The sequence below is a fragment of the Crinia signifera genome, chromosome 5, assembly GCF_055691185.1.
Source record: "Crinia signifera chromosome 5, ASM5569118v1, whole genome shotgun sequence".
NCBI classification, from domain to species: domain Eukaryota; kingdom Metazoa; phylum Chordata; class Amphibia; order Anura; family Myobatrachidae; genus Crinia; species Crinia signifera.
The window spans coordinates 51,412,249-51,484,337 of record NC_139221.1 but is presented as its reverse complement, the minus strand read 5'-3'; the positions used below and the strand labels follow the sequence as shown (position 1 = coordinate 51,484,337).

Below are 72,089 nucleotides of genomic sequence, written 5' to 3'. Positions count from 1 at the left end.
GGGCCACAATGCAACATGTTGCTGTATGACAATTTCATACACATTACATATGTAAGGAAAGCATTATAACGTGATGTTTTGAAATGTGACTCACAAAGCATACACGAACTCCAACAGATACCAGCTGACAACACTCATCATTGGAATGACAGGTGCACACATTTCACGATGTAGCCCACAATGCTCCACAACCTGTGTAGATACATATACGGGTGATTGATCAGGTGCATTGAGACCTGCGTAATTTAAGCGGCAATTATCGGCGGGAAATATCGGCGTAAATTTGCATCTACCTTGCGGGGAAAAATATACGCCCCCTTGTTCGTGGCGGGAGATTAACATATAAATATTCAGTCAGATGCAGCCCACAATTGCTGCAAACATGTCTGACTCTGACGATTCAGCAGCAGAGGACGCTCTGCAGAGAGCACAAGCCGAATCCATGCTTCAAGCATTACAGAAGAGGGAAGAGGAGCGGAGAAGGAGGGCCCAAGAGAGGAGTCGCCTGCAAGATCAAGCGGGCCCCTCAGTAACAGGCCCTGGTGAACCTCCACCAGCTCCACAAGGGCCAAGCAACCAGCCAGAACAAGAGGTTGCATCTCTCCAAACAGGTGTGACCCAGCAGGTGCATGGTGAGAGAGCTGGGGCCACCAGAAAACGTGCTGCAACATCTAGGGTGATGACTGAGCAGGATACCACCACCAGAAGGAGAAACCCTGCATTTGTAGAGGCCGAAATGCGAATTCTCGTGCCCAGGGCACGCGAATGGATTGAATTGGCAACCAGGAAGCCAGGTGCCAGTGCAAGGAGAAACCTTTGGGACAAGATCACAGAGGAAGTGAACCAGGTGTCACCAGTGGTCAGAACTTGGGACGCGGTAAAGAAAAGGTTAGTGTGTTTGTCAGGGCAATTTGTTCAGCAGTCTCCAGCAGGAACTGAGGCCCTTATTCTAGTTCACTCTTTCTGGCCAAATATTTTTTAGATGGACAAAACCATGTGCACTGCAGGTGAGGCAGGTGTTACTTGTGCAGAGATAATCAGATTTGGGTGGGGTTTTACACCTGCCTCACCTGCAGTGCACATGGTTTTGTCCATCAAAGAAATATTTGGCCACACATGGCACAAAAGATCACCCACACTAGGAAATGTCACGTAGCTAGGGGTACCACCTAGTCCCTTTAATTCCGGACACATATTAATTACACAGGTTCTGTGGCTGGCTGACTTCAAGACTCCACTTCACCTAATTTTAAACTGCCACAGAACCTGTGTAAGTAACATGTGTCCGGAATTAAAGGGACTAGGTGGTAACCCTACACGTAGCACAGTGGTGCACATATCTCATGGTGATATTTGTATTTTTAAACTTGTAGGTGGACTGACTTCAAAAGTGCCCTGAAGAGGAAGATGACTGACCGGTACAACCACAGCATGTCCACCGGGAGCGGTCCTATGCCTGACCATTTGGAGTTTACCCCCCTGGAGCTGGACTCCTGTGACGTGATCGATGTGGGGGAGATCAGGGGGATCTCCAATATGGACAGTGAGCTCCCGGTGGAGGTCTTTGCTGCTGCTTTTGATGGTAAGTCACAGTAATGCATTGTATTTAGAAAGATATTTTTTATTGCGTATGTGATGGTGACATTGTTTTCAATTCTTATCCTAGCAGAAGCAGAAAGTCAGGATGTACCGGCAGCATCGGCCTCTGCAGAGCCACAGGTGGAGCAGGTGGTCCAGCCTCCACCAAGACGTCGCCCCCAGCCCCAGCCTCAGGAGACATTGAGTGAGAGCCTGTTGGTGACGCTGGAGAGGATCGAGCAGCAAGGGGTGGATGCTGCGATCCGTCAGCAGCAGGTGGGGGATTTTCTGGCGGAGTGGAAGGCCACAAACCAGCTGCAGGTTGAGGCGTTGAACCGCATTAATGAAACTCTGGCGGCTGGCATGCTAAGCATTGGCCAACACCTCAGCCGCCAGAATGAACTTATTGCGGAGCAGCTGTCCACCGCCAGGTCCCTAAGGGACAATCCCCCATCTGCTGCCCCACCCCAAGCTGCTCCCCAACCTTCCACCTCGGCTGACCCTCCTGTGGCGACTAGGGGAAGACGCCGAAAGCCAGCTGACCCAAAGGCCCCTGTCCCCAAGGCCCCATCTAAAAGGGGCAAAAAAGGGCCCAAATGAGACCTGGTTCACTTCCTCTGTGGTTGGAGGCCAAAGGTTTAAATTGCACTGGACATCCGCTTCCTGAGTTGCCCATCGATCCATTTGCGTGCCATGGGCATGAAAGTTCGTATTTTGACCTCTACAAATGCAGGATATTTTTTTTGGTGGTGTGTATCTTGCTTAGTATTCACCCTGGTTGTTGCAGTACGTATTCTGGTGTCCCCATTTCTTTCACCATTGCATTTGCAGGGTAACACATGTTTGGAGATATGCAACCTCTTGTTCTGGCTGTTTTATTATTTGTGTGTCTATTTTATTTGTTTTTTTGATTTCTCACATTAAAGTGTCAAGCTGTGATGCTGAACAGCAAATAAATTTATTTTACAAATTAAATCAAAATTGTGGTATGTGTCATTTCTTGTGTGAAACAAATACTAGATTTATGTGTACTTACTGACCAGGGTATTTTTGAACATTTGTTGAAGTGTGGTGGAAGTTTCCCATGTGTAACCCTCTCCATGGCCATTCCCATGTTCCTATCCAACTTTTCCCTGCTAATTAGTTTGTGTCAGCACATATGCAGAGCAACTTAATAGGTGAGAAAGCAGTTTGTGTGCAGGTGAGGTAGCTCCTACAGTAGTAGGTAAAAGCAGGTCCAGAACAATGCTTTCCTCATGGAGTGGGTGAGGCAGACAAACAAGGGTGAAAAGGTACATTTGTGTAGGAATTCATATGTGTCCTCCCTAAAAAAAGATGTGTGAATGGGCCAAACATGATAAATTAGCTTGAACAAACATGCATAACTTTTAAAATATATATGATTTGACAGTGTCATAAGCAGATGTAGGAATCCTTTGTTAGAGAGATGAGAGTGCAATAATGTGATTGGTGGCATCTTACATCCAGAGTGTAGTGAAATCCAAATCATAGCAGATGAGATAGTGGTACAGGTCATAATTTGGGGTACTATACAAAGATTGTGTGGAAAATAGTGGTCATGGGCTTCAAACATTGCAGAAACATCCTTTTTAGGTGTTAGATGTGGTTTATGTTCTTGTATCCTAAATACAAAACCTATGTTAGTATTAGAGTGAACACGTTGACACATGTCGACTTGTGTAGATTGAGTGTGCTACTGCGTAAAGTCTATGAAAGCAGGTAGTGAATGTGTCTGTTTATCAAATACCTACCTTAGCGTATAAAAAGATTCTTACCTTAAATTAAACAAACCTTTAAATGTGGAGAAGTATAGAAACATAAGCTTCCAATGTGTTTGCGTGCTGCATGTGTGGCTTGCAGGCAGTGAAATCATGGTTTGGAGTTAATAGACTGCAGCATTGCTTATTACATTCAGGTGTATGTGTTTAAGTACTAATCAGCGTTAATTAGCCAACTCAGGCGCACGCTGGCAAGCGGTATCTGTAGGAGTGGTTTTAGCTGGCGGTTGGCGGCCGCCTGTTTGGTGTCCGAAACGAACGGTGCCTTAGTCGATCGTGCTGTAGTAGCACCGCTCATTTCTGGTGCACACCCCCGTGTACGCCCATATTTACGCCCATTTTCCCTCATTATTTCGGCCGCTCCCATCAACACGCCCCTATGCCGCCCCATTACCCGTACGCTCGCGTACAGGTTTTTTCGCACGTTGAGACACCGGCCGTAAGCGTTGTGGAGTGTTCGCGCCGGCGCATTAGCGTATTTGCACATGCGCAGATCGTGAAAAACCCCGGGACGTACGCGTACGGCCCGGACGCTCCAAGCAGAATAAGGCCCCATATGTGCTGTAACTCTACACAGTATAAGTGTAAACCATCTCTGTATTAGAGACTATGGTGTTGTGTACAAGTGGTTAACTAGCCAGTGGGTTAGACTCAGAGCAATATGAGGAAACCAGTACACCCCAAACCTTAACTCACGGATTAGAGTGAGCTGGTAACGCACAAAACACACAGTGAAATGTCTACACAGTGTAATATAACACAGCTATGCAATGCTGCTGCGCTGTTATAACTTGCTGTCTCTGCCGCTGCTGCAAAGGATCAAATCCACCACTCCGCTGAGGAGCTGTAATGGCGACCTCTGGATTTGTGAAGAAGCAGGAAGCAGAGACAGAGCGCACCCAGCAGAGCCTGGTCCCGCTCTGAGTGAAGCCCCGCCCCCTTTGCACGGAGCTGGCGCTTCCAGTATATTTATACATGCATAAGAAGCGTTTTACATATGAAATGTCTTTAAAACGTTCTGGGCATCCCTGGTTGTCCAGCGGCATCACCCTATGCCAGAGTGATAGCGGGGTGTCGCACGGTCCCTGCGAGAGGGCCGCCACTACTGCCGCCGCCATCTTGCCGCACGGAGCGGTTTGGGGTGTCCCCTTATGGGACCCCCAACCTGTACTCACCACTGACGTCTTTGGACCAGTCAGGGGGTGTGCGGCAGCTGGGAGGCCTGCTCGCTACAGCGCAATGCTGTGCGGTGACAGGCCTCACTCAGGACAGACTGTCCTGCAGCAGGGTCAGCTCTGCACCTGAAGAGGCTGGGGACTGACCCTTCCCCTGACACCCTCGAAGTAGGACAGCTGCCTGGTCAAAGCAGCGCCCCAAAATAACAAACTAAATAAAATTTAGGCACATTTTTCTAAACTGACTAGTGGAGGGAGATAGAGGGGAGGAGCCAGTGCACCCACACTGAAAACTTTAATGTGCCTGTCTCTCCTGCGGAGGATCTCTATCCCCATAGTATAACCCAGTATCCCACTGGATGGTAGAGAAAAATAAATGGAGAGAAAATGCCGATAATTCAGACATCGATAGAAATAAATCTTAATAACAAAACGAAATGATTTCACAAGCAAATATACATAGTTAAAAACAAGTGACAATAAAAAATAAATAATAGGAAAATGGAAATAGGAAAATATAAAAAAATATAAATGTAGAAAAATAGAAAGTCCACCTTAATATCAAATTATTAAAGTTTACAATTCATAAAAAAAAATACTGAATTTTAAAAAAATACTGAATGACAACACGTAACATACACCATAACCACAAATATTCACTTAATCCCTATGTGAGATGTGGGTTTTCAGATAATCTTCAATGTGATTTCTGTGTTCATAGAGACTTCATCAGGGGTACTTCGGATCAGTGGCGTAACTTGTGTAAGGCAGCCCCCGCCACTGCTTGGAGGAGCGGGGGCTGCGTGGGCGCCGGAAGCCTCTCACTCTAACCTGCAGAGCTGAGGTAAGGTCCGTCCTGTCTCACTCCGTCTCTCTCCCTCCCTTCCTCCCAGCAGCAGCAGCATTACAGGCAGGAAGTTCGTCTGTGTACACAGTACACACAACCTCCGTCCGCGCAGGCTGGACAGCTAAGGAATCGTCCCTCTCCCTGCTTTCTGTTCTTGACTGTCCTGCTCCAGCGGCTGCCTTCTATTCCCCTGCACTCTGCACTCCGGTTACAGAGCCCTCCCCTTCTACAGGCTTCAGCACAGGAGCTGAACACAACAATAAGGTTAACTCTTTCAAAACCTGGTTTTCTACAGTGGTATGCAAAGCATTCAGTGTCTATGTCATTACATGTCAGCATATTTGTGTCAGTGTCAGTGTCTGGGTGTCTGTATTATGTCTCTAGATATCAGCGTCTGTCAGCATCAGTGACTCTATGTGCAGTCCATGTGTCAGCGTATCCCTGTGTATAGGCGTCTTTCAGTGTCCATGTGTCAACATATGTGTCTGTGTCGGCGTCCATGTATCAACTTGTCAGCGCCCGTGTTTTAGGATCTGTCCATTTGTCAGTATCTGTCTGTTTGTCGACGTCTGCGTGTCCATGCGTTAGCATCTGTCTGAGGGGGTGGGGGCATGCCAGAAGCTCACAGAGCGCTTAGCATGCCTCTCAGTGAGGTCACACCCTTTTTCTGGCGGCAGTGCGACTTCGTCGACAGCGGACATCTCGCCCGAGTTCAGTGTAGTGCGAGATGTCCGCTGAATTCTGACATTTTTTTAAAGGGGAATTAACTTGCAAGGCAAAACCATGCCTAGTAAGTTAATTCCCCTTTAAAAAAACATCAGAATTCAGCGGACATCTTGCACTGCACTGAACTCGGGCGGCATGAAATTCCGGTCATAGTGTAAGGTGCATTTAGATTTGTGGAGTATAAGTTTAATGACGGCATGTGGCATATAGTGCAAGGGGCATTATGATGTGTGACGTAATGTTTAAGGGGCATGGGGGGGGGGGAGGGGGCGCCAGAAACTTTTTTGGCTGGGGGGAGCAAAATTTATAGTTACGCCACTGCTTCGGATCTATTTTATACTTTAATGTATTACAACATCAATGTATAGCTAAAGTAGATATCCAGTATGTATCAGCTGGCAATAGGAATTCTATACATATATCGTAGTTAGAACTAGCTGAATAGTACAATCAAATTACCAAGACTCTTACGACACACATAGAGGACAAACTGTCCATTGGAAATGAGAATGACACACTTGTGAGATCATACGAATCTTGATAATTTGATTGTACTATTTAAGATCTAATAACAATATTCTTTTATAAGTCCTATGTCAGGTCCAGGGGTTCTTATGTTCCCGGCTATGACCGTAGTAGGCCAATGGTGGAAGTGGAGAACTGGAACCTAGAAGGTTTAGCGGAACATGGATGCACACATTGGTTGATGGAGTTTTACTGAGAGAGGATGAAAACGGAGGGCACAGCTAGTACAGAGAAAGTTGGCAGATACCCAGAACAGAGGCGTGGAAGCTAACCCGTCGGAGATCTTCTCCAGAGAACCCCACAAAGAAATATGTTTTTTGCTGTGACTGAGGGGCAGGTCATGGCCCTCAATCTGGGTCTCCTTGATCAGAACTGGGAATTCACTTAGTGAGTAGGAAGTCTATGGTAACACAATTGGCTAGGAAACCGATGGTATGCGAGTACTGGCCTGGGAACCGATGGACTGAGACTACTGGTCTGGAAACTAATGGCCTAGGAACTGATGGTCTTGGAATATGGGTCTGGGAACCGATGGTCTGGATCAGGGGTGGATTGGCCCACCGGGAAACCGGGCCGTTTCACGGTGGGCCGGCACCTTTTAAGTCAGAATGGGCTGCCTATCCTACCTAACTGGGCTGCCGCGGCATCTCCATGCTGGGCCGCGGCACTGTTCCCTCAATGAAGATGGCTGCTTGTGCTTCTGTCCGGCTCCCTCCTCCCTGCTACTGCGGCTGCAATGAGCTGCAGATACAGCCGCTGTCAGCCAGGGGGAGCACCTCTCAGACTGATGACGTCAGCCTGAGCGGGGAGAGAGACGAGGAGCAGCAGCGCTGTGGCCGGGATTCAGCTTCCAGATTTATGTGAGTCACATTGTGGGCTCTGGGGACACTGGTTGGCAACCTTGTTAGGGAATGGGGGGGGGGGGTGTAAGGGGAGAGAGAGACTCACTCCTGTCACTGTGTGTGTGTGAGGGACATGGGGAATAAATCTAGGGTACAGCTGACCTGGGCACCGGCGTTCTCAGGGGCCCCAAAGCATGGCTGCGGCGATGATGCACTCAGCCCGCTCAACCCTCCTGCCGCGCAAGTTCCTTCACCCACCACCCAGCCACACTGTGGGCATTACATGTATAGGTGTCATTACTACTGCGGGCATTATGTGTATAAGTATTGTTACTACTGCGGGCATTATGTGTATAAGTATTGTTACTACTGCGGGCATTATGTGTATAAGTATTGTTACTACTGCGGGCATTATGTGTTTAAGTATTGTTACTACTGTGGGCATTATGTGTATAAGTATTGTTACTACTGCGGGCATTATGTGTACAAGTATTGTTACTACTGCGGGCATTATGTGTATAAGTATTGTTACTACTGTGGGTGTTATGTGTATAAGTATCGTTACTACTGTGGGCATTATGTGTATGTGTTGTTACTACTGTGGGCATTACATGTATAGGTGTCATTACAACTGCGGGCGTTATGTGTATAAGTATCGTTACTACTGTGGGCATTATGTGTATAAGTGTTACTACTGTGGGCATTACGTGTACAAGCTTTGGTACTACTGCTGCCGTTATGTGTATAAGTATTGTTACTACTGCTGGAGTTATGTGTATAAGTGTTACTACTGCGGGCATTACGTGTACAAGCGTTGTTACTACTGCTGCCGTTATGTGTATAAGTATTGTTACTACTGCTGGCGTTATGTGTATAAGTGTTACTACTGTGGGCATTACGTGTACAAGCGTTGTTACTACTGCTGCTGTTGTGTGTATAAGTATTGTTACTACTGCTGGCGTTATGTGTATATCAGGGTTCGCAAATATGCGCTATAGCGCGTATTATACCATAAAACGGTCACCGGGGACTCAGGTTTTCAAACTGAAGGGGTCCCCGAGGACGCGCTGAGCTGTGCCTGTGAGCCGCTGTAAGCGAATCACTGCAGCGGCTGCCGGGACCCAATCATTGCACAGTGGCCACCCGGCAGCCAATCACTGCAATTGCGCAAGCCGCGCGCCCTGCCTTTTGTTTTGAGAGCAGGTTCACTGTCACCGTGTCTGTGGCTCTGTGCATCCTTCTGTCGCCCCCCACCGTGTAAGTCCATTCTGCTGCTGAGGGCAGGGGACAGGATGCTATATGGCTGTAACAACGGACAGCCACTCTCAACATAAGAGGTGAGCGGGCTGTCAGCGCAGTGGGGGACTGGATGTGGCTGGAAGAGCTGACACGCTGCTCAACTCAAAGCAGCGTTTCAGCTCTTCCAGCCACATCCAGTCCCCCGCCTCGCAGACAGCCCGCTTACCTACTCTGTTAAACGGTGTATCAGCTTTACCAGCCCCCCCCCCCCCCCCCCTGCGCCAACCCCAGCATGTAACCCCTGCAAGGAATATATTACCCCTGGCAATAAGCATGTAGGTGAGCAGCACTTATGTACTATAATATATACTAGGCATTACGTTGTGTGCTATAATATATACTGGGCATATCGGAGTGTGCTATAATGTGTACTGGGCATAACGGTGTGTGCTGTAATGTGTACTGGGCATATCGGTGTGTGCTATAATATATACTGGGCATATCGGTGTGTGCTATAATGTGTACTGGGTATTACGGTGTGTGCTATAATGTAGTGTGTGCTATAATGTGTACTGTGCATAACGGTGTGTGCTATAATGTGTACTGGGCATAAGGGTGTGTGCTATAATGTGTACTGGGCATTACGGTGTGTGCTATAATATGTACTGGGCATATCGGTGTGCTATAATGTGTACAGGGCATAACGGTGTGTGGTGTAATGTGTACTGGGTATTACGGTGTGTGCTATAATGTGTACTAGGCATCACGGTGTGTCGCATATGTATAATGGAGCCTCACAGTGTGTGGCATACGTATAATGGACATCACAGTGTGAGGCATATGTATAATGGGCATCACGGTGTGCAGCATATGTATAATGGCGCATCACGTTGTGTGGCATATGTATAATGGAGCATCACGGTGTGCGGCATATGTATAATGGGCATCATGTGTGGCATATGTATAATGGGCATCATGTGTCTGGCATATGTATAATGGAGCATCATGTGTGTGGCATATGTATAATGGGCATCATGTGTGTGGCATATGTATAATGGGCATCACGGTGTGCGGCATATGTATAATGGAGCATCGCGGTGTGTGGCATATGTGTAATGGGCATCGTGTGTGGCATATGTATAATGGAGCATCGCGGTGTGTGGCATATGTATAATGGGCATCATGTGTGTGGCATATGTATAATGGAGCATCACGGTGTGTGGCATATGTATAATGGGCATATGTATAATGAACATCACAGTGTGTGGCATATGTATAATGGGCATCACGGTGTGTGGCATATGTATAATGGGCATCATGGTGTGTGACGTATGTATAACGGGCATCACATTGTGTGACATATGTATAACGGGCATCATGGTGTGTGGCATATGTATAAAGGCCTTCATGTTGTGTGGCATATGTGTAAATGAGCACCACAGTGTGTGGCATATCTATAATGGGCATCATGGTGTGTGACCTATGTATAACGGACTCGTTATACATAGGCCACACACCGTGATGCCCATTATACATTTGCCACACACCGTGATGCTCAATATACATATGTGGCTCTCAATGGGCGGTATTCAATGAGCCTGATTCGCCATGTTTTTATGGCGAATTTGTGCTGTTTGGTGAATTTTTGACAAAAACGGTGAATCACCCTATTCAATGACCACATGGCGAATACATTTGAAGGTTTTTATCGCCATGATTCACCGAGTAGCAATCGCTATCTTTTTATGGAGAAGTGGAATGTGAACTTTTAAAGTGTTTTTTTTTTTACATTTGGTGTAAAAAAAATCAGGAATTTTATTCTGAGGAGGGGCATGCTATTTTTATTCATGTGCTATAAGCACATGAATATATATTTAATTTAAAAAAATTTTTTTATTTTTTTTACACAGCAGCCAGCAGGGGGCGCTGGAGCCGAGCCGCTCATTACATATTCATATATTCACTGCACCCGATCGTTACGATCGGGTGTAGTGAATATAGCGGTCCCCTGCTGGCACCCCGGGGGGCAGCCTGTGCTGCCTGGCACCCGGGGAGCCCACCTCCCCCCCACAAACGTTCTGGGGCAGGCAGAGAGACTTCCATCTCTCTGCCTGCCACCGTCCTCAGGCTCCCTGCGGCGTTCGCCGCAGGAGCTCATATTCGGCGGTCAGGGGCAGCGAGCCCCTGACTCGTTGAATACCGGAGCCGGCGAGGCTCCGGAACGTGGCGAATGTGCAGCGAATCCTAAAAAGGATTCGCTGCACCTCACAGGTATTCTCATTGAATACCGCCCTCTGTGTCCCGCTGTCACTCTCTGTCTGCTGTCACTCTCTCTGTCCCTTTGTCCTTGAGTTTTGGCTCATACTTGTGTAGCACAATGTGTTAAGGGCACTAGTATTAGATAGTGTAAGGGGTCCTACTAGTGTGGTGTATAAGGGGTATGTGGTGTGGTACGCTACACTTAAAGACACAACCCTTTTTCAGTGGCCACACCCCCTTTCCTTTATTTTTCCATACCCCCACTTTAAAATTTCCACTTCTTATCCCCACTCTGTGTGCTTTTATTGTTCACCAATAAAATTGTCAACTTTTACCCGCACTATGGAGGGCCTGTTCTTATTCTACCAAATATATATATATATATATATATATATATATATATATATATATATATATATATTGCAATACTTTTAAGTATAACACAGATTCAAGGTACCACGAGGAAGTTTCTATGAAGACGAAACGCTTTGGTGCTTCATCGAGAAACCACATTGAAGAAAAATCACATTTTATTGTAATCCCATAATAGGGATTAAGTGAATATTTATCGTTATTTATAAAACTCTGGATTTTTTATTGGACTGTAACATATGTTAGGATATAGGAGGTGGATATACTGCGCTCACCTGGTCAGTAGGGTTTTAGGTGCTGCTTAGCCTCAGGGGTGTCCCGAACCCCCTGTTGCTTATGGTACAAAGGGATCCGTTGATGCCCTCATTCCCTTAGGGCAGGGGTGTCAAACTCAAATTCATCGGGCCGCATCAGCAGTTTGGTCACCCTCAAAGGGCCGGTTGTATCTGTAGGACTATGTGTCCACTCTTTATTATCATAAATTATTGTCACTGCATTGAATTATTACTGTTTTTTGTAATAATGTAAGTAATAACTAGCTCTGAAAGCAGAAACATAGTCAGAATAATGACAAGTAGATATTCAAATGTACAATTTTTTGAAAAATGATTTTGGGAGGAGTTACCTGGATAATACTTGAGAAAGTTCTCAGGAAAGATATTCCTTCCTGATAGGGGAGATTTGGGACCTGAAAATGACTTATTGGGCTAATATGAGCTGCTTGGATTTTGAGAAAGATGGAAATGGTCACATAGCTATCCTAACACGTCTTAAGTGGCTCAGTCGACCTGAACACTGGCCCTTATTCAGATCTGATCGCAGTACAAATTTGTTCTCAAAATGGGCAAAACCATGTGCCCTCCAGGTGGGGCAGATTTAACATGTGCAGAGAGAGTTAGATTTGTGTGAGTTATTTTGTTTCTGTGCAGGGTAAATATTGGCTGCTTTATTTTTACACTGCAATTTAGATTTCAGTTTCAAAACACCCCACCCAAATGTAACTCTCTCTGCACATGTTACATCTGCCCCACCTGCAGTGCACATGGTTTTGCCCATTTTGAGAACAAATTTGTACTGCGAGCAGATCTGATTAAGGGCCACTGTTTGGCCTTGAAGTCAAGTTAGGAGGAGAGCAAGGCCTGGTGTGTAAACGTCACCCTCAGTGACAGATCCCCATGTACAGCGGCCAGCCCGAACTTGACACTACTAACCTATTCCAGTCAGCCGCCTCGCACACACGGTTACCAAATGGAATACAGCAGTAGTAGCGACCAATCACATACTTCCATTGCTCCCATCCGCTACTACCAGCGCGGATCACCAGCTGCGTGACGTCCCAGTCCCAGCATTTCCCAGCACCAACCCCGCAGCTCTGGCTATGTGAGCTGATTGAAGGGAGAGTGACGTCACATAAGTTTCACAACTCCATCTGGATGCACGCCCTGATTGGCTGCTACTCCATGCAGTAGTAGTGCAAGCCATCAGACGTGCGGCATGATGTAGGAGTCACAGAGCTTCTGGTAGCTCTCATGCATCTCATGGGACACACTGCCCCTGCGTGCTATCTCCTCAGCAGACTGCAGGCCAGGATCTCAAAAAAAGAAGCGAGAATAAAAGGTGAAGGCTGGCGGCGGCTGCGCGGGCCACATGACGAGGTCTGGCGGGCCGGATTTGGCCCGCGGGCCTTGTGTTTGACACCCGTGCCTTAGGGGCTCACAGCAAATCAACGCACACGGGCTTACCTATCATTTGAATACTGATTTTTAGCTTAATAAACACCATTGAATTCACTTTACCAATTCTCACTCTTTCTTATAAAACCGAATTAACGCTATTTACTCCACATCATCATTTCCCCATTCCTTCTCATAACACCATACCATAACAGAGGCAGTGCTTCAGCCTATCCCATTTCTTTCCACTTGTAACATATGTTACACAAGAAATTATGTATTCTTATGAATTGTAAACCATGCGAGTGTAGAAAAGGTGTTATTTCAATTATAATATGAGTCACAATAGTATGCTAACTAGAGATGAGCAGTTCGGAACATCCCTGGCCTGACTGCCCGCGAATACACGCTCGTGATTCTTTGTGTGTATTGCACCCATAGTATACTGTCAGAAGGTGGGTGTGTGATTGTTCGGCCTCCACGCAGCGTTATACAAGCTGCGCATTAAAAACAAATTAAATTAATTACAGTAAAAAAATCCAAATCAATTCTTCTCTTATTTATTCATTCTTTGTGTGTACTGCACCCATAATATACAGTCAGAAGGTGGGTGTGTAATTGTTCACACACACGTATCACCCACTGCTCCTTGGCTACACATATTGTACGATCAAGCCAGATAGGGGGCTTATTGGGTGTTAAACTGATTCTTTTTGGGGCCTAGTTTTTCAAACTGCCATCCTGTCTGCCACTGCAGTGCCACTCCTAGATGAGCCACGTGTTTGTGCCGCACACTTGTGTGGCTTAGCATAGTTATCCAGCTACCTCGGTACAACATTTTGCCCTAAAAACAATATTGTGAGGTGTAAAGTGGTCAAAATTATCTGGAAAGGGCTGGAAATTAATGTTATTGAGGTTAATATTACTATAGGGACAAAAAAAACCGCAAACATTACGTGATTTTGGCGGTTTTTGACTACTTTTAAAAAAAATCCAAATCCAAAGCTTTCACCGCCGCTCGACAAAGCCAAATCCAAATCTCTGGGGTGTTTTGGAATAACAATCTAATTTCCCATTTAGCACCCCCACCCACAACAAGCGCATTAACCATCTATCTATCTATCTATCTATCTATCTCCAAATGAAGGCGGCACTCAAAAAGGTGCAAAAAATTGCAGTGATTTAATTCACAGTTTCAAGGTGCTGTGACCCCTTCTTCAGGATACGCAGGATACATCAAGGATAACCTTACTTTATGCTGCAAACCTACTGTTCATACTGTATTTGGCCATTAGAGAGCACATGCCCCAGTGGCTGTGAACAAGTGGGATCAGGTACCAAATAAATTGCGCGATATGTAGCTATTACTATTGCAATAAGAAACATGGAAATCACAGCAGATATCTTTGATACCAGCTACAGAAACCCTCTGACACGTATAGTTTACAAGGTTTGCGGGTGACGTGTATGGGGGAGGGGTTGTAGTTGTAAGGAGAAAGAAGACACAGGAGAGGTTAGCCTGTGTGGAGGGGGGGGGGGGTTGCGGGTGCCACAAATGGGGGGTTGGATCAGTGATGGGAGAGAAGGCAGGAGAGGGTCACCCAGGGGCGAATTTAGGGGTCAGGCCACCCCTAGGCACAACATTTTTGTGTCCCCCCTGTTTCAGATGTAATCATATATGTATATACATTGTTATTTTTATATTTCATTAAAATTTAACTGTAGCCCACCTTAATATTTTTTTAAGCACTCTGGGCTGCTCACTGTACAGATGACCCGGAGGGAGGTACTTATTAGTACAGAGTGATTAGCAGTGTCTCCGTCAGTCTCTCTCACACTGTGACTGACTGAGTGCAGGGAGGATCTGCGTGCCGCTCAGCTGCTAAATATGCAGCCAATAGACTGTGTGTGTGTGTAGAGTAGCCAATGGGCGGGCGCCAGCAGCAGTGAGCCTGAGCCATTTCCGGATACACAGGGGGACCGTAGGACCCAGCCACTAAGTGGTGATGTAATGTGTATGGCAGAATGGGTGGGCAGTGACGGGTGACGATCGGCGCTGCCGCCAACATATAATAATTCATGTCTGCGGCGACAGCGCTCGCCGCTGCCCACCCTCTGTGCCATGCTGCTATTTAACAGAAGGTCAGCCTGCCTGCCGCCCTTAAATGGTGCCGCCCTGAGGCCGGTGCCTCACGGGCCTAGGCACAAATCCGGCCCTGGGGTCACCTGTGTGGGGGAGGGTAGTCACGGGTTCCACATATGGAAAGACGGCGCGAATGGGGGAAGTTGGAGCTATGAGGGCATTGTTGGTATGAGAGGGAAAGAAGAGAGGACACAGGGGGGAGAGGTAAGGGGACTGGAGTGACAGGAAAGAGAGAGAGGACTGCCACTCACTGTTTAGTGGGGATGACTTCTCTAATGGTGGGCAGCAGGGCTCCCTCTCTGCAGGCTTCCCAGGCTCCTCTCTCCAGCATGTGACGTGATGACGTTACATGCATTACGGAGATTGGAGAACCCGGAGGGAGGCAATCAGAGTGACAAGTGCTGCGGCAGCTCAGTGGTGCTACCTTTCCATCCTAGCCTGCCCCGCCCATACTGTACACAGTAGCCAATAGACTCCGTGTACAGCTTCACAGTGTCACTGACAGACAGGCAATGCCCAGGCCAGCGACAGCGCAACTTCATGCCTGCGCACTGTTGCTGCGGCCGGGCCTTAGCCTGTCACTGTTCTGTACTTCTGTCAGTATCACTGACACTGGCTGTCAGCTGAGCGGCGCTCACCACAGACCCCGCTGGCGCTGCTCCCCAAGCCACCGCGGGGTCTGCCACATAGTAGCTACGCCACTGCAGGTATCCCAATTTTCATGTGATTTTTAACAAAATATGTACAATAATATGGCCCAAAAACACACCTATAACATGTGGGTGCCTTGATGTAGAAGACAAAGGGACAGAATCCTCTCATAGGGGTAAATTTACTAAGATGGGAGTTCTATTGAAGATGAGATGCTGCCCACATAAACCAATCAGATTGTATTTATTATCTTCTGGAATGTGCTAAATAAATAAGTAGAATCTATTTGGTTGCTATGGGAAACATCCCATCTTCAATAGAACTCCCATTTTAGTAACTTTAACCCATAGCTTACACTCTGGCTGAGACTGTACATGGAAGGTAATGGGACTTTATGGGGAAGATTTTCAGCTGAACCTTGTTGGAAATGGGTGAGATCAGGGGGTGATGTGAGGGAAAGAGGTGAGAGGACAAAATGGAAGCTGAGGGGGAAGAGTGGAAACCTGGTGCTTCTCAAATAGTTGAGGGTATAATTACCAATTGTCCCGATTCCAGCAGGACAGTCCCACTAATTGGAGACTGCTGTCCCACCCTGGGGTCCCAGTGTCCCATTAATGGGTAAGTCGCTATTTAACAGTTGGGGGAGCCTGTGATCACTGCTGGGATCACATAGGATACATCATGTGCAAAAGAACCACAAACGGTGTATCGTGTGCAATCTGCTGCCAGGTGGTTCATGGGGGATCACGTGTGACTTTTCCCCTCGAAGAAGTTGCACATTCGTATGGGGCCCTTAAATTCCACAAAATAAGCTATGTGGTAGGTACAGTGACTGTGGTTGCCATGGAGATGTACTTTATGCAATTGACAATGGTACAGTAACAGAGTACAGTAACATTGTACTGCTGTTTTAGTCAATACATGGCGTTCAGTGCTGGAGGGAGGCACACAGACAGCACAAAAGCACACTGCCAGCTAGCAGCCTGTAACAAGCAGGAAAAATCAGAACAGTAATATTGAGACTGGAGACTGACAGCTGGGCCACGCCCCTCGCACTTGACAGCCTGTCACGCCCCGTCTAGTCACATGATCAATATCCAGCCAAGTGAATCATTAAGCAAGGGACCCGCGCTCTCCGATGTGAGTCACACACACATACACAGACGGGGCGCGCTAAATGGAGATATAACCCGGCTCCATGGCGGTCAGCTGACGTCTCGCCTGCCAATGAGCAGCTGGGCCGCGCTGCGTACATTCAAACGCGCGTCTGCCCCACACAGATCAGATACAGGCAGGGCGGGAAAGGGAATGGGATTCAAGTGCCGGAGTTCCTCCCCCTTTTCTCGTCTCCTCGACCTCTCTCGTGCGCCGATGTGTCACGCCCCCTTTCCTCGCGGCACGCTATTGGCCAGGCCAGCGGACGCGTGAGCCCCGCCCCCCTGTCAGTAGCAGCCTCTGGGTCGCGTGTGTCACTTTGCCCGGGGCGTGCAGGGGGCTCGGGGCAGCAGCATTAGGTGTCCGAGCTGGGGCCGTTAGCAGAGTGCGTCATCCATCCCTCCGCCGGGGAGCGCGGACATGACGCCGGGAAACCGTCTGACACCCTGTCACACAGACTCTCGCCATACTCACGGATTAGCGAGCTGGGTAACCCTGTACGCAGCACAGGATGGCCGGGAGATGCCGCAGGTAAGAGCTGGCGTTCAGCTCATCTGTGCTGTGCCCCCTGTCTCTATGTGCATCTGTGCCCCCTGTCTCTATGTGCATCTGTGCCCCCTGTCTCTATGTGCATCTGTGCCCCTGCCCCTGTGTGCATCTGTGCCCCCTGTCCCATCTGTGCCCCTGTGTACATCTGTGTGACTGACAGATCGGAGTGCGGGAGCACGCTTTACCTCCGCCGTCCATCAGTATGCTCCCTGCAAGGAGTGACAGGCTGTCCAGGCATGCTGGGAGTTGTGGTGCCACCTCCCAATCAGTCGCAGGTCACATTACCTATGTGATCACTCTATGCCTGTGCCTCTTGTACATGGATCTACACATGACCCTAGTTGCTAGCTATAAGAATGCCTATTAGATAAAGAGCACGCGATATATAAAATAATTCAATCGGGGTCCTAGAGTATCAGCATTTTTTCAGGGCACCGCTAGGATGTGTGTAAATTTTAGGGAAAACTATTAACTGATGTCAATTGTGCCCACCTGTCATCCTTAGGTGGTATGTTGTGGGCTTCTGATTGCCCGCATGTGGTAAGATTGGCAGTCTCTATGTCTATCGCTTTGACCATAAATGTAACTTGATTTGGTCCTGAACCACCTACCTGAGGTACCCCTGCAATAGCTTTGCAGCATCCCATAGTGCCTATGCACACAGCCTGGGAAGCACTGCTTCAGTGATTTTTTTTTTTTGCACTGTGTTCCTCTAGCAAGTGTATTGCCTGTAGTTTGAGAGATGTCTTTTTATATCTAGAAAATCGATAACATATATATATATATATATATATATATATATATATATATATATATATATATATATACAGTGGTCGAAGTGGAAATTTTGAAGTGGGGGTATGGAAAAATAAAGAGTGAATATAGTGCGCACCTTCGGACACCCCCCTGTCCATCAACGTCCCCTGCCAGACTGCCCCGTTGTACAGGGGTATTACAAAAGCACAATATGTGCTGCTGAGTGATCAGAGAGCATCCTGAGGGGGAAAAAAAACTTTTTTTTTTTTATCTTCAGATTAAAGTGGGGTATGCCATACCCCCGTATACCGCCCCACTTCGACCTAGAAATAGCTGGTGATTTGTATCTGTAAGACCTCATGGTTTTTGTACTATGACTGCTGCTCATTTATTTATTATTAATAATTAATATAGCTTGATTCCTATATGAACAGAGGCTACACTAGGTATATGTGAATGGGACTATGACTACAGATCAATAATGTAGCCTGGCAATACCATTTCTGCATACAGTATGTGCTGTTCCCCTGACCTGTTGTTTCACAATTGAGCTTAACCTGCAACGAGTCTGCTCTATGGCGTGTGTGTGTGTATGTATGTATATTATTATTATTATTATTATTATTATTATTAGAGTGTGTGTGTGTGTGTGTGTGTGTGTGTGTGTGTGTATATATATGTATATATATATATATGTATATATAATTTTTTTTTTATTTTTTTTTTTTCACACACAAATTGTTTTACTAGTTAAAACTGTAAGGGTGTGGGCAATGTCCTAAATATGGTGAGACAACCTTTCCAGGGAAACATCAAGTGGAAGTGGCGGCAGGGTCATGCACAATGAAGGCATTGTGTCAGTCCATGCTGCCAGATTACCCAGTGTTGTACTTTTGCTGTTGTGTTGTACATTTGCTGCCTTGTAGATGCCATTTATAAAATCATTTTCTTTATATGCTCAGCTTCATTAACTTCTAGCTTAGATACTGTTCTTTCTAGAGTGCTTATTAATATGTTGGCTAAAGCATATATTGAATAGCCTTATGTCTACCTGACAGGTCTCTGAAAATATGGCTTACAGTAGTTAAAATCTTTTTGGAATGAATTATCTGATTCCTTGTTATTACAGTACATTTTTGTGCTTAATGCACACACAATAATTTTTTTTTAAATGTGGATTAATCAGTGAGGCATTATATTCGGTGCTGATTGTCTAATAATCAGTCACTGTCTAAATAGGGGGAGGGCAGACACGACAGATTGGTGTGTGTGGGGTGTGGATTTTTTTGTTTTGTTTTTTAGAAACGTTATCTTTGTTTTATGTTATTCCTTCAAAGGGTTCAAACAGAATAAATCCTATAGCTATTTTAAGGGAACCCTAAAAATGTAAGCATACCAGGGATAAAATGGATCTGTCTCATAAAGCTATTTATTGTTAGTATGTGTTTAACATGATAATGACTTAGAGCACAGGTTTATAGTATTGGAGAGTTTGGTCCAATAGTATCTTGATTAGGAGAGAAAGTATGTAACAGGCCTGTGCTATAGCAGATTCACTGCTTTCCAACTGGGGCTCCACCCCAGTGGAGCTTACAATCTATAGTCCCTACCACATGTACATGCACACATATTCACTCTTGGGTTAATTTTGTTGGCAGCCAAATAACCTACCAGTTTATTTTTGGATTGTGGGAGGAAACCGGAGGATACCCACGCAAGCACAGGGAGAATATACAATCTCCTCACGTTTAGGGCCATGGTGGGAATGGAACCCGGAACCCATGACCTCAGTGCTGTGAGGCAGAAATGCTGACCATAACGCCGTCCGTGCTAACCATATATGCCGATCTTGGTTTGGTTGACCTAATGATCCATACCCTTCCAACTAGCCTAAAATGTAATACAACAGCGATTTTGGCACCTTGTCGGGTACAAGCAGAACATTTCTGGTGGTGTGGCTGATTGGTTTGTAGGATTTTCAAGACATTTTGGATTTTGGGAGTATTATAAATGGTTATTCGTTGCCAGTATATACACATATAGGATGCGATGTATATATTCATAAATAGCTAATACCATTATTGATAACCTGTTATTTATACTTTATGTTATTGTAGCATCTAGTGTTTATATAATATCATGTATATCCTACTTATACGCATTTCATTAGTTGTTTAAAATGTTCATGCTTCGTTTGGATTTATAATAATGGTTTTTAACAACCTGGAGTGTAAAATAAAATGGCATTTTTGTAAATAAGTCTGTAACTGCTATCTGATGTGTTGGCATACTGAACAACCGTTCATCTTTTATCTGCTTACATTTATGAACCGTGGATGAGGGTTACAAAGCGCAGATACATAAACAAATATGTTATGTGGCATTGTTTAAATAGAAAACTATTCTAGCAATATTAGCTGCCAGTCCAGTGTCAGGAAATCTATGAACAGACTGCTTAGAACCACCGTTTTCTCCACTTTGTTACTAACCTCATATCTTACTACAATATGTAGATCTGCGTAGTTTTGTCACTCCGTAAAATGTATTCTAGTATGTATAGGTTGAGTATCCCTTATCCAAATATCTGTTATCCAAATGATTGTGGAAAACATCGTTTCCAGAATGTACTTTGCTATAAGAATTACTGGGGACATGATATGTAACGGGCACTACTGGGGACATGATATGTAACTGGCACTACTGGGGTCATCTATAACTGGCACTAAATATTTGCAAGAAAATGATAGTAAACAAACTGTTTCATGTTTTGGAACCTTGTTTTATGCACAAATAATATATATTTGTGTGTATTTCATGTGTTTATACAACATAAATGCGGGATACCTCATTGAAATATAAAAATATTCTGAAATACTGAATAATCAGTTATCCAAAATACTTATGGTTCCGATCATTTCGGGTAAGGGATACTCAACCTGCACTTCCAGCACATGCAAAAGATGAAAGTTGAAATGCAAATCCCTAATAGGGGTTCTTTCTAAATGATTATAGTTTTCTCATTCTAACGCATTACTTGTGGTAGAACTCTGTAACCACACTTTCTCTAACCCATCATAAACAACTTCCCTTTTACATTTCAAGATGTACTAACAGCCATGCCACAGAAACCCCATCATAATTCATCCCTACGTGTGTGTGTGTGTCAAGGGCATGTGTTCATTGTAGTCTGCTTCATGTCATTGCTAGTTTTAACTATCCTTGTAGTAGTATAGTAGATGATGGTGGGCATGAGCCTATCTGGGCAAAAGCTAGATCATTTTGACACTCAAATTCATCATGGTTACACTTTTCTAGCGGCTACAATGGAAGTGAATTGTTTATTATTTGCTCCTTTATGCCCAACTATTTTGAATAGTTTTGACTGGAAAAGAATATATTTGTGACAATGACCTCATTCCCGTTTCCAGCCAATTCACAGAGCAAAGATGTCACTGTTTTGCCTCTTTCTGGCTCGTTGTCTCTCTCCTAATAAAAGTTCTCAAATCTGAAAAGTTACTGCTAGAATTGTGTTCTGCTCATGGCATTGCTAAGGAATGCACTCTGGAAAAAGTGACTACAAACCCGTGTAGTGCTAGAGGAGCTTGTGTTGCATAATTGTGAAGGTATTAACTGTTACTCTGCAGGCAGCTTGTGAGTGGTACATGTTTCGTAGGAGCTTACGTAAGTTTTCAGCTACGTACATTTATGCGCTTACCTTCTAAACTAGCATTTAATACAGGCCCTTATTTTGGTTCAGTTGCAAAAGCAAATTCCTTCTTAAATGGTCAATGCAGGGGAGGCAGATGTAACGTGCAGAGAGTTAGATTTGGGTGAGTTATTTTGTTTCTGTGCAGGGAAAATACTGGCTGCTTTATTTGGTACTTGTTTCCTAGCACGGCACCCGTCGTGGGTGATCGCATAACTTAAGTTAAGGTATGCGATGGATGCGACTGACTCGATTTTAGGGCTATTTTTAGCCTTTTCCCCGACAATTAAAAAATCGCGTCCATCGCATGCCTTTAGTTAAGGTATGTGATGCGACCAACGCGATTTAACATTGAATGCATTGTATTCAATGTTAAATTCCTATGTTAAATCGGGTCCATTGTATGCCATTATAATGGCATACAATGCGACCGATGCGATGGACCCGATTTATACATAGGGAACAATGTTAAATGGGCCAATGGACCCGATTTTTTTGATTGTATACCCACCCTGATGGGTAATTTGTATGTAAAATGCCTCCCCATCATTAACGCCACCCCACAATGAACGCCCACCCCGAAGCGTGGCGAGCGCAGCGGAACGCGTCCTCCGACCTTTTCATACCCCCACTATCCACGTCAGCGTGGAGTTGACTTTATATAGTGTGGCGAGCGCAGCGAGCCACCGAGCCCGAAGTAATACCTGTGAAATAATGCGCGTCCCCTCGCGGGGCACGGTGGCTCGCTGCGCTCGCCACACTATATAAAATCAACTCCACACTGCGCTCGCCACGCTTCTGGTTGGCGTTCATCGTGGGGGGGGGGGGGGGGCGGCATTTGACCCATCAGGGTGGGGATACAATGAAAATTGGGGCCAATGTAAAATCGGGTCTCAGGGACCATTTTACATTGGTTCCAATGTAAAAAATTGCGTCCATTGCATGCAATGCGATCAACGCGATTTTTTAGCACCCGATGGATACAAGGAAGGTGCTAGGAAACAAGTACCCTTTATTTTTACACTGCAATATAGATCTCACTTTAAAGAAAAACCCCACCCAAATCGAATTCTCTCTGCACATGTTACATCTGCCCCACCTGCAGTGCACATGGTTTTGCCTTTGCGAGTGAACCAGAATAAGGGCCACTGTGTGTCTCTCTTCTGCCTAAGTTTGAATATGTCTGGTGTCTACTAGATATTTACAATGGGTCGGCAAATATATTTCAAATACTTCTGGTCCATATAAACAACTTTTACTATAATGCTAGGACCGATATGCTTACAACAGCTTTGAGATGCTTAAATCTTGTCTCCTCAGCGAGGATGAAGATGATGATCTTCAATATGCAGACCATGATTATGAGGTTCCAGCCCAGAAATGTCTAAAAAAAATATGGAATAGAGTAAAATGGACCAAAGATGAGGTAATTTTTGGATTATTTTTGTCTTATCCAATATATGTTTTTATTTTATTTTTTGTTAAATCTAATTTGTGCTTTAATAGGATGAAAAACTGAAGAAACTAGTTGAACAGAAAGGGACAGATGACTGGGGGTTGATTGCTTGCCATTTGATGGTAAGTCTTCTGTTTGGAAAATATAGTCATAGTACAGCAAACTAACCACTTCCGGAGCCAAATGTAATAGGGTGTGAGAATCAGAAAGTGGGACATTTTTAAGCGGTCACTTTGCAAAATCCACCTGGTTTGGTGATTGCCACTTTAATAAAATGGGGAAAACTCTCCCAAAATCTCTCACTTTCTGATTCTCACACCCTAATACATCTCACACCCCTATACTATTGGCACTTACAACTGTGAATTACTAACTAATTCAATAAAATAATTTGTGTCACATTTGCCACTGTCACCACACCATCTAGTATTAAGGGTATGGCTTTGCCCACCAGATAGTTTAAGCTTATACCAACTCGGGCTGTTGGGTACAACATGAACCCCAAATTATATCCTGTACAGTAAATGATTAACATCTGAAACCCTACCCCCAGCTATAATATACATAAACCAGCATTGCCCGCACCACCATAATGTGTCCAGTCTGGCAGAAGTGCTGAATGGCCACTGTTAAGCATCTGTGCTGGGTGTATGGTGAATATATGTCAAAGGATAGAAACATAGAATTTGACGGCAGATAAGAACCATTTGGCCCGTCTAGTCTGCCCCTTTTTTATCCTTCAGGTAATCTCAACCCTTTTTGATCCTTATTTCTTTGTAAGGATATTCATATGCCTATCCCAAGCATGTTTAAATTGTTCTACTGTCTTAGCCTCTACCACCTCTGATGGGAGGCTATTCCACTTATCCACTACCCTTTCTGTGAAGTAATTTCTTCTAACATTTCCCCTGAACCTACCTCCCTCCAGTTTCAGTGCATGTCCTCGTGTTCTATTACTACTTTTCCTTTGAAGAAAATTTCCCTCCTGTACTATGTTAAAACCCGTGATATATTTGAAGATTTATATCCTGTCCCGCCTTTCCCTTCTCTGCTCTAATGTATACATGTTAAGATCTTTTAGGGCCTTATTTTGGTTCATTCTTTCTGACAAAATCCTTCTTAGATGGGCAAAACCATGTGCACTGCGGGTGGGGCAGATGTAACTTGTGCAGAGAGAATTAGATTTGGGTGGGGTTTTTCTTCAAAGTGAGATCTATATTGCAGTGTAAAAATAAAGCAGTCAGTATTTTCCCTGCACAGAAACAAAATTACTCACCCAAATCTAATTCTCTCTGCACATGTTACATCTGCCTCCCCTGCAGTGCACATGGTTTTGTCCATCTAAGAAGGATTTTGACAGAAAGAATGAACCAAAATAAGGCCCATAGTCTTTCCAGGTAAGTTTTGTGATGTAGGCCATGCACCATTTTAGTTGCCCTTCTTTGTACACTCTCCAATGTATGTATATCCTTCTGAAGATATGGTCTCCAGAACTGGACACAGTATTCCAGATGAGGCCATACCAATGACCTATAAAGTGGCATTATTACGTCTTTTTTTCTGCTACTGATTCCTCTCCCTATGCAACCAAGCATCTGACTAGCCTTCCTCATTGCTTTGTTACATTGCTTTCCTGCCTTTAAGTCACTTGAAATAGTGACTCCTAGATCTCTTTCCTCCTCAGTAGTTTCCATTAGAGTACCCAGGGCCGGCGCTGACCGCTCAGCAAAGGATGCAGTGCAGGGAGGCGCCGGGTAGAAGAGGCGCCTTCCCTCTGCTCTGCACCCTGCTTGCTACTGTGTGCTGTGATAGGCAGCAGCGGCGCCGACAGTGAAACCCCTCAGTCCAGCAGCTGATCTCCTGTGACTGTCCCTCCCTCCCAGCAGCACAGTCGCAAAATGGTTTCTGGATTCTGTGCAGTGTGTGACTGTGTGCATTCTGCCTGAATCTCTGTCCAGCGACCACACAGGCTGGCACTGCAAACCCTCAGCTACGTACTGTTCCTACATGTGAACTGTGAAGGCAAGACATTCGTCACTTTCTTCTCCTGCACTCCGTCTCGTCTCCTGCACTCCGGTTCCTAAGCCCTCCCCTTCTACATGCTGATGCACGGGGAGCTGCTGCTAGACAATCACAACACCAAAAGTTTAACCTTTCATGCCCTGGCATTCTACAGTGAGGTATAAGTGTGTCTGTTTTTTTTAACCAAAGCTATGTGTGTATATATATATATATATATATATATATATATATATATATATATATATATATATATATATATATATATATATATATATATATATATATATATATATATATATATATATATATATACACACACACTCACACAGCATTGTCTCTGTGTTTGTTATTATACTGTGTGTGTGTATGTGTATATATGTATGTATATATATATATATATATATACACATACACACACACACACACACACACACTATAATAACAAACACAGAGACAATGCTGTGTGAGTGTGTGTGTATATATATATATATATTTGTGCTAGGTTGGGGAGGATCGGCACCATGCATTAGGAAACACTCTGGTGCCATTCAAGGATTGTAGATGGATATGCATATCATACCCCTTTCACACCAGAAATGCAGGGACAAACCCGGGAATTCTGTTCCCGGGACAAGCAGGGACATTCCCGGGTTTGGACCCATTCACACCAGAAAAGTCCCTGCATTTTCTGGTGTCTGAAGGGGGCGTGAAGGAGGCCGTCAGGAGGTGGGGAGGAGACGGGCAATCAGTGCGATGGCATCGGGCAGTCGGCGGGATGGCGGCGGAGGTGGGGAGAATACTCACCCCGGTTGCTGGTCCTCCGCACAGGCCAGGGATCCACAGAGGCGGCGGCGCAAATGACGAGACAGGCGGCGGATGAAGATGACGTAGCTCTCCGTCGCCCTCACTGCTGCCGGAGAGCTGCGTCATCATCATCCACCGGCTGTCCCGTCATTTGCGCCCGCCGCTTGCGTCAATTCCCGGCTGGACAGGCCCCGAGGACCCGGCAACCCGGGTAACCCATTCACACCAGCCAGGTCCCCGGGTTGAACCGGGAACAACCCTGCTACCTAGCAGGGTTGGATTGCCGGCAAATTAGCTCGGTAATTTGTCCCGGGTACTTTTCACATCAGAGGTAGTACCGGGTTGTTCCCGGACTCAACCCTGGAATTTAAGCTGGTGTGAATGGGGTATCAGTAGTGGCACTCAGAGACTTGTACAGTTGAAATTTTTTTTATCCAAACATAGCAAGAGTCCCAAAGTTTCGGGGTCTATAAATACCCTTTTGTCAAGGTGCAAAAACATGTTTATAACACACACACACACACACACTATAGTGTGTGTGTGTGTGTGTGTATATATATGTATATATATATACCCCGAAACATTGGAATTCTTGCACCTTATGTTTGGATGAAAACCATTTGAATTTCACAATAAAAACCCTGGCAATGCACATGTAACCGCTGGCAATGAGTATCTAATCCCAGGCAGCGACCACACAACTCTTTGCACTGTTCATGTAACTCCTGGCAACGATCATGTAGATATGCCATCTGGGGCATAATATGTAATAGGCATTACAGTCGTGGCATAATGTGTAATAGGCATTACATGCCCTCATTCTGCTTCAGGGTATATTATGCGCATGTGCAGCTCCCCTTTGCAAACGGCTTTGGGCACTTGCATAGTCGCCAAGCCGTTCGCAAGGATCGGGGCAGGCAGGGGGCGGCAGGGATAAGGGTCGCCCATGGTAACGTCCAGCATTTTTTGGGCGCACCCATGAAAATACTGGGCGTTTCCATTCGTACATGGATGGGATAATGTGTGCCTGGATGTCAGCCACCAACCGTGTCTTCATCTTGGCGCTCGCTAAGAAAGATCAGTTCCCACTAACTTCTATTTGCAAAGCCAGGAGAAATCATTGGTCAGCGACCATCAAATGATTTCTCCACCAGTGGAGGCATGCGAGGGGATGTGTTTTCTTTTGGAGGGAGTCAGCGGGGGTAGGGGGGCATGTATTTGGTGTGGCGGTATCTCAATTGTTCAGTAAGCTGCGATCCTTGCACTAGAATGAAGCCCACAGTGTAATATAATATGTTATAGGCATTACTTCTGTGGCACAATGTCTATTATGCATAAAGGCGTGCAGTATAACGTGTAAGGGGCACTGCGGTGTGTGGCATAATATGTAATGGGCATTATGGCATAATATGTAATGGGCATTACGGTGTGTGCCATAATATGTAATAGGCATTACAATGTGTGGTATATTATGTAATGGGCATTATGACATGTGGTATAATGTGTTATAGGCATTACGGTGTTTGACAAATGTGTAAAAGGCATTACAGTGTTTGGCATAATGTATAATAGGCATTACGGTGTGTGTCATAATGTGTAATATGCATTATGTTGTAGATTTTTTGCGCGCGCCTTCGCGCGCACTACATCGGTTTTGACTGTGTGGGGGTTGCCCACCAATTCCTTTTCTGGTACTTGGCACCAAAATGTCTAGAAACAGCATTGTTGTTACTGGGCACATTTTAGGTATCCGAGGCACTACTACTATGGGCATTATACACCCTTTTTTCAACGTGCGCCTTAGCATTGTCTCTTTGTAAAGTATGGAAGGGCGCAAATTTATAGTTTGCAGGAGGGCGCCGAACACCCTAGCACCGGCCCTGAGAGTACCCTTGATACTATATTGAGCCTTTGGGTTTTTGAGTCCCAAGTGCATAATTTTGCATTTTTTAGCATTAAACTGTAGTTGCCATTCTCTTGACCAATTCTCAAGTTTACTTAGATCATCAGTCATTTGATTTACCCCTCCTGGTGTGTCTATTCTGTTGCATATCTTTATGTCATCTGCAAAAAGGCATACTTTCCCTTCAATACCATTTGCAATGTCACTAACAAAGATTTTAAAGAGCACTGGTCCAAGTACAGATCCCTGGGGTACTCCACTGGTAACATGTCCTTCCATAGAATGCACTCCATTTACTACAACTGTCTGTTTCCTATCCTGCAACCAGGTTCTTATCCAGGATGTGGTGCTAGATGGGAGGATATGGTTGTAGTGTTACGTTAATGGACAATATAGTTTTCTTTATGTCAAATTATCATTCAGGTTTAAAGTGTCATATAAAAAACTGTTTTTTTTTTTTTTTTTGTTCTAGCCAACCGGTACACCGTGTTGTGTAGCGTATCATGTGTTTGTGTTGCTGTTTCTCTGTATGTGCATACAGTGCTGCTTTTGCAATAATGTCTCTATCCGCCTATTTAGAACCGTTCAGACATGCAGTGTCTGCATCGATGGCAGAAAGTTTTAAACCCTGAACTAATAAAGGGCCCTTGGACCAAAGAGGAGGATCAAAGGGTAATTTATTTACTTTTAATAGGATTTCTGCAAAAAGCTGAGGTCATGTCATCCATCATGAGTATTAGTAGCGGAGAACTGGGTGTATCTTTTTCGGGATGGCGTCTGGGTCGTTGTCAGTGTTATGCATTTAAATGCCACATGCTGGAGCAGAATTATTTTTTATCTTTATAGTTAGGCTGGTTTGTTATTTAGGTACTTGTTTAGTTTCACGGCGACCGATATATCGGATGCGATATCAGCCGATCCGATGTGATCCAATGCGTTTTTTTACCTGTTCATAACCCCACTATCCACTACACATGGAGTTGATTTTATATAGTGTGGCGAGCGCAGTAATCTGCGGGGCTCGCTGTGCTCGCCACACTATATAAAATCAACTCCATGGATAGTGGGGTTATGAACAGGTAAAAATCGCATCGGATCAGCCGATATCGCATCCGATATAACGGCTGCCGTGAAACTAAAAGAGTACCATTGTTTACATAACATTCTCCGTTTTTATTTATTTATTTATTATTTTTCTGCCGTCTCCAAGAATAACATTATTCTGTTCTGTCTCTCTTTGAGACCTACAAATACAATAAAAAAAATAAAAATAAGGAAAAATATATTTCTTGATAACAATTGCGTGTCTTTGTGCAGACTTGTTTAATTTGTTCTGGTTAGATTTTTTTATATCAAATTGAAATCAAGGATACGAATCTTAAAGCAGAAAATTTCTTGATAATACACCATAGGCAGATTAGTGTGTCATGCTGTAGCTAATTTATAGTATTCATGCCACCCAATATCCCCCTCACCCCCCCCCCAGAAGAGAATAACCTCTATACAGTATGCTAATAATAATGTTATAGATAGATGAGAGCTGTTCATTCTAGCACCCTGTAATCTTTCAAAACCTGTGCAGTTCCTCTTTCCTGCCTGAGGTGTCGCTATCTACTGTGGTGTCTCTATCAAATTTTGGCCTGTATCTTAATGAAGACCAAACTGTACTAGAATAACCAAAGCAGACAGAGGCACCCCAGGCAGGAGAGAGGAACTGCATGTGTTTTAAAAAGTGCAGGGTGCTAGAATGAACTAATTAAAATATGTAATATATATTTCTTTTTAATACAAGCAAAAATTGAAAACCTATACAATAACGAAAAGCATTTAACGTATGTCTGTATTTACCACTACTGTAACTTCATTGTCCTCTTCTGGGTACCAGGTCATTGAATTGGTTCACAAATACGGCCCGAAGAGATGGTCCCTAATCGCGAAACATTTGAAAGGCAGAATTGGGAAGCAGTGCCGTGAGCGATGGCACAATCACCTGAACCCAGAGGTAAAGAAGTCTTCATGGACAGAAGAGGAAGATCGCGTAATATATAATGCACATAAACGGCTGGGAAACCGCTGGGCTGAAATTGCTAAACTGCTTCCAGGAAGGTATGCGACTAAGGGCTTATTCTGACTAATAGGTTTTCAATGGGAAAATGTTGCGTTTAACAAATAGAATCTACTGTATGTATGTTTGTTGTGAGCAGACGCTAGGCAACAGTTGGACAACCCTGAATTTCTTTATGGGATGCAAAGCTAGTATACAATGCTTTGCATCCCATAGAGAAATTCAGGGTTTTCCAACTGTTGCCTAGTGTCTGCTCACAACATATAGGTTGCACAAACGTAGATACAGTACATTCTATAGGAAGGGTGTATACAGATGGAGCCGACTTTTTATCTTTGCCCGGCGCTCGCCAGAGACTCCTCCGGCGATAGACTGGGACACGCATGCGTCTCACGCGCACGTTTGTCCCAGTATCACGGCGGCTTGGCAGGGTCTCCCTGCCCGTCCCCGCTTCAGGGAGGCTCTGCCCAGTTTGGGGGGGACCGGTGGTGAGGGCGGGGAGGCAGTGGGGACCCCCGCCAAGCTCCGTTGCCACGGGACGTGCGTGCATCTCAAAGGATGGAGCCGGCTCCATCTGTATGTGTATATACGGATATGAATGGGTTTTATACAGTTAATTGCTGAATGTGATAATGAGTCTCCGTTAATATTGCCTATTATAAAGCATGTATAATTTTTGTATTGATACTGGTTTAGATTTGACATGTGACTAAAATGTCATACCTGTAATGCAGGCATGTCCAAACTCTGGCCCTCCAGCTGTTGTAAAACTACATGTCCCATCATGCCTTGCCACATTTTTGATATTAGGGAATGCTAAAACGATGGCAAGGCATGCTGGGATGTGTAGTTTAACAACAGCTGGCGGGTCAGAGTTTACACATGCCTGCTGTAATGTAATATTTGTCTGCATTCTTTTCTTCTAGGACTGATAATTCAATAAAAAACCATTGGAATTCCACGATGAAGCGGAAAGTGGAGCAGGAGGGCTACCTGCAGGATGGAAACGAGACTGAACCAATCGATAAGCTGCGCCATAATTCTTGTGCGGGACATGTCCATATGCAGGGGCAGAACCAGTTTTATGTGCCTGTGCAATCTCAGGTAATTGTCTTATTCTACTCCTCTCCCCCCCCCCCCCCCCCCCCCCTCCCCTCCTGCTTATTAAGTGCACCTGCCCCTTACTCCATTGTTTCCCATACTCGGTCCTCAAAGAAGACTAAAAGGCCAGGTTTTAGCGATATCCATGCTTGGGCACAAATGGTTAAATTAAAATGACGTACCAATGAAGTTGGCTGTGCTATCCTTAGGACCTGGACTGTTCGTGTTCATTGTGCACTGAATTGCTGCCCTACACACTAGAAACAGCCACACATTTGTGCAGCCTGTCGCAGAACCTGTAATGGGTGACATCAGAGAAGTCTGTGAAGTCACTACTCTAGTGGATGTAGGACGAGTTTCTTTTCCCTTCATGTCTCCCCCCTCCCCTCCCCCTCCCTCTTATTTGACCTATATCCATATGGCATTCTGTTGTATTGCTATATGTGCATTCATCATCGCCACCGTGGGGACCGTGGTCTTTGTTTAGCTGCTTTCTCTATACCCTTTGTTTCTCATCAGCTGGAGACTGCTGGAGATATTCTTGTGTTTTCTTTAACCCAATACGGTATTTTTCCATCCATCCTATACTTGCAATGTTCTTAACCTTCTAAGCCATCTCAGCTGGTCACCATATCTCCTCTAGATGACCATAGACGTGTGCTCCCTGATAATTCTCCATAGCGTCCCTTATCGCTTTGACACTGCTGACCACCCAATCCTCATTCGGAAATCTTTTGTCCTGATTGACATGATTTTCCCTATTCCCTCTCACGCTCCAGCTGTTTGCATTGTTCCTTTTACTTCTCACTCAGGGTGTTTCAATGTTTAGTTTTCAGCTCCTTTCTACCTCTTTTAAGCCAGCTTAGTACAACATATTCACATAAACAAACATTAAACAGGATTTAATGACCGGAGAGAACTCGGCTATACACAGTTTTGCAGCATGGTATGGCGCATAGGAAGGTAACCAGTAAAATGTGGAATTGAGGATGAATTTGTTTAGTTTGACAGATGTTTGAATGATTTAAGGGTGGTCAAGACCAGCTGGTGGAACATCTGGCATAAGATAAGCTTTAAGGTGCCCATACACGGAGCGATGTTCTACGTAATTTTTATACTAGATGGCATCGCATCTAGTACAAAAAGCATACAATGTGCTACAGCAGCGTGCTTTTTGTACTAGATGCGATCTAGTACAAAAAGTATGTGCCGCACATACTTTATGTGCTATGCGATGTGATGAACGCATCGCACCTGAACATCACTCCGTGTATGGGCTGCTTAAGGCCTATACACACTAGGCAATTTTTTTTAAAGCTGAAAGCAGCTCAGTTTTTCCGTGAGCTACTTTCAGCTCCAAAGCCACCCAGTGCGTACAGGGCAGCGATGAGCGCTGATGCACGCTCCCGCGTCATTGCCATCGGCCGCCGCTCATCTGCTACTTTAGGAGCTAGTTGGTACATTGTCTCTATCCAAACTTTGATACATGTCCTCCTTAGTCTTTTTTTGCTTTCATCTCTTAAACTACTAGAGAAATGGCATTGTGGTTAATTTTAATGACACCAACATTTACACACCGTTCCTATTCTCTCTAGTGCTTTCTTGCAAACACAGGGCTTACTTCAGAGATTAATGCAAAACCCAGTGATTTATGTACATTTCCGACCATTGTTGTGGTACCCCCTAGGCCACAGCTTGGGTGACAGGCTGCATTCATTTGGAGGCGTGGAGTGAAATGGGCGCATGTCTGGCCCATTTGCGAGGCATGCCGATGCCAATGTCTGCATTGGTAGACAGCGACCGTTCTGCGTAGCCTTAAGCTGAATCAGATGGCCAATTCTTCGACTGACGGTCGTGATGATTGGATCTACAATGCCAGCAGAGGTCTTCTTTTGCTTTCAGACACCTCCATCAGCGTATTTTAGCTCCGCAGTTCCGTCTAAAGATGCACCTTGAGAGTAAATCTCTGAATTAGCCCCAATTGTGACATTCTGGGGGGAATCTGTGTAGATAAGCTAGCTATAGGTCTCAGGACTGTTGCTTCCCGTATCTGTGTGGTACAACAATTGGTTCTTTGTTTGTTGAATGGATTATTGTCCTGTTTCAATAGTAAGCTCATTTGTTTTCTGCCTTCAGATTCCAAGATACCATTATATGCCCGTCAATGAAAACTGCAGAGCGAGCGTTCCAAATCCTTTTGCCTTCATTCAGGTAAATTGCACAATGCAGAATGGCTACAATACAAATCCTGATAGGACAGGAACGTAATGCCGCTGGCTTCCTACACCCACTGTGCCGCCCTGGCAATGAGGCACACGCTAATGTTTGGTATATTAGAAAACATTTTACTTGTTAATATACAAAATACTCTGCAGCTTTAGTCATGTAGATTTGTTTAAAACCTTGAATTACAATAAAGTTTTCTACTATTGAACACGACTTAGAACGGTCCCCTGATTGGCCACTTTCATTACTGCTGAGCTGTCCTAAACTACTGCTGTGTGGAACCTCCTGTCTCTGTCCTTCATGGTCTCCCCTCTTCTCCGGTTCTTTTACATGCCTTTCTCAGCAGCCCTTTGTTGATGAGGATGACCCTGATAAGGAGAAACGGATAAAGGAACTTGAATTGCTCCTTATGTCAGCTGAGAATGAAGTCCGAAGAAAGAGAGTGTCATCTGTAAGAATGCTGTGTGACCCCCATTCCTTTACTGCTCTATTTGTGTGCATGCTGCTTATTTTCTAAATGCTTACGCGCATTTTGGCTTCATTTTATTCAACTGCTAACCTCGAACAGAAATATACCATCTGGCGGCCGGGTGGGGGTGGATTGGGCCAGGCGACTGCAGGGTACCATTGGAAATAAAAGGTTTTGGTGTGGTGCGTTAAAGGTGAACAAACCATCTGTTGAATGCAAATAACTTTATTTAAAGTAATTCGAAGGCATGGGAAAAATAATGTCAATTGCTTCTTGCTTAAAAAAAAAAAAAAAATTTGATGGAAGAATCCCACGCAAACGGTAGCGGACTCACCGATGCTACGCCTATAAATATTTCCACACCAGGACCTGAATGCTGGCCAGATTAATCAGCCAAGCTGGCCTGGGGCATTTGTGGGAAGTTTCATCCGCTTTGACGCACCGGGGCGCAAACTTGCAGAAGGTTTCCCGCTTCAGAAACAACCCCATCAAAGTTTAAATATATTGCAGCTATTTATCTTCATCTCACGAATCATTATGGTTTAGTGAATACAATTATAACAGTGATATCTTGCCCAGCATGAATATTGTGGCATTGATGCAGATGGTATGCAGTCAGCATGTCTATTACACTTGTGGTAAGGGAGACCTTTAAAAATGTATTTCATTAGTGTTCACATGGTGACTGGAGTTAAATGTGGGCCTGTTCTCAGCATGCATATTGCGAGTTTTCAAACTGCATAATGACCGCACACAAATACCAGTCATAGGGCCAGATGCACTAAGCTCCCAAAGTGATAAAATGGAGAGTGATAAACAGCCAGCTAATCAGCTGTGTTTGAAAAATGTCAGACAGGAGCTGATTGGTTGGCTGTTTATCACTCTCCATTTTATCACTTTTGTCATATATATTTTGATCATCTCTACACCTAAGACACAAGTGTGTCCACAGAACTTCAGACTATGCAGTTGCAGTGATCTCCCTAGATATTCTCCAAATCTAAATGATTCCATCAGGCAGCTGGAAGGGATGGACAGAATAAACGTCTTCATAAGCTACAGGCAGCAGCTCACCGCACACCCTACTGCCTGGCCTCACGCTCTCTGCCTGCTGGGTTCCGGTCAGGCGTCGGGGAGACTGCGAGTCCACTCGCAAGCTGCTGCCAGTGCAGATTAGGCCAAGGTGAAGGGGATGGCCCCATGCAGCTCCCCTATGCCCTCTGCTCCAGCTCCCTCTGCAATCCAGACAGTGTATGAAAAATGCTGCACAGAACGCCTATCGAAAAGGTCCTGGGAGGCCACTGGAGTAGGATAAAAAAGATGCATACTGTATATTTTGACCTAATCTAAAGTAGGTGCACGTGCTCTCTCTTTGTAGCAAAATAGATGTAAAAGTATAGACAGTCGCATGATGCAGGCTGTTGTGCAACCCTCTTTGGCACAGTATTCACCCAATTTATTTATTTTAAATGACCATCTAATAACATTCTGATGCTTTCCGCCCCTGTTCGACGTAAAGCCCCCTTTGTGACCAAGGATGTTATCGCTACTGCAAAAGTATGCGGGTTTATTCCGCTGCTGGGTTTTTTGCTTACAGCCACTAAACCTCAGTATTGGCGCCTACTATCTTTATTGCATGCAAGAGATCTACTATACCCTGCAGTACAAAATACTTCTACTTGTTTATATACGACCACTGAAGGAAGCGTCATTCCAGGTGCACCGTTTTGCTTCAGGTTCTACTAGCATTCCCCAGTCAGCATTTATCAGTCATTTCTAACTTTTTTTTTTTAAATAAATGTAATAAGACGGGGAAATGTCCGGGAGTAATCCAGTGTTTCATGTATTTGAACTTGCCTGGTCAGTTTCTGTAAAATAATTTCCCATTTGTAACCAATTTATTTATTTAAGCAAGATGGGGCAGGTGGTAATGAAGTGTGACTATTTCGGTGACCAGTGCGGGATACCGGCTGAACTCTGCCCCCCCCCCCCCCTTTTTTTTTTTTCCAGGGCAATCATTTTACAAGGCAATTTTAAAAATATATATATATATATTTTAATGTTAGTTTGGGCAGCATCCCGCACGGTGCGGAACTCAGACTTCATTATGTCCCGTCCAAGTATTTTCAAAAGGTATTGTTTCTGGTTCTCTATGCTCACATGTAGAAGTGAACTATATATGCCTATTTCTGTTTCAGCAGACGGGGAGTTTATCAAGCTGGTCTGACAGCTTTCTTATGGATGATAGCATGTCCAATACACTCAATAGTTTAGAGGAACGAACCAGTGAATTATACAGTATGGAGGACACAAAGAACCTGACTTGCCAGCTGGTCTCTCCAAACAAGATTTTGGCTATGGAACCCAATCCTGTACTGTCATCGCTACAGACAATTCCAGAATTTTCTGAAACGTTGGATCTAATTGAACCTGTAAGTAAAGATCACTTTTAAATGGCACCAATTGTGAATGGGCACCTCATAAATTAGTGTGATTGTATATGTATATTTCTTTTAACTGTTAAGCCCCCCATACACTACTGCGACTTGTCCCCTGAAAAGCTTCCTGGGTGGCAGGATCTCCCCTGGAGAACTTCCCGGGCTGAATGATCGCATGCGATCCCATTCACCACTGCTGGGAGACTGTCCGAATCGGAGATCGGACATTCAAGCTGGTCCGATATGACTCCCATGTGATACGATGCGCGTGTGTCCATATGGGGTGAAAAGTGGCCAAATTGGACAAGTGTATGGCCAGCTATAGAAGGGTTCAAAGATGCTAGAGTAGTGGTAGGCAACTCCAGTCCTCGAGAGCTACCAACAGTTCATGTTTTCCAGCTCACCGCACAGGTGCGCTCATTACAGACTGACGCTTTTTAAAAGATCCACAGGTGGAGCTAATTATTTTGCTTGTGATTCTGTGAGGAGATTTGGAAAACATTAACTGTTGGTAGCTCTCGAGGACTGGAGTTGGCTACCCCAGCGCTAGAGGGAGCATTATGAATATTGTAGGAAGGCAGGGGATTGGACATCTAACCTGGTAGTGGTGGGCATTTGAATGTGCCGGAAGTCCCTGTTACAAACGCCTGAAGAAAAGTAGCCCCTGGGCCAACAAGGACAATATGTTGACATTCTAATATGTCAACACTATTTCGACGGATGTCAAGATAGTCAACATTGATATTCTAGAAACCTAGGTTTATAGGGAAAAAACCATCGGGCGCAAACACTAGTAGGGTCACACCCTTGGGATAGAAGGATAATTAAAGGAAATAATGGGTGGCAGCTCCCAATTAGCAAATTGGATATATTTGCAAACTAAATACAAGGGAAGAAGAGGGTGTGTAATGATAACTTTACACAACCAGAGAGCGCCACACGATTGGAGATGGTACAAAGAATTCTTTTATTATATTAAAAGATATAAAATAATACTATATCAAAATATAGACACATAATAATAAAGATATAAAATTTATAAACGAATAGACATATTTACACTCTATGTGAAATCGTAGCAGCAGCCAATAGTCCCAGTATATTGGGGTATATGCTCTCCTTTGAGCCAAGGTTTCAAATAATAAATGTCCAGCTCAATTAAAAATGATGATGGATAGCAGCCGATATTACATGGATTTGTGCAGTCTGCAGACGGCTCAAGCCACTCTGCCAGCTGTCGTCGCCTGTTGACGACCAGCTGATTTTGCGTTGTGCAGAGAGCGAGCTGTCCGCCTTCGGCAACAGCTTAGATAGCACCCACTGAATTGCCGGAGACTTTAAAAGACAGGTAGAACAAGTGCACTCACCCAGGCTTATGTATTTCTGCCGGCGTGCGGCTAGCGTAGTTCGTGCTGTGACGGCTGGGGAGGCTTAATACTTGAATCGGCTGGTGAGATGAGGATGCTGTGGAAACCTTTGTATAAGAGCTGCTGAAGAAGATTTCACAGTTGGAGTGAGCCTTTACTCTGTATCATTTGAATGTGCCGGAAGTCCCTGCTACAAACGCCTGAAGAAAAGTAGCCCCTGGGCCAACAAGGACAATATGTTGACATTCTAATATGTCAACACTATTTCGACGGATGTCAAGATAGTCAACATTGATATTCTAACCATATTAACCTGATGAATTTTCATATTATAACTGTTGACATATTGTACTCAAAACCTAGCAGGAACCTATTCTTACCTGTAGAACTGCCTATTCATATATTTTAATTCTAGATGCTCTTCAAATTGAATGACTGCATATAATACATTCTGTCCGCGAAATACATTATCACTCCTTTTATTTTTCTTCCAAATAGGACCCTACGACATGGAGTGATGTCACAAGCTTTGAGGTATCCATCGAGGCTACTCCTACCAAAGAGATCCCTGCCAAACTACTAGCTCAGCACGAAGGGTCCCTGGACTGTCCACTGAACTACAGCTTGGAGCTCCTTGACCCAGACACTGTTAATGAGGACAATAAAGGGTTGATTGCATCCCCCATAGTGTCAAAGCTTAGCTCCCCTCCAAGTATTCTGAGGAAGAAAAAAGGGCTGAACAGACCAGCGTTTGTTTCCAAAAATCCCCTACTAAAGATGACTCCAGTGAAAGCACTTCCATTCTCCCCGTCACAGGTGCGTAGAGATGTAGGCGTTGTGCTCTTAGTACTGATAAAGAGTAAATTAACTTGTTAGTTAATAGTCTCGTCTAGATAGACGGTCAACTCCATATGACCAGCTCAAGAGGTCTTTATGATAAAGGTCAACACTATTTTAGTTTTGGGGGGTTCTATGTGTTTTTCAATTACTTCTTATCCACATAGGAATAGCAACCTGTGGTGCTGCATGAAACCTACTGTATACCTCAGCTGATGGGTACAGCAAAGAGATTCGGTGGTACTGCCAGCATGCTGGGGAGATGATGGCAATGTTAGGAAACTAAGAGTGGTGGTAGAGGTTGTGGCTTATAGGCCCAGATGCAAATATTCCACTCCAACGCCACATTATGCAACATGGCAGTGGATGACAATATAAGGAAGGGGAAGGCAGTGTGTGTCAGGGAGAGACTGGTACAAGCACAATGTCCTGCATGTTGCAAATGGGACCTGTACCTTGGTGTAGGCAGGGACATATTGGTCTGTCTCTTTGACACCCCCCCCCCCCCCCCCCTTCACTCATTGAGCCTTCGTGCCGAGTTTGACACTAGGTCAGACATACTCTGACTGCCAATTACATCGGATTTGACCTGCCTTTAATTCAAAGATGGAAATGAATAAAAAAAAAAAATGTACAGCTGTCTTACTTAGAGGCAGTATGTGACTGTGGGGCGGGTCCCCCAGGCAGTGGGGACCACCCTGATCCCTGCATTGGTCCTTTCATCCAACATTGCCCAAAATGGTCTGCGGGAGGGTACAAGGGATAACTCCTTACTGGTGTGAGCAGCAGTGGGCCCCGGTGCAATACACCTGCAATACACCTGCTGCACCAATGGTAGTTCCGCCTCTGTGTTTGAGGGAAGTGGGCCACACTTAACAGCTTTCAGTCTAAACGGGAGGGATAATAGACAAGGGTGACACTGAAGTTAAATCTGGTATCTTATAACACGCAGTAATTTATCCAATTACAGCCATTTGTTATGGTGTAGTACAGTACACTCCAGCTGTTGTTGAACTACACATCTCAGCATGCCCTGCATCAGTTCTAGCATGGCAAATAGTAAAACTGTAGCAGGGCATGCTGGGATGTGTAGTTCAACAACAGCTGGAGTGTCAAGGTTAGCCATCACTGGTGTAATAAATGACCCATTATTGGGCCGTAATACATAGGATCCGGGATAAGATCCCAGACCCATTTGTTATGGTCTGAAAACTGGGGGTTGCTTATTGGGGATTCTGCTTCATGTGCCTGGGATGATTAAGGAGGAGTTCTGATAGCTTTTAAAGAAATAGGTATTGAGACTCCTTTTTGACGCTGTGCAGAGAGGTAGTGTGTGTCTGAGAAGGAGAGTTCCAGCGGTGGCGCGCAGCATGGGTGAGATCCTAGAGAGAAATTTAAGCCGTCTGTTTAGTTACTGATATGCAAATTGGTTTACAGAAATCAGACAATTACTTTTAGTATAGAAAACGTGCACTTGGCTAAGCAAAGCTAATTATTAATTACCATGTATTCCATATCAAAGTCACTAACACTTTGGGCATATTACCTATACAGTGGAATTAATATTGTGGGATGAATTAATATTCAGAAATTACTGTAATAAGACTGACCTTTCCTCCTCTCTCAAAGTTCTTCAACACTTCTGGGAATGTTCAGGAACAGTTCAATATTGAGAATCCTTCCTACACTTCCACTCCGATATGTGGTCAGAAGTTTGTAACCACTCCCCTGCGAAAGCAAATGGCGGCTGATGAGGATAAAGAGAACATGGGGTAGGTAGTCATGTGCACTTAATTGTGGTGGAAAGTTAATTGTGATTAGTATTAATACTTGGTCGAAATCTGGTTTGTATAACATGCATTTGTGTGCATTCACTTACCTGACCAGGGGGAAGAGGTGTCACGCCTTCTAGAGAGGGAGTTCCAATCAGCTTTTAGCTGCCATTGTACAGGCTGTATTTGAAAAGTTGATTGGTACTTTATCTGTCCAAGACTAGATACATCTTCCCCTAAGTGTCTTTTGCTCACCACAGTGATTTTTGCACTACTACTTTGTTTTGTAACAATCGGCTGTTTCTCTTTGAACAGATTTAGAACCCCCACAATACGAAGGAAGTTACTAGGACTGACACCTAGGACTCCAACGCCTTTCAAGAAGGCTCTCGCTGCCCAGGAGAAAAAGTATGGACCTTTAAAAGTTGTGGTATGTAAATCCTTTTTTTTTTTTTTTTTTAAACATGTATGTGCATATAGGTGTACCTTTTTTTTTGGTACTTAGTTTGGTACTTGGTTTAGTTTCACGGCGCCCAATTATATCGGATGCGATATCGGATGCGATATACCGATGCGATCCGATTCTATTTTTGACCTGTTCATAAACCCAGATGTAAAATGTGTAAAGCGAATTAGATTTGGGTGAGTTATTTTGTTTCTGTGCAGGGAAAATACTTACTGATTTATTATTCCACTGCAATATAGATCTCTGAAGTAAAACCCCACCCAAATCTAACTCTCTCTGCACAAGTAACATCTACCCCACCAGCAGTGCACATGGTTTTGTCCATCTAAGATAGAATTTTCCAGAAGGAGTGAACCAGAATAAGGCCCCATGTGTGACCTATTTTTTTTTTGCAGTCTTCTCTATCATAAAGCCCTTTCAGGAGGTACTATGATAAAATTTACTATTACAGTCTTACTAACTAAAATGGGTATTCCTTATATTTCAGTCGCAGCCTCTCGCTTACCTTGAAGAAGATATTCGTGAGGTGCTGAAACAAGAGACGGGGACAGATATTTTCATTAAAGAAGAAGAGGAGCCTGTTTATATAGCGGAGAAACAGGTACATTTATTAGTGGTCCATAATTTGGGGGAAATGCATTAAGGATCCTAAAGAGTGGAGAAGTTGCCCACTGCAACTAATCAGATTTGACCGCTCGCTTTATAGAATTGCTAGCTATAAACTGGTGGAAAAGGGGCTTAATAGTTTCCTGTCGTAACCAAACTTTTAACACTGGTTATTTCCAGAGCAACCCGGGTAGATGTTTGGTGGTCATATAAGTATAAGAATGACCTGGATCACATTATTTGCGAATCCGACCGTGGTGGCTACCAGGGTCAAACCCAGTACTGACCCGGTTGCATGGGCGGTATGAGTGCCAAGGCCTGGGTCACCTGACCCGTGGCACGCTAAAAGCACAGGAAGAGCTGGATCACCGGCAATTTGTAGATGATGTAGACTTCAATTGCTGGCAAGACTGCACATTGCATTTTGGTGGAAAAGGAGTATTACAGTTGTCTACTCTATAGGAGACTTGATACATCTCCCCCAGTCCTTTGAACATTTTGGCAAAACTTTATCAAAATCGTGTCCCTTTCATTTGTAGCTAGTTTCAGCTGTTAAAGTCAGAAAGTCTCTGATTCTTGATGACTGGGATAAAGAAGCCCTGGATGCCCAACTGTTTTCAGAAGATGGTGTTTCTGATTTGCCGGTAGGACTTTGTGGCAAATGGGCGCTGTTTTTGGTACTTGTTTCCTAGAAGGGCCACAATCGGGGGTAATCGTGTACCTTAACTTAAGGTACACGATTACCCCCGATGGACCCGATTTCCTTTGCAATCAGGTCCATTTAGCCGGCAAAGGCAAAATCGGGTCCATCGCGTCGGTCGGGTGCATTAACATGGCACGCGACGCGACAGACGCGATGGACCCGATTTTGCCATAGCGAGTAATGAGTGTGGATGAGAGACGCAGATCTTGGGAGGAGCGTAGAAGTCGTGTTGGAAGATATTTTGAGATAAGAGAAGATATGTATGTTGGTGTACATACATATCTTACCAATATAGGCAAAGGCTACAGTAACTCTACAATTATTGGACCGTTTGCCAATAATCAGGTACTTTGCCTGTTTTATTGTATAGTATATGATTTAAAGTATCTCTGATAAACCAGAAAAATCATGGTCCCATACACTCAACTTCGATTATCAAATCTGTTTGCCAAGAAAATCTCTCCCTCAATCTCCCAATTATCGTGCAGTGTGTATGAGCATTCTTAATAATCTGACTAGATTTCCCATGATTACCTCATCCTCCTTTTTAAGTGGATATGCAAATTCAGTGTGGGGTGAAAGTCTGTTTTTTTTTTTAAGTAACTTTGTATGTCCGATTATATGGGCCTTCTATATTCTGAAATATTTCCCAGATTTTGTTGAGATTGCCAGATAATCTTATGGTGTGTGCCTAACTTTAGTGCTGCAAGAAATTACACCAGCTAAGATGCAGTAATTTGATGGGGTATTGGTCATAGGGTCAACAGTAATTGGCTCGACCACTATTGCTCAAAAGGTTGACACATGAAAGGTCAAAAGGTCGACACAAGCAATAGGTCGACGTGAAATAGGTTGATATAAGTATTATGGTTTTGTTTGGTCATAAGTGTACATGGACACCGTATAAGTGTCCTGCTTCGCTAAACATGCTTCAGGCACACTATTATCTCGCTCTATGCCCGCTTGGATAGTAAAGTAGGAAAAACCACCTTTTTTTTTTTTTTTTTAAAGAAAGTGGAAAAACTCATGTTGAAAAAGGGGGTGTTAGATCGCACTGGATAATTTTTAAAGTAACTGGTGTAACCTCATTATTAATAATTTCAGTAGACTTGGTCTCTATTATGTTGAGGTGTGCTACCGCAAGACATTAAATAGGCTTAATTACAGGGGAAACAAAAGAATGTTTGTTGTACGGTGCACAAGAAATGGACGTATAAAATATAACCTTTATTACATTATTTTTAAAAGTTTAAGCACATTTTTTTTTTAAACTAAACATACAACATGTAAGGACTAATTAATGTTCAAATAGTTTTATTGAAAAGTATAAAAGTTTACAGCATGTGGAGCAGTTAAGGAAAAAATCTGGAGTTACAAGAATAAGGCTGCTCATCCAGCAACATATAAGGAACATAAAGTTGTAACAGATCACATGACCAAACCTATTTTGAGGGGGGTGGGTTGGGATCTAGTGGAATGAGAGTAGGGAGAGTTAAGAATGGCGGGAGAGGGAGGGGGGGGGGGTGGAAGAGTGTAAAAAAAGTGGGAGATTACGTAAGTGGGGAGGGGAGGAAGAAGGGGGTATAGATGGGGAGAGGGGTTAGGTCAGTCCCGGGATAGGGGATCCAGTTAGTGAGTACCAGGGTTCCCAGATTTTGTGATATTTCTCGACTGTGTTGTTTTGTAGGCTGGTAATGTATTCCATTTTTGCAACAAACCAGATGCGGTTAGAGAGTTCTGTGTGAGACGGAGTTTTAGGATCTTTCCATGATCTAGCGATTAGGAGTTTAGCTGCGGATGTGATATGGAGAATTAGTTTGTTGGTGTGGGCGGGTAACTGGTCGACTGGGCCACACAGGAGCATATTTGTGGGGGATAGTGGGGGGCAGGCAGGGATAACAGAGGCTAGGACAGATTGAACCATGTTCCAGAAGGTTTTAATAGATGGACAGGTCCACCAGATATGGAGAAAAGTGCCTTCGCAGCCACAAAGTTGCCAACAAGAGTTGGGGGCGGATGGGTATATGGCATGGATACGTGACGGGACGAGATACCAACGGGTGTAGATTTTGTACGAGGTTTCTTTAATTGCTACACTAATGGAGCACTTAGAAATGGCTAGTCGTATATCATTCCATGCGTCTTCCCCTAGGGGGGACCCCAGGTCCGAGTCCCAAGCAGCTTCGTGGGGTTCTATAGGTGGGCCGTCTGGTGAGAGAATGTAGTGGTATAGATAAGATATAGTGCCCCTGTCCGTAGGTCTGTAAGAGCACAGTTTCTCCATGGGAGTAAGGTCCCTGAGGGTATTTGTTTTAGGGAGTGAAGAGAAGAAGCTTCTGATTTGTAGGAATTGGTAGAAAAGAGAGTGGGGGATGTGGTGTTTCTCTCTCAGGTCCGCAAAAGAGAGGGGGGCATTCTTGTCTTGAAGATGTTTAAGTCGTGTTATTCCTAGCTTGGACCAGGTAGAGGTCATGTGGGGGGATTGGCCTGGAGGGAATGAAGGGTGTTGCCAAATCGGCGTTAAGGGAGAGGGGTGGGAGGTGAGGGAGAGTTTGTCGGCTAAGGTGTCCCATATAGAGAGCGTGAGGGATATTGTAGGTGGAGATTGAGCTAGGGTGGGCCTAAGTTTTCGTGGAATCCAGGGGAGGTGGGAGATAGAGTGGGTCTTAGCAAGATCCGACTCCATGTCAACCCATCTTTTCATGCCGGGGGGGGAGTGCCAAGCAACTAATTGGCTGAGTCTGGTGGCTTGATAGTATTTGGAAAAGAGCGGGAGGCCCAGGCCTCCTGATGAGGGGGGTTTGGTAAGTATGCTGCGTTTAATGCGTGGTTTCTTGTGATTCCAGATGAATTTACAGCATGAGGTTTGTAGGGTGTTGAGGGTCCTAATGGGGATGCTAATGGGGAGGGTCTGGAATAGGTAAAGGAGTTTGGGGAGCACAGACATTTTTATAACGTTAATTCTGCCTATCCAGGAAATGAAGAGTTTACTCCAGCGAGCGAGATCTTGTGTGATGGACTGGATGAGGGGGGGGAAGTTGAATTTGTAAAGGTTAGTGTAGGACTTTGTGAGGTTGATTCCTAAATATTTTATATAGTCCCTGCGCCAAGAGAAATCAAAGTTAGTTTGAAGAAGGTCGAGCGCAGGTCTGGGGATATGGAGGGGGAGTGCTTCAGATTTGTCATGGTTAATCTTGTAACCCGAAAAATGGCCATACAAGGAGAGTTCTTGGAAGAGATTGGGGAGGGAAATGGAGGGGTTGGAGAGAGTGAGGAGGACGTCATCAGCAAAAAGTGATATTTTGTAGCTAGAGTTGCCTATCGTGACACCTGAAATATCAGGATTGATTCTAATGCGGTTGGCAAGGGGTTCTATAATTAGTGCAAAAATAAGCGGGGATAGTGGGCAGCCCTGTCTGGTTCCATTGGAAACACTGAATGGGGCAGAGGTTAGGCCTGCAGCAGAGACAGAAGTAGAGGGGTTATGATAGAGAGCTTGTATGGCCTGTAGGAACTGGCCTTGAAATCCAAATCTTTGGAGTGTGTGGGAAAGAAAAGACCATGATACCCTGTCAAACGCCTTTTCTGCATCTAAGGCTAGTAACAGGGTGGGGAGCTTAATGACGTTTGCGTGGTGGATCAAGTTGATGGTTCTTCTGGTATTGTCTAATGCTTGGCGAGTTGGTACGAAGCCCACTTGATCAGGGTGAATGAGGGAGGGGAGTATTGGATTGAGTCTATTAGCTAGTATTTTTGCAAAAAGCTTTAGGTCTGTGTTTAGGAGGGATATGGGGCGGTAGTTTGATACCAGCTGTGGGTCTTTGCCGGACTTTGGTATGACGGTGATTACCGCTCTCGTAGTGTCTGGGTGAAAGAATTCTCCATTTAAGATGCGATTGAAGGTAGCAGTGAGGTGGGGAAGTAGAGATTGTTGGAATGTTTTATAGTATGAGAAAGGGAGCCCGTCCGGACCTGGTGATTTGGAGGGTTTTTGGGATTTGAGGGCGTTTTTTATTTCTTCTGAGGAGATAGGGGAGCAGAGTTTGGAAGACGTGTCTGAGTCAAGTTCTGGAAGAGAGCATGAGGTCAGGTATTCGGGAGAGGACATTGACGTGGGGGTGGAAGAGGGTGGTGTAGAGGAATTGTACAGATTGTTATAATATTGCTTAAAGATGTCATTAATATCGTTGGGATGGTAGCACAGGGAACCTGAGGGGTTTTTAAGAGACGGGATAGCGGAACGGGCTTTACGGCGTTTGAGTTGATTGGCCATGAGAGAGTCTGCTTTATTACTCTTCTCATAGTAACGCTGATTGGTCCAGCGTAGGGATTTCTCAATTTTTTCTGAGAGGATAGCATTGAGAGCGGCTTTGGCCTTGGAGAGTTGTTTGTAGTTAAAGTCGGTCGGGGAGCGTTTATGTTGCGAGTCGAGGAGGGCGACTTGGTTTAGTAGGTTTTGAAATTTTTGTTTCTGTTCCCTGTTTCTATGGGAGGCGTAGCTAATGATGTGGCCCCGGATTACTGACTTATGCGCTTCCCAGACTAAAGGGGTGCAGTCTTGATCAGCGGAGTTGAGAGAGAAGTAGTCTATCAACGCCTCATTGATCTTGTTTTGGAAGTGTGGGATCTTTAATAGGGTCTCGTTTAAGCGCCATGAGGGCTTGGGGATTGGTGTTTCCAGAAGGTTGAAAGAAGAGGTGAGAAAGCAGTGGTCAGACCAAGTACTGGGGATGATGCTGGAGTTTATTAATGAGGTGGAGGTCGAGGGGTCACAAAATATCAGGTCAATTCGCGAGTGAGAGTGATGGGAGGGGGAGTAGTAGGTATAATCTCTGGTGGAGGGATTCATGGAGCGCCGAGTCTCGACAAGACCGGTCTCTGTGGTATGCTTTGAAAGGGCCCGGGCCAAAGGGTCGGATCTAGAGGAGGGGAGGTGTGTTGATTTATCTAACTCTGGGTCAGGAACGCAGTTAAAGTCTCCTCCTAGAAATACATGACCGCTTTTCTTTTTCTGCAAGGTGGTGAAGAACTTTTTAAAGAAGCGTTGTTGGCCTGAGTTGGGGGCGTATATATTAGCAAAAGTTACCTCCATGTGGCCCAGTCGACCAGTGACGATGAGATATCTGCCATCGGAGTCTTTAAACACCGAGTGCATTGAGAAGGGAAGTCTGTTGCGGAGTAGGATGGCCACACCATTATGTTTGGACGAGCTGGAGGAGTAGAACACAGTAGAGAATTGTCTAGATTGGAGGGTGGGGTGTCCAGGTGCTCTGAAATGTGTCTCTTGCAGAAGGATGACGTCTGCATTAAGGGTACGAATGGTGCGGAATAGGAGAGAACGTTTTTGAGGGGTGTTTAGGCCCCTTGCGTTCATTGAGGCTATTGTGAGTGGCATCCTAGGTTGCTAGATGGGGAAGAGAAAGAGGATGGGGGGGGAAGGGGGGGTGGTAAGGCGGAGGGAGGGGACAGATACTGTGTGTGTTAAAGAGGGTAAGTGTAAGCGTTGCTCTAGAGCGTTGTGGAGGGGGTGGGGGCTAAGTGTGATGGGAGGTTAGGGAGGACGAGGCTGAGAACGAGTCCTCGGAGAGAGGAGGAGGTGCTCAGTTGGTGGGACGGGTGTGTCCAAAGGGGTGGTCCACCCTTAGGGGGCGTCACCCTAGGGAGAAGGGTTGGGGGGGGTGTGTGGAAAGTAAGCGTGTCTTGTCGATTCCCCTGGGTGCGGTGGTCAACAAGTAAATTGAAACATTAAACATACAAATGTCAAAGAAAACAAAAGGGTGCTGAGGCGAGGGGGGGAGAGCGGCAGAGAGAAGGGGCCCATCTGCTGTAAAATATGTACTGCAGGGATGGGTAGGGTGTGTTTTTCCCGTAAATTGCGGGCAACAAGATCGAAGGTGCTCTCCCAACCGCCCTAAGCCCCCCGCCCAGCCCCTATACAATCTAACAAGGCAACTTCAAACACAATCAGTGTCATGGCCTGAACTGAAACAAGCGGTCTGGAATGACCATGAGAGAACTGAAGTACAATCCTAACTAGTGCTCAAATATGTGAGGAGCAAACTGGTAAACAAAAAGGTAAATGTCCAAGGGGGTCATTCCGTATTAGCTGAAGGGTCCGAGTCACTCGTGGGTAGATGGTGACCCGCCCTCTGGGAAGGAGGAAGACTCTTCAAGGTGGGAGAGCAGATCCCTGCATTCCCGCATTCCCGCATATCTCTGATTAGAACAGTCTTACCGTTCAGGTCCACAATTAGCTTGAAGGGGAAGCCCCAACGGTAACGGATGCCTTTGTCCCGGAGGGCGGTTGTGAGGTCACGAAAGTCCCTTCTTTTTGCTAGCGTGAGAGGGGCCAGATCTTGGTAAAACTGGAGATTCGAGGATTCAAAGGTGGTGGATCTCTGACCTCTAGTTGCTGAAAGGACCATTTCTTTGTCTTTAAAGCTTAGGAATCGGATGATCACGTCCCGGGGTGGATCTCCATCGCGGGGTTTTGGTCTAAGCGCTCGGTGCGCTCTCTCTAAAGGAAGTTTTCGCGGACCAATATCTTTGGATATGGTGGAGAAGAGTCTGTGGAGGTAGGGCTCTAGGGCCTCTTGCGGGATAGATTCAGGAATGTTGCGTATACGGATGTTGTTTCTCCGCTCTCTGTTTTCCAGATCTTCGTTCTTAGAGCGAAGGTCAGTTAGTTCAGAGATGATGTGGTTTAGGTCTCTGCTTGTGTCGTTCAGAGATTTTTGAAAGCCGTCTTGTCGAGATTCCAGTTTGAAAGTTCTGGCTGCAAGGGAGGTAATGTCTGATTTAATGGACGCCATCGCCTTGTCCAATTTAGTCTCGAGCGAATCCTTAAGATCAGTGATTAAGGATCGAAGAGCCAGGATGTCCTCCTTGGTGGAGGGGGTGGGTGAGGCGGGCTGCTTCTTATCCATGACTTTTGGGGTAGGGGAGTTGGGCTCCTCCCGAGGGGTTGCTTTGATGGAGCGAGTGAAGTGGTGAGAGATGTCAGATCCACCTTTTTTGGGCGTTTTAGCGGTGGATCTCCGCATGTGAGAAGGGCCCGGGCAGGTAGAGTAGTATGAATGGATCTAAAAAGGCCGGGACTTGTAGGGGGTCGGGCCCTCGATCAGTTGTTGTATGGTTCGGAAAGTAGGGGTGAATGGTCAGGGGCACCCAGGGGAAGCGGGGCAGGGGCCTTTAGGTCGACATGAGGCGCTTCAATTCAGTTGAAGAGGAAAGGGGGTAGTCTCTTTGTCAAAGCTGACGGGGAGGGGGGTCCACTTTCCCAGATGATGGGGAGCTTGATAGTAGCCGGAGAATGGGAGACTGTTGTTTCTCAGCTGTGGGGTCTCCTCGCGATGCTGCGGGGGTCGGGCTTTAAGCGATGCTCAGTTATAAGGAGGCGGAGTGGGTTCAGAGGGGATGGGGTTGGCAGGGGCGGCAAAACGTGAGCCTGAGACGTGGGTATTATCCCCCTTACATAGGGGTTTTCATTTGCCTGTGCTGGGCTGCGTCTGCCCCACTCAATATGGCCGCCGCCTGTCTCCTTCAGTGCCTGGGGAGAGTGTACAGGCCGGGTGCAGCACGGAATTATGAGGGCGGATCAGCCTAGTCCCTCTCACTGTAATGCCCAGTCTGGCTGACCTGTATGGAGCCGGGAGAGCAGGCGAGTGGATGGCTGTATGGATGATGCCACATCCAATATGGCCGCCGCTCTTTGTTTGTGCAGTTTAGCTGTGGACTGGGGCAGATTGATGGGGCTAGGAGTCCAGTGTGGTTGGGGTGGGCAGCGCCCACATCCCAGGTGACCCAGGTGAGCCCCCTGGGTGATACAGGGGGGTGGTAAGAGGCGCAGCTCCGGCGTCTCCGGTTTCCAAAATGGCCGCCGGCCGGGGAGAAGGGGGCCTGAGCGGCTCCTACCTTGTCAACGGAGCTGATACAGGCTCCTGCAGGGGTCCGGTGGCGCCAGGGGACCACACAGAGGGTCACTGGGGTCCGGATGCCGCCTCCGGAGTAGTCACGTCGCGCCTCTTCGTGTGGGAGCCCAGCGGCGGACCGGGCAGCAACTCGAGGTCCCGGCTTCTGCAGGTGCTAGGCCGCAGTCCGCAGGGACCCGAAAACGGGACCCCCGACTCCGCAGCGCTTCCCAGCAAGCTCCCCAGAGATGAGGGGGAGCCCACCGGCACTTATTGTGCACGCAGGTACGTGTGGAGGGGATTTGGAGGGGTTTTTAGTTGTCCCCAGACGGAGCTCTCTTGAGAAGCAGCCTCTCTCCTTTTCAGTCAACTGTCTGTTTTTTAGATGCTAAACTGTCTGTATTATATACATGCTTCTATGCTGGGCACACACAAAGCGATATATATCGATGGCCTGGGCAGCACCATTCAATGTTGATGCCGATATGCAGAGGCGGATTATGCTGTGATGTAAGGACTAATTAGACAGTGTAAAAAGGAAATAACATTCCTGAAATTGCGGGGGTTAACAGATGATCTTTTGGTGTGTTCACTGTAAAATAATTGATGCAATAGCACTTGTAACAACAAGCAATATTGTAAACTGACACCGTATTAATTTGCAACGTTCTTAGAGGCAATGTGACAGCATAAGAGCGTGTCCTCAAAGCATGGGAACCATGTCCCTATATATGATAAATCAATACATTTCTGTATTTGCAGGGGATCGGATGTGGGCAGCGTCCCGGCCGCTCCTTTTCACCCCGCTATTTAGTTTGTCACAAAAGTCAGTTTTTAAATTGGCCCCGAGTGTACAGCAAATACTCATATTCTATGTGCCAAGAAAGAAACAAGTGTCCGCCTGCTGCTAGGGTTTGTTTATACTGTCTGTTAGTGTGCACCGCCGCTGGAAGGTACGCGGCGTACTGCTGCTGCAGGTGACACTCGTGTACACACTTTAAAATAAATATTAAATAGAGCAATAAACATAGATCATTTGTAAACCGGCCCCCCCCCCCACTAACGTGAAACGCTGACGCGCGTTTCGCTATAACTTTTTTCAAGGCTAACCGGGCAGGCGCCTGGAAGCCGTTAAATGCAGATAATTAGTAAGTAGTGTCAAGAATGACTATCTAAATAAGGAGTGAATTCCCTAATTGTCTGGTTTTTACTTAGCGTTGTCTCATTTACTGATATAGGAGCCATGTACAGGGTCCGTGAAAATGCTGCCCCTTGTGTACTTGGAATCAGGATACCTAGTATTATGACATTAAGGGAATTTACTCCTTATTCACTCCTTATGTAAATATTGTCATTCTTGACACTACTTACTAATTATCCGCATGCTAAATCAAAAAAGCTTATAGCGAAACGCGCGTCAGCATTTCATGTTCGTGGGGGGCCTGAATACAATTGATTTATGTTTATTGCTCTATTTAAGATCTATTTAAAAGTGTGTACACGAGTATCACCTGCAGCAGCGGTATGCCGCGTAACTTCCAGCGGCGGTACACGCTGTAACAGACAGCCACCCGGACACTGACCGTGGTGCTGCTATAGGCAGCCATAAATCGAAAAAGTTTGTGAACCACTGGTCTATATATTGAGATCTTGAATATATTTACTAGAGATTTTGACTGGCTGATTTTGATTATACTAGACTGTATACAATATAGTCAAAATTGGCTTGACTGCACAGTCTCTCTTTTTCTTTTCTTGAGATGCCGACCTCACAGGGGACGTGCATTTGCTGCGCAAACTGTATACACACTGTGCGTTTTGTGTTAACCTTTCTTCCTGTTTTTTGACTATATATTCAAAATCAGTAGCTCAAATCGCACCATGTGTATGCACCTTTAGTGGGGTGTTTCCACTTAGGCAATGTTTAATGACATTGTATTGATGGAACTGCGCTCCCTACAGAGTTGGAAGTAAGTTGCGGTTTCCATCAGTTCAAATACTTATGTAGAAAAATACAAGTTTGTAACAATTATTTCTTAGATTTATTTACTTCTTGAAACCTTAGCTTTTTATTTTCTCCTTCAAAGAATGAAAATGCAAGACAGAGTGAAAGTAGCCTTTCCACATCTTTAAGGGCGCCGTTGGCACAGAGGGCAGACTGGAACTGCAGCATTGGCACAGGAAATCAGAATAATATGCTTCCAAGAAAGAATCCAAATTTTGAAGTAAACGTTAAAATGGAAAGACCTGCTCAGGTATTTGTTACAAGGATAGTATGTTTTGGTTCAGTAATATGACCTCAGTTTTCTGTGCTGGAGACCATTATAGAGGCAGTAAATCAATTTCCTGACCGCAGTGGTATGCTTTGCATTGTTTGAATATATGCCTAATTCTGAACGAAGAGCAATAAAATAGCCATTTCGCATCCGAATAAACCAATGCTGCATGCAGTATAGCCGACAAATACTGATCAGCTTTATTTTTACTGCAAGTTACATTTAAAGTAAAACACACACATCCCCGCATAAACACTAAGGGGGGTATTCAATCCAGTGTCAGCTGTGATTCAGTCGGATCAAAGTCAGCTTGGCAGGCGGGATTCAATGTTCAAAAAGGGGGTGTATCCGTGAGATACGGCTGCAAATCGCCGAGCTGCGGCTGGGAGCTCGACAATTCCCAGCAGTTCTCCGCAGAACGGGCCCGACTGCTTGTAAAGTCAGGCTCGTTCTGACGAGATTGAATACCCCCTAAAGCTGGCTACACACTATACAATATATCGGTCCATGTTGCGATATATGACTGGTATTGTGTTGGCATTTTTGTTTATTGTTTTTAACTTCTTGTTGGCAAATTCTAATTTACTAATTTCTATTCCTTCCAGTCTGCCTGCGAATGGGAAGCTGTTGTGTTTGGAAAAACTGAAGATCAGTTAATCATGACTGAGCAGGCAAGACGTTATCTTGATATGTACAAGGCATCGGCCAGCTCTACATCCAGATCTCTAGTTATATGATTGTTTCATATTTAGCTGGATAATCAAAATGCCTTCTACCTAAGTGCACTAAAACAAGACTTTTTAGAACTGTTGGCAAAATGATGCTTTGTTTTGCAGCCTCGCATTATGCATGAATGCTAAAAGGGAGCAATTCCTTACCTAACAGTAGGATCTATTGTTACTAGCTATCTACGCCATTCTACCAAAAGGCCACAGATGTTCTCTGTCTCTCCCGAAGAATATGCAAGATGTAAAAGTGCCCTTCTCACTGGCTGAGAACCGTGACACATGGACTCCTTATCAACTCCATTTCATTTTTAAAAGACATTACATGAAGGTCTGAAAATGCATTTTTCTTTGGGTTTTCTTATACGTTTTTGTTTGGAGTTTTTGTACAAATTTTGTGGTGTGAATTCAAGCTCCTTTTCCCAACAAGTAGAACAGAAATATGCCTGGTTCTTGAGATCTCTGGACTGTGGCTTTGATACAAGGTCTTTTATCCTGGTAGTCGGATAGCCTTGCTTCTGATTATTTAAATTTTTCTGTTGCTTTTCTGTCTTTTTTTTTTTTTTTTTTTACTTTTTGGTTTTATTGTTATCCTTGCTTTTTTTTTTTTGTCTGGGTCTTGTATATTGTTTTCCTTTTTCAAGGATTCGGTTAAATGCTTCCTTTTTTGTTTTATATCCAATGCATATCTACCTTTCATCTGTAGAATGTAGTACAATTCTGACAGCAAATGTGAGCTACTGTACCTTTTTAAAAACTTATCTGCAGGCTTTTTTTAATTATTATTATAAACCGTATATAGATATATATTTTTTATTAGTGTAATAAAATGGAAAGGAGGTGTAAAGTAGAACTGAAGTCAGACAGTTCACATATATAATATCATTTTTTTATGTGATCTCATTTTAGTTGCTGTTGTGTTTTTTTTTAGGTACTTTGTTACTTATGGTATTTTTGTAATAGACGTGTGCAGAAAGCGTTTGCATTTTCTCTCCTAGCTTCCAGGACATCTGTTTATACTGTAGATGTTTGAGCGAACAGGAAGTTGCACTACTAGGCTTCGGTATGCTGCATAGTAACACATGAATGAGCTACAGTGTTATATATTTATATACAAAAGGTACTTCATGCAGAGGTAGGCGTAATGCAGAAATATGGTTTCCTAATTAGAATTTATCAGTATTTTAATTCTCAAGCTGAGAATTGTACTAGGTTTGAATGTAATGTACAGAACACGTAGGTAAAAGGAAATGTTGTTCCTTGCGATCTCTTTATTTATTTAATGCTTGCCAGTCCAAGTCTGTGTTTTTAAATGTATATTTAGGTTTTAGAGAAGTCCAAATAATTTCCTGTTTTTATTATAGCATCTGCTGACATTTACTATACAGGTTTTTTTTGTTTTTGTTTTTAAATAACTACACGTAAACTACAAGTTTATTTACATAAAGGCTATTGGTAATCACAAGGACATAGGGCGGTTGGACGAACTCCAAATAGTTTTATATTTACTATTCATCTGTCAGCTATTGTTCTGTTAAAGGTCCATACACCCTGGGCGACTATGCCCAGGGTGTATGGACAACGATGATCACATTCATCGCTGGGGGGGGAAGCCGCTCAGTGCATACACACTGAGCGGCTTTCCCCCTGCCCGGTGCCGACGTGGGGGGGGGGGGGGGGGGGAGGACGGCTTTGCATAGTGCAGTGCTATGCAAAGCCGTCCTAAAAGCTGCTCATCTGCTGGTATTACCAGCAGATGAGCGGCTTTCCTGGCAATGATGCGGGAGCGTGCAGCAGCAATCATTGCTGGGGCATACACACTGGGCGGCTTTGAGCTGAAAGCCGCTCAAAACCTGCTATTTTGAGCGACTTTCAGCTCAGTCGCCCAGTGTGTATGGGCCTTTAATATATGCCTTTTCCAGCAGACGGCTGAGGTTCCTTCCATTGGGATTTCTAACAGGACCTGTGCTGTCAAACAGAGACTAATAGCTTCTGCCACCACTAGAACATAACTTCATCTCCGATTATCTTAAGTTCTGATAAGCTGTTGCTGGCCACACGTCCGTATAGTTAGTTTAGCCCAGTATTACCACGTGGGTGCTGCCTAAATATGCAGTGTACTGGTTTGATCAAAATTGTTTGGCAATCAGTATCTCCTAAATGCAACAATCCCATGACTTATCCCACTGTGTTGCAATCCTATGACTGTAAAGGCCCATACACACTGGGCGACTTTGAGCTGAAAGTCGCTCAAAACAGCAGGTTTGAGCGTCTTTCAGCTCAAAGCCACCCAGTGTGTATGGTCCGGCGATGAGCGCGCTCCCGCAACATCGCCGGGAAAGCCGCTCATCTGCTGGTTATACCAGCAGATGAGCGGCTTTCAGGACGGCTTTGCATAGTGCTCTGCTATGCAACGCCACCCCCCCCTCCCTCCATCGGCGCCGGGCAGGGGGAAAGCCAGTCAGTCAGTCTGAGTAGCAATTTCAGCCCACTTTAAACTGCAGTCACATCCTTACTAGTCATTCTATTGTAGAATCACACTTGTATTTTAAACTTATGTCCTTTAAAATGTATGTCGCTATTCCAACAGAACGCTGACACCTACCCTTCACCTATTTCTACTGAATGAGCGACAGTCCAATATTATGTGCCAGGGATGTAACCTTCTTCTCTGTGTAGCTAGCACTGTAACTGAGCATAACTTATACACAAGACCAATATGACATGTTGCACTATGTTTGAATCATGTAAATGACGGCATGAGGCTGTACTACCATTAATGTGGGTGTCAGGGTATTTCAAAAGCGGCTACGTCTTTCAAGTACTTCAATTCACAATGCACTGTCTCAGACCGGTTCTCCCTACAGCGGTGTCTAATGCAGTTGATCTTTCCAAGCTTTGCACGACTATAGGTGTCAACAGTTGCTTTTTGTGCCTATTTCTAGGTATTTGCACTTATAATTTATTTCTCTGTTTTGTTCTGAAGGAAGGTTTGCTTGTAATGTAGAGAATGTACTGTATAGTTTAATGGTGCGCTTGGCTACTTATTTACTAACTGGGAAATAGTGCTGTTCTGTAGCGTCTGGGGATTGTATTTGTTTTATTTATAGATCTAAGTCAGGCATGTCCAAACTACGACCCTCCAGCTGTTGTGAAACTACAAGTCCCATCATGCCTTGCCACAGTTTTACAAATCATTTAGGAATGCTAAAACTATGGCAAGGCATGCTGGGATGTTTCACAACAGCTGGAGGGCCACAGTTTGCTCATGCCTGATCAAAGTTCTTCTCCATTTTCAAGATGTGCTGCTATATAAGACAGCAGAATAGGCTTGCTGCTACGGAGATGGAAGAAGAGCATTATATGCAGTGTACAAGGGTTGTAACAAGAGTCACACATTCCCAATACAGCAAGAAAGGCTCAACCAATACCTTCAATTTCACTGCTTCACTAACGCTTGTCTTATGTCCTTCTCAATAACGTTGAATTTGGATAGTTTGGTTTCTTATTCAATTTAGCGGCAGATGTACTGGATAAAAGTTAGATTTATTGTAAAGTACATTTCTGGGTGATTTTTCATGGCAAGTAAATAATAACTACAGGAAAAGTTGGAACTGAAAAGTTGGCGATTCTATTCACCCACAAAATGATGTTCCATTTTGAGAAAATTGGTGACCCTTTAGAGATGTATCAAGCCGTGAAGATGTTGGCCAAATCACCCAATTGGCTCCTAACTGTCTTTTATTTAGCACAGGATTTGAAATTGGTTAGATATTGATTGGTTGATTTGGGCAACTGATTCTATTTCTCTCCAAGGCTTGATAATTCTCCCAACACATGTGGTGGCTCTGTGGGCCTGCTTAGTGCAACTGACTGACCAACCTATTGGCAAATAATGGTCCGTTTTCAAACCGAAATTGAGATTGCGGTTCATATGGAGTGCAGAGGACGTTCATTCAGACAGGAGGTTTTGCAACTCTAACCTCTTTGCTTCCAATAATTATCACAACAGCCAATCTCCTGAGCTGAACATTGCCCTGAAAATAACTTCCAGATTAATGGTATTTTACAGTATGTCCTCTAAAATGACCGATCAATCCCAACTATCCAAATTTGACCACGAAATTCTGGTTAGTCCGGTATAATGTTTTATCCGATTATACAGGACTGACTTCTTATTCGTGTAGTAACGTGCTGTATTTCCAGTTGACATAATAGTTTCCCAATGGTACTGGTTGAGAATTTATTTGCTGGGGGAAAAAAATGTATTCGAAGTCAAAAATTTTCATAATATTCTGTTGTCCCTATGTAGTGACTTGTTTGATGGCTATATATATGATTTCTGTATGTATGCTTTTGTGTTGTACACTACATACCTTACTATATTGAACTGTCAAACATACAAGAACATTTTTGAAAGTAGAAACTGTATAGACCATGTATTAGCGTTAGACAATGGATGGTTCTGGTCAGGTTCATTTCTGTCCAGGCCGGCGAAACACTAGGGTATAGTCACGCTTTGTCTATTACAATATTGCTCCATTTCATGCGCAGTACACTCTGTTTGCCAGTATGACAAAATAAAAAAATATTTTATAAAGCATTGTCTGGATCTGTATCTTTGTTATGGAACTAATAATATCTATGTTATTGAACTTTTAATATTATACTAGGATAATAGGATGTAACATTTTGAAAGGACCCCCTTGTACCGCTGTTTCTACAATGCCCCTTAGGGGGGGCAGAAGTAAGAGAAGTAGAAGTAAGTTACGGGAGTGAGACAAAGGTGGTGCCAAAGGAAATATAGGTGAGAGGGAATGTGAGAAATGGAGAGGGGGAGGAGCAAGAGAGAAAAAGGGGAGGTACGGGCAGGAGTCAGGGAAAATGTCCGGGAAAGAGTCTGGGAGAGAGACAGAAGGGGGAGAAAGAAAGCAGGGAAAAAGAGGGGAAAGGTGGGGAGCAGAAAGATTAGGGACCGAGATGGAGGGGGACTAAGAGATGGGGAGACCGAGCAAAAAGAGGAGAGCGGTGCAAGACGGATACATATACATATGTACAATTCAAAACTGGTATTCTTGTGATGCTCAATACTTCAATAAAAATATTTTGGATAAAACAAAAATGTGGTAATGAATGAAAGTATATGAAATTCAATCATTTGCTCATAAATGCTGGAAAATAGTCAAAAACTAATATTTGGACAAATCTGTTAGATCAAATAAATCAATGGGCCGTATTCAATGAGCCTGATTCGCCATGTTTTTATGGCGAATTTGTGCTGTTTGTCGAATTTTTGACAAAAACGGCGAATCACCCTATTCAATGACCACATGGCGAATACATTTGAAGGTTTTTTTCGCCATGATTCACCGAGTAGCAATCGCTATCTTTTTATGGAGAAGTGGAATGTGAACTTTTAAAATAAAGTGTTTTGTTTTTTACATTTGGTGTCAAAAAATCAGGAATTTTATTCTGAGGAGGGGCATGCTATTTTTATTCATGTGCTGTAATTTTTTTTTTTTTTTTTGACACAGCAGCCAGCAGGCCCCCTGCTGGCTGCTGTGTAAAAAAAAAAAAAAAAAAGCCGAGCCGCTCATTACATATTCATATATTCACTGCACCCGATCGTTACGATCGGGTATAGTGAATATACGGTCCCCTGCTGGCACCCCCGGGGGGCAGCCTGTGCTGCCTGGCACCCGGGGAGCCCACCTCCCCCCCACAAACGTTCTGGGGCAGGCAGAGAGACTTCCATCTCTCTGCCTGCCACCGTCCTCAGGCTCCCTGCGGCATTCGCCGCAGGAGCTCATATTCACCAGTCAGGGGCAGCGAGCCCCTGACACGTTGCATACCGGAGCCTGCGAGGCTCCGGAACGTGGCGAATGTGCAGCGAATCCAAAAAAGGATTCGCTGCACCTTGCAGGTATTCTCATTGAATACCGCCCAATGACTTTTATCGCCGGCCACGGCGATTCCGTTTTTACACTCTCGCCATCAATTCGCCGGCTTTTTCTGCTTACTGTGGAGTCAATTGGTGTACACCAGTGGTGTCTAACTTATGACCCTCCTGCTGTTGTGGAACTACACATGCCAGCATGCCTACCTCCCAATATGACTCTCTCCAGGAGGAACACAATGCTCTGTTCCTGGACTTCCCTGAATGTATGATTGCCATCACCTGTGCCGAACAGATTAATTGACAAGAAAGGTGCCTTTCAACACAGGTGATGGCAGTAATTCATTCAGAGGGAAGACTAGAAACAGCATTGTGTCCCTCCTGGAGAGGGTCATGTTGTGAGGTATGCAGCATTAGGGTTACCACCTTTCCCCTTTAATTCCGGACACATATTATTTACACAGGTTCTGTGGAAGTTTAAAACCAGGTGAAATGGGGTCTTGAAGTCAGCCAGCCACAGAACCTGTGTAATTAATATGTGTCCGGACTTAAAGGGGAAAGGTGGTAACCCTATGCAGCATGCACTGCCACCGATTTATATAATGGCTTGCTAAAAACTGTGGCAGGCCATGCTGGGACGTGTAATTCCACATCCGCTGGAGGGCCATGAGTTTGACACCATTGGTCTACACAAAGCTCCTTGTGGAGTAAAAGTACATGTGCTTTGGAGATGGCTAGACTGTCTATAAAAGGAAGCACATGTCAGCAACAATATGCATGTAGTCGGTTGGTATTAAGGGGCCTAATGTGTGCCAAGAAAACCTTTTATCTCCCCCATTACACTACCACTAGAGTTACCACCACCAACCTGAACCATTGACATATGGCAGGATTAGGGTGGCCAATCCTGGGATCGGCGGGATCCCGGGAATTGGCCCCAAAATGCCCAGGATTGGAGTATCAGGATTAGACTGCGCATGCGCTGTCTAATGCCGGGCAACGTCTGAGCACCCGCTCAGATGCTACCCGGCTGTTCCCCCACCTGGTGTGCGGCCTGCGCAGCGTGATTCGGTCATAGGTCACGCTGCACAGGCCGCACCGTGGCATCACCAGCACCCGGAACTCGCTCGCCGGCGGGCCTATCCCAGCCTCACGCGTCATACCCGACGCACCTCCCAGCCTCCCGCGTCATTCCCAACGCCTGACTCCGCACCACTGCCGCCTGCTCCCTGCCCCCCTCCACAGCTCCCAAAAAGTAAGTTATGTGGGGGGTACAGCGGCAATTTTCTTTTAGGGATGCCAATCCCGTGATCGAGCATTTTTCAATCCCGATTCCTGGGATTGAAAAAATGCCGCAGGATTGGCATCCCTAGGCAGGATGGATTCATGGGCTCATCTTGATTGCCACAAATTCGGACTTCTAAACTGCATGCAGCAGCCAACGCAACCTTTTCCGGTCTTCACCTGTCCAGTTTTGGTGAGCCTGTGCTCACTGCAGCTTCAGTCTACTGTTCTTTGCTGACTGGTATGTAATCGGGTGTGAGTTTCTGATGCTTGTATCATATCCACTTCAAGGTTCAATGTAGAGAGATGATCATCTGCATACCACTGTTGTCATACATTGTTGTACACATTGCTGTCACATTCATGGCCATTATGTTTTCATCTTACCACCAATAAGGCTTTTTGCTCATAGAACTGACAATCAATCAATTCTCTGTAAACTCTAGAGACTTTTGTGTAAAATCCTAGGAGATCGTCCGGTTCTAAAAAACCCAAACCACTCCATCTGGCACCAACAACTCCAAAGTCCCTTTCATCACTTGTTCTCCTTTCTGGTGCTCAGTCTGAACAACAACTGGTCCACTTAACCATGTCTACATACCTTTATATGGAGTTGCTGTAATGTAATGCTGATCAGATATTAATGCATAAATCGTAAACAGCGTAGAATCTAAAACGCTTTATGTTGAAGAACGTGTAAAAGGACATAGGTACCTTTTTAAACACCCATTAAACTTGCAAAAACAAGTGCAAAAAACAAGTTACAGATGGATCTGCCACATTGTCACATAGGGCCTTATTCTAGTTCACTCTTTCTGACAAAATCCTTAAAAAGCCCTGTACACACGGGGGGAGATATATTGCTCAGCCATATATTGCTAGCAATATATGGCTGAGCAATATATTTCTCAGTTTCTCCTTTTCATCAGCGACCAGAGATGGTCGCTGATGAAAGGGAACCTCTGCCGGGGTGCCGTAGAGGTAATCAGCTGGTCGCAGGAGCAAGCTCCTGCGACCAGCAATTAGAACGGGGCTGAAAACGGGAGCGCGCACCCAGCAATTTATCGCTGGGGCACACTCCCATCACTGGCAATATGGTCGCCTGCGGCCATATTTCCAGCGATTTCAGCCCCTATCGCCCCCGTGTGTACACAGCTTTAGATAGACAAAACCATGTGCACTGCAGGTGGGGCAGATGTAACTTGTGCAGAGAGAATTAGATTTGGGTGGGGTTTTACTTCAAAGTGAGATCTATATTGCAGTTTAAAAATAAAGCATCCAGTATTTACCCTGCACAGAAACAAAATAACTCACCCAAATCTAATTCTCTCTGCACATTTTACATCTCTCCCCCCCCCCTCCCCCCTGAAGTGCACATGGTTTTGTCCATTTAAGAAGAATTTTGTCAGAAAGAGTCAAGTAGAATAAGGCCCATAGTGTTGCTTTTAAAGCAGAATATGTTTGCTATACTCTAAATATAATCTTTCAGGGTCCTTAATAGCTACATAACTTTTAGAATGGGATTTGGGCTAGAACTGGTGTTGCTTCCTTCGCTGGTACAAAATGCAAATCAACAAGGTTTGATGATGAATTGAATGGCCAGAGCAGGTCAGCTGTATGTCGTATAGAGATTCAGTGTGGCATGAAATAATCCCATTGACTACCTATTGTCCAAGCAGCCTGCTAGTCTACAGAGCAAATGCCTGTGATTGTGCTGGGTGCATGGGCTCCACACTGAGCAGTCAATAGCCCGTCTGTTCTGAGACCGCAGATTTCCCCTGAATCATTTCAGAGAAACGTGTTGATTTATAACCGATTCTCTCACCCCTAAGTGATATGATGTGTTGGGTGCAGGTGTGTGTCTGGCTGCGTTGTCACAATTCATTGACGTTGCACAGCGAAAACATGTAAATGTGAATAGCTGCTGAAAACTTCATTTGTGCTTCATGTGATGTCAGACATATTTGTATACACCGTGTGTAAAACGGCTCTTTTCTTACTTTAATAGTGCTTAGAAATATTCATGGGCTCATTCCCTACATCTGTTTTACAGGACTTTGAGCGTGAGGGTTTTGAGTCTGCAGTTATGCAAATGACATTGCTGTAGATTGGGACACAGGGTAGAAAAGTCAGTGGGTACTGGGTAGACAAGTGGTGTGAAACTCATGGCCCTCCAGCTGTTGTGGAACTACACTTCCCAGCATGTCCTGCCACAGATTTTATATAAAGGATTGCTAAAACTGTGGCAAGGCATGCTGGGATGTGTAGTTCCACAACAGCTGGAGGGCCATGAGGGCCAACTGTGACAAGGCATGCTGGGATGTGTAGTTCCACAACAGCTGGAGGGCTATGAGTTTGACACCACTGCAGTAGACAATGTCTAGGTTGATACCTTGAAATGATTGACATTGACAAAAGGTTGACACAAGCTTATGGTCAACATAAGTTTTTCACTTAAAAAAAAAAAGAGGGTACTTATGAGTTATCTGGGCGCCCGATTTCTAAATCGGGTCGGATCGGGCACATCGCATCTCATCGCATGCGACCATCGGATGCGATGCGATGACCCGATTTTTCCATAGGAATCAATGTTAAAATGGACTGAGTCCATTTTAACATGGAATTCAATGGGAAAAAGGGGTCCTTTTCATACCCCTACTATCCAAGTGGGCATGGAGTTGGATATAAACCTGTGGCGAGCCCGAAGCGTAGCGAGCCCCGCGAGGGGACACGGAATACCGTCCCCTCGCGGGGCTCGCCACGCTTCGGGCTCGGTGGCTCGCTACGCTCGCCACAGGTTTATATCCAACTCCATGCCCACTTGGATAGTAGGGGTATGAAAAGGACCCCTTTTTCCCATTGAATTCCATGTTAAAATGGACTCAGTCCATTTTAACATTGATTCCTATGGAAAAATCGGGTCATCGCATCCGATGGTCGCATGCGATGCGATGCGATGCGATATCGCATCACATCTGATTGTATGCCTTAACTTAAGGCATACAATCAAAAAATCGGCAGCCCAGATAACTCACAAGTACCAAAAAGAGTGTTTTTTCATGCGTTACTGTGTAAATGGGCATAGAGAGAGAATATAAGAGTTTGCGAGAGCAGCGAGGCACTGTGCCCGAAGCATGGCAAGCACAGCGAACCATGAGAGGGGACCCGGTACACTTACACGGTGTCTATGTTGACCAGGGCCGATGCTAGGCACTGATGCCCCCAGGTGGGGGGAGGAGGTGCCCCAGCGCTCAATCGCTCACCCGCTCCACAGGGGAGTCGTCCCGGCACTCACCTGTGTTGCTCCATGTGGGGGTAGTGCCGTGCAATGCGGCGGGGGCTGGCCGCCGTGATGATCCCGGGGGGGGGGGGGGGGGGGTGGGCTTGCCGGGTGAACTGATGTGGTGCCGTGACGCTCCAGGGGGGGGTGTGACTTGCCGGGTGATGCAGCGCGGGTCGCCGTGACGCTCCCCAGGGGGGAGGGGGGGTGATGCAGCGGCCCCGAGTCGCTCCAGGGGGTGGGGGGCAGTTGTGGCCGCAACCGGCGCCACTCACTTCCATCCGGAGGGGGAGGGCAGCTCCAAACTACCGCCCTCCAGTGGCCAGCACCCTAGGCAAATGTCTAAGGCTGCCTAGTGGTGGCGCCGGCCCACCAAAAAAAGTGAAAAACTCATGTCTATGTCTACCTTTTGTCAATATCTACCACAGTGGTTCTCAACCTCGGTCCTCAGGACCTCCCAACAGTGCACGTTTTCCAGGTCTCCACCTGTGCGCCTCCAGGGTGACCTGGGCAACGTGCACTGTTAGGTGGTCCTGAGGACCGAGGTTGAAAACCACTGGTGTGCCATTTAATCCGTAACTGACAAGTCAGCGGCATGAGGTCACAATGTAAACAGCCGATGTACAATTTAGCTTACACATTAATGGTAAAATGCATAAGCAATAAGCCGACCATCCGACTGGTCAGTGCTGACTTTTCAAAATACATTTAAAAGGGAGAAAAGTCATAGGACCTAATACAGAGCTGGGCACAAGTGGAAATGGGGACATATCCGGGGAGATTTGCACACTGTGCGTGTGTCGTGGAAAGTGATGGCTGACTGCACGCACATGGGGCCTGATTCAGACCTGATTGCTGGGTTGCTAATTGTTGTAACCCTGCGATCCGGTGTACGCAGCATAGCCAGAGTGAAATCACATCCCTTCCAAGCCTGCAAATTGCTTAGCACGGCTCACAGAGATATCGCAGGCCAGCAAATAGCTGCTCCCCATCAAATGATTGTTCCAGTGTGTGCAGTCTGTGTAATCAGGTCTGTATTAGGCCCATGGACATAGATGAAGATTGTAAGTGCAGTCAGATTTATCAACCATATGGGGTTGTTTTTAGTTTTAGTATAGACAGCTGGGCGCTCCCTTTTGTTCGGAACAAGAGTAAAAAAAAAGAATAATAAAAATGTACTTTCCTTTTCCTCTTTCTTTTTTTCCTTTTTGGGTATTTTTCCTCCCGTCTTGATGGATCGTGGCTCCGAGAATGAGAAAAATATAGAGGAAAAAATGTAAAGGACAGTCTTATATAGAATATATTATTCCAACCAAGTTTACTTCTATATGGGAGTAGATTGGCATACCAAACTCACACAATATCATGTATGTTAACACACATCAAGGTATCTTTGTATGTATAAACACGGTGGCATACCGTTACTCACGATCAAATGTAGATATAAACGCTGATCAAGGTTTCTTTTCCTTCATAAAAGTTATTCACGGTACAAACAAGTTTATAACTGTGTAAAAGGCGGTCCAGAAAGGTGTTTAGGATGACAGCACTCGGTACTGATGTAGTATCTGGGCGTCTGATTTTGTGATTGTATGCCTTACCTTAAGGCATACAATCAGATGCGATGGGATGCGATTCAATGCGATTTTGCATAGGATTCAATGTTAAGAAGGTCCTGTTCATTTCCCCACTATCCAAGTGGGCATAGAGTTGATTTTATATAGCGTGGCGAGCCCGAAGCGTGGCGAGCAAACGCATATTTCTTAAAAAGTATTCTTACTTACGCTCACCACAGGTTTATATCCAACTCCATGCCCACTTGGATAGTAGGGAAAGGAAAAGGACCCCTTTTTCCCATTGAATTCTATGTTAAAATGGACTCAGACCATTTTAACATTTAATCCTATGGAAAAATCTTGACCATCGCATCGTATACGATTTGGTCGCATGCGATGCGATCCGATCCGATTTCTAAATCGGACGCCCAGATACTACATAAGTACCCAGCACTCAAAGTAATTCTAAAGAGTGGGTTCTATCCAGATATCGCCCACTGAAGAAGAACTGATTGCCAGAAAGCCTTCTACACCTCTCTTCCGCTGAAGGTCACACTATGGGGGTTATTTTAGTTGACTCTTTCTGACAAAATCCTTCTTAGATGAACAAAACCATGTGCACTGCAGGGGGGCAGATGTTACTTGTGCAGAGAGTTAGATTTGGGTGTTTTTTTTGTTTTTTTTTAAACACATTTTATTAGTTGGAACTCAAGCAGAAAATACATTATCAGGTACGGAGACAAAAATTAGTACAAGAGATATGAGCAGGAGTCAGGTCTACATTACATGAGTGACGTGGTCCAACAAGAGTATTTTTCATGTATATATGGAAAAATAGAGAGAAAGAGAGAGTAGAAAGACAAAACTGGAGGGAAGAGTGGAAGAAGACCTCGCAAGGGCAGGGTGGCAGGGTGCCCCGGCAGGGGAGAGGTGTAAACGACAAATCAAAGTATATTGCGCCGTAAAGGAGGCGAATAAGAGAGAATTAAAGGGAGGAGAAGAAGGGAGGAGGGGGGGAGGGAAGGACGGCCTCTAGGGTCAGGAGTTGAAGGGGAAGGGAGAGTTCTGAGAGGCTAGCCATGGTGACCACACCTTGTGGAAGGACTTAGAGGAGTGGCGAATGATCGACGTCATGTATTCCATTTTGTATGTGTACCATACGCGGGCTAGTACTGTTTGTAATGGGGCGGGAGAGGGCTTTTTCCAGTCAGCCGCTAATTGGCAGGTCATAGCTGAGGAGATGTGTCGAAGTAATTTATGCTGGTGGTGCGTTAGCATAGGTGGTTTTAATGGGAGAAGGAAGTATCTCGGTTCCAAGGGGACAGCTACACCCATCATGTTCGAGATTAAGTCCGCTACTTCCCTCCAGACGCTGGCAACTTTTGGGCATGTCCACCAGATATGAAGGAAGTTGCCCTCTGCGGGACAGCCCCTCCAGCACCTATGCGAGGTGTCAGGAAACATCCTATGTAATCTAGTTGGAACATAGTAACAGCGATAGAGAAGCTTGTAAACGTTTTCTTTGATTCTAACGCAGATGGAGCTGGAGGATGCATTGTCCCGTATTTCCTCCCAGTCCTCATCATCCAGAGAGAGACCTAGGTCTCTTTACCAGGCTATTTCGTGCGGGGCCCGTGAGGAAGCCGATCCAGTATCTAGAAGGGAGTAAATTATGGAGATTAGGCCCTTGGATGAGTCTCGTCTCCAGCAGATATATTCAACTGATGTGAGGGGTCTGGATGTGAGAGTAGGTGTAGTTTTAGCATGGAAGTGCCTTATCTGCAGGAAACGAAAAAAATCCGCGTTTGGGATTGCCGTGTCCCCCCGGACCTCAGAAAATTGAGGGAAATTTGCGTCAGTTGTGATATCATTCAAATAGTAGATATTGTCTTTTAGCCAGCTTGAAAGGGAGGACCGGCCTAAACCAGGAGGGAAATCTGGATTATGAAACAATGGGATTAGTGGGGAAGGAAGTGGGGCGAGCTTGTAGTTCTTATTAACCCTGTCCCAAACAGTTAGGGCATGGGAGAGATTTGGGTGGGGTTTTACTTCAAACTGATATCTATATTGCAGTGTAAAAATGACAGCGTTCAAAGTAATTCTAAAGAGTGGGTTCTACTTGGAAATCGCCCACTGAAGAAGAACTGATTGCCAGAAAGCCTTCTACACCTCTCTTCCGCTGAAGGTCACACTATGGGGGTTATTCTAGTTCACTCGCAATGGCACAATCACTCTCTTATGGACAAAACCATATGCACTGCAGGTGGGGCTGATGTGCAGAGAGAGTTAGTTTTTTTTTTTTTGGGGGGGGGGGGGGGGGGGGTGGTTTGTACTTCAAACTGATCTGCAGTGTAAAAATAAAGCGGCCAGTATTTACCCTGCACAGAAACAATAAAACACCCAAATGTAACTCTCTCTGCACAAGTTACATCAGCCCCACCTGCCGTGCACATGGTTTTGTCCATAAGAGAGTGATTGTGCCTTTGTGAGTGAACTAGAATAACCCCCTTTGTCTGGATCAACATGTTTCGAGAGTATGTCTCTCTTCCTGAGGAAGAGAGACATACTCCTGAAACATGTTGATCCAGACATAGGGCCTTATTCTAGTTGACTCTTTCTGACAAAATCCTTCTTAGATGGACAAAACCATGTGCACTGCAGAGGGGCAGATGTAACATGTGCAGAGAGAATTAGATTTGGGTGAGTTATTTTGTTTCTGTGCAGGGTAAATACTGGCTGCTTTATTTTTACACTGCAATATAGATATCAGTTTGAAGTAAAACCCCACCCAAATCTAACTCTCTGCACAAGTAACATCTGCCCCCCTGCAGTGCACATGGTTTTGTTCATCTAAGAAGGATTTTGTCAGAAAGAGTCAACTAAAAAACCCCCATAGTGTGACCTTCAGCGGAAGAGAGGTGTAGAAGGCTTTCTGGCAATCAGTTCTTCTTCAGTGGGCGATATCCGGATAGAACCCACTCTTTAGAATTACTTTGAGCGCTGTCATCCTAAACACCTTTCTGGACCGCCTTTTACACATTTTTAAACTTGTTTGTACCGTGAATAAATTTTATGAAGGAAAAGAAACCTTGATCAGCGTTTATATCTACATTTGATCGTGAGTAACGGTATGCCACCGTGTTTATACATACAAAGATACCTTGATGTGTGTTAACATACATGATATTGTGTGAGTTTGGTATGCCAATCTACTCCCATATAGAAGTAAACTTGGTTGGAATAATATATTCTATATAAGGCTGTCCTTCACATTTTTTCCTCTATATTTTTCTCATTCTCGGAGCCATGATCCATCAAGACGGGAGGAAAAATACCCAAAAAGGAAAAAAAGCAAGAGGAAAAGGAAAGTAAATTTTTATTATTCATTTTTTTCTCTTGTTCCGAACAAAAGGGAGCACCCAGCTGTCTATACTAAAAACAACCCTATATCATTGCTCCTTTTGGATATTTTGGGATATCCTTATAGAATAGACCAGCCTGATCCCTATCAGATAAGCGCCACGTTACTTTACCAAAAAATCCATACAAGATTTATCAACCACTCTTTCCATAAACTACGCAATTGCAAACATTTTTTGTAGTAGTCATGTATTGGGTGGAAGTCCCTGCTTGTTTGTGGTGTGGGACGGGACCAGATATGGGACACCTGTTATACCCCTTTCACACTGACAAATATTTCCCGGGTTATTGCACATGAACATGCAACAACCCGGGAAACTCGTCAGTGTGAAAGGGTCCCGAACGATTATCACGGGACTGCACTGTACTGGGAGATGCTGTCTTCTCCCTGCGCCGTCCCGGCCCCGCCTCACGTCTGTCTTTATGCTGGGTCGGGTGGCTAGTATGAAATGCTTGCGGTCCGGCTTGCAAGTGCTTGCTAGTGTGAAAAGGGTATTATAGACAGATTCTTTGCTCCCAGTATGATGTGGGTAAATCTCAATACTAAGGACAATGGTTGCGGGTGGAGAAATTGTGGGAAATTTACTAAGAAAACTAATCTGAAAATACAAATGAATACGCCTGGCATCGCCGTCGTAATTCATTTACAAATTCGTATTCCAGAGGGAAATTTACAAAACAGTTGTATTTGACTGTTTCGTATTTTCTGAGTATGGATTCGTATTTTTGCCGATACAAATTTGTATTTAAAATATGAATTTGTTTGTCAAAACGTCTAAATAAGGTAATAACTAAGGTGGTACATCCAGATCAGACTGGCTTCATGCCGGGGCAATCGACTACGGTTAATATTAGACGTCTTTATTCACATCTTCAGGCCTCTCATGGGAATGAGTCCTCCTCTGTTATTGTATCATTGGATGCGGCAAAAGCCTTTAATTCAGTGGAGTGGCCATTCCTTTGGGAGGTTATGAAATGTATGGGAATAGGACCGGTCTTTCTGAAATGGGTCCAATTACTTTATTTTAAACCCACTGCACGTTTATCGGTAAATGGTTACATTTCTGCTCCATTTTCCCTCTCTCGGGGTACCCAGCAGGGTTGTCCACTATCTCCAGCCCTTTTTGCTTTGGCTGTTGAACCACTGGCATGCCTTATCCGGGCACATCCAGAAATTTCAGGCCTTCAAATAAATAATCGAGTGGACACTGTCGCACTGTACGCAGACGACATGTTGCTTTTCCTTAAAGATTCTTCAGCTTCCATGCCTGTGGTTCTTCAGGTAATTGAAGAATATGGGAAATACTCTGGCCTTACTATCAATTGGACAAAGTCCTCTATCCTCCCCCTTAGAGGTAGGCCCCCGGATGTGCCACTTATCTCTCTCCAATTACGGTGGGTTACTTTGTTTAAATATTTGGGTGTGTGGATATCTAATGAAATGCAAGAATATGCCTCATTGAATGTTATGCCTCTTTTCTCTTATTTGAAGGATAAAATTAAGGTGTGGCGTAAACTTCCTTTAACACTTACTGAGAGAGTAAATTTAATAAAAATGGGTACTTGTGTATTTTGGCGGCGCCCCCGATGTCCGTCGTACGATGAACGGATCGCATCGCATCGTATGCCAAGCACCCGATGGCATACGATGCGATGCAACGCGATTTTGACCCCCTATACGATCAAAAATCGTATAAGCACCCTAAAGGTGCCCCCCCACTATAAACGTAAACCCGAAGCGTGGCGAGCGGCGGCGGTACGCGTCCTACGACCTTTTCCTACCCCCACTATCCACGTCAGCGTGGAGTTGAGAATAGAATAGTGTGGCGAGCGCAGCGGATACCTTCACAGGTAAACGCGTCCCTTCGTGGGCTTCACAGGTATCCGCGTCCCCACGCGGGGCTCGCCACGCTTCGGGCTCGCCACACTATTCAATTCTCAACTCCACGCCGACGTGGATAGTGGGGGTATGAAAAGGTCGTAGGACGCGTACCGCCGCCCTGCGCGGGCTCGCAGCACTCGCCACGCTTCGGGTTCACGTTTATAGTGGGGGGGGTGGCGTGGGGGTGCATTTAACATTGTAAGCACCCATTAGGGTGCTTAACATTGTATAAGCACCCATTAGGGTGCTTATACAATGTTTAATCGCATCGCATCGTATGGCATCGTATGCCATGTACAATGGCATACAATTTCAAAATTGTATGCCATCGTGCACCGTCGTACGATATCGCGTCGCATCGCATACCATCGTATGCGTTATGGTATGCGATGCGATGGGCGCCGCCAAAATACACAAGTACCTAAAAATGATAGTCCAACCAAAATTCCTGTATATATTTCATCAGGCCCCAATTTATCTACCAAATTCAATTTTCCAGAAACTTAATAGCATGATTTCTTCTCTGATCTGGATGGACAAAAGGCCTCGTATACAGTTAGATGTACTTACTAGATCGAAAGCGTCTGGTGGCCTGGCACTACCTAATTTTAGGTTGTACTACTATGCAGCACAGATGACTCATTTGTGACTGTGGCTCCAGGAATGCACTACAGACTCCCTTCCAAGTCTTTTGGTTTCTGAAATGTCGCATGGACATACACCACTCCAGGCTCTGTTAGGTAACACCTTTTCTCGTAAGACTCCTCCACTTATAATTCAGGCGCTGAAAATTTGGAGAGCAATACAGTACATGTTTTTTTTAAATTTAGGGACATTGATCCTGAAACTCCCTTATGGAATTCATTTAAGCTATCTAAACTTTCCTCGCTTAAGCCTAGAGTGGTGTGGGGTGATAGAGGAGTGATATCTATGGGTCAGTTATACCATGATGGAGTTTTATGAGAGATATTTATATATTACTCGTAAGGCTGAATCCAAATTTAATAGTATTTGGTATCGATGGCTTTCTTCAAAATATGCATCCCCACAACAATCCATTAATTAAGACTGTGTTTTTGTTTGTATATTTCATTATTATTATTTTTTTTCCCCTTTGGTTATATGCAGAATGATTTACAAATTATTCTTTAATCCTGTATATTCTATATAGCTAACAGTGGCCTTCTATGGTTTCTCAAGATAATTGATGTTTGCAGTGTTCAAAATTTTATATATGAATATGACTTTTAAGCTTAAAGTAATTATAAAGGAAGATAAATATTGTTCACATAAATCAGATATTGTTAATGTAATGACAATATCTGATTTATGTTATGTCATATATTATTATTATTATTATTATTATTATATATATATTTTTTTATTATATTTTTTATTTTATTAATCTATATTCTTCTAATTTAAGTTGTTTATGTTTGCTTTGTGAAAAAAATAATAAAAAATTACTAAATTCGGTACTTATGTATTATCTTGGCTGCTGATTTTTTTATTGTATGCCTTAACTTAAGGCATACAATCAGATGCGATGCGATGCGATGACCAGATTTTTCCATAGGATTCAATGTTAAAATGGACTGAGATGGGATGTGTAGTTCATCAACATCTGGAG

At 44.7% G+C, this 72,089-nt stretch overlaps 1 protein-coding gene across 7 annotated transcripts; it reads left to right on the top strand.

The window, feature by feature from the left end:
* Positions 1–17,054: 17,054 nt before the first annotated feature.
* MYBL1 (MYB proto-oncogene like 1) lies at positions 17,055–54,810 on the top strand. 7 transcript variants are annotated; one of them, XM_083187199.1, is made up of 16 exons: positions 17,055–17,515; positions 23,316–23,421; positions 23,502–23,573; positions 28,760–28,852; positions 30,066–30,286; positions 31,172–31,349; positions 33,483–33,557; positions 33,919–34,023; positions 36,243–36,473; positions 38,345–38,662; positions 40,313–40,455; positions 40,771–40,885; positions 41,409–41,522; positions 42,067–42,171; positions 52,228–52,395; positions 53,022–54,810. In XM_083187199.1, the coding sequence occupies exons 1-16, from the start codon at positions 17,496–17,498 to the stop codon at positions 53,151–53,153; spliced, it is 2,196 nt and encodes a 731-aa protein (XP_083043325.1). In that variant the 5' UTR covers positions 17,055–17,495; the 3' UTR covers positions 53,154–54,810. The 7 variants fall into 7 exon arrangements, with proteins under 7 accessions (XP_083043325.1, XP_083043324.1, XP_083043323.1 ...); XM_083187198.1 differs by having other exon boundaries at positions 36,240–36,473; XM_083187197.1 differs by having other exon boundaries at positions 17,056–17,515; positions 33,916–34,023.
* Positions 54,811–72,089: the final 17,279 nt, after the last annotated feature.

Bases quoted from the DNA above. Each gene is read 5' to 3' on its own strand.
- MYBL1 (XM_083187196.1), top strand. From the start codon at position 17,496: ATGGCCGGGAGATGCCGCAG. The intron at 23,422-23,501 runs GTAATTTTTGGA...GTGCTTTAATAG, and splicing joins TAAAATGGACCAAAGATGAG to GATGAAAAACTGAAGAAACT. The intron at 38,663-40,312 runs GTGCGTAGAGAT...CCTCTCTCAAAG, and splicing joins TTCCATTCTCCCCGTCACAG to TTCTTCAACACTTCTGGGAA.